The 65,192-nt window shown below is 30.7% G+C and overlaps 1 protein-coding gene across 7 annotated transcripts; it reads left to right on the plus strand.

Annotated features, from left to right (window-relative positions):
* The first annotated feature begins 5,821 nt into the window (after window positions 1-5,821).
* LOC134720828 (high affinity cGMP-specific 3',5'-cyclic phosphodiesterase 9A-like) lies at window positions 5,822-55,185 on the plus strand. Of its 7 annotated transcripts, XM_063583367.1 has the most exons (18): window positions 5,835-6,237; window positions 22,799-22,869; window positions 25,258-25,335; window positions 28,662-28,705; window positions 31,054-31,108; window positions 31,941-31,964; window positions 33,132-33,202; window positions 34,372-34,480; window positions 38,704-38,800; window positions 42,358-42,432; window positions 43,377-43,463; window positions 44,885-45,072; window positions 45,963-46,119; window positions 49,197-49,313; window positions 50,794-50,898; window positions 51,462-51,590; window positions 52,110-52,187; window positions 53,585-55,180. In XM_063583367.1, the coding sequence occupies exons 1-18, from the start codon at window positions 6,169-6,171 to the stop codon at window positions 53,612-53,614; spliced, it is 1,584 nt and encodes a 527-aa protein (XP_063439437.1). In that variant the 5' UTR covers window positions 5,835-6,168; the 3' UTR covers window positions 53,615-55,180. The 7 variants fall into 7 exon arrangements, with proteins under 7 accessions (XP_063439436.1, XP_063439439.1, XP_063439435.1 ...); XM_063583366.1 differs by lacking the exon at window positions 49,197-49,313 and adding an exon at window positions 49,701-49,814 and having other exon boundaries at window positions 5,822-6,237; window positions 52,110-55,185; XM_063583369.1 differs by having other exon boundaries at window positions 5,831-6,237; window positions 38,743-38,800; window positions 52,110-55,184.
* The last annotated feature ends 10,007 nt before the right edge of the window (window positions 55,186-65,192 follow it).

Consider the following 65,192-nt stretch of genomic DNA (forward strand, 5'->3'; position numbering starts at 1 on the left):
GAGACCTAATAATACCAATGCAAATATAAGGTAAAAGTCCGAGTCAGCCTTTTCCCGCCATATTTTAAATCTCAAATATCTCGAAAAGGAGGTCCATGACATATCAATATTTTAAGCTTATTTTTATCCTTAATTGATGCTCTACCAGCTAATAGTATCAATTTTAACTTCTTAATTTATTAATTTTCACCTAACCTCACCTAAGTACATCCTTAAAGAGAATAATTAATCCAGTCAAATATACACAGCTGATCTCGCCATTACTTTTTTCAAACAAACATGTGCGTACATTGACTGTGTTCAGATGCAAGGTGACATCGATGTGTAAGACCGAAAAACTACAATGTCAAAAAATGTCTTTCTTTTGGAATTTTTTTTCAAACGGGGTTTCCCAAGGGGTGTCAGATAGAACGATGTACTTGATGCTTTTTTTAAATTTTGAGATACGTATTAATAATTGTTTGTACATGTAGTCTTTGTCAATCTGTGAAAAATAGAACAAATTAATAAACCTTGTCGCTATTTAGTCCATTCCTGGAAAAACAGTCATTTATACAACTTCCTGTTTTAATAGGTCACGCGGGCCGAAAATGGAGGTCATCAGCAGTGAGCTGAGGGAGGAAAAACTTTAGAAAGTGATGATCAAGAAACTTTGATAAAGTATGATCCACTTTTTTTCGTAATTAAAATTGAAGTAAAAAAACATTATGTTTGAAGTATTTACGGTAGTTTAAACAGGTCTCATTAAAAAGTATCATGTACGGTGAATAGTTTAAACAGGGACCCAGATAGCTTCAACTGGATGAAAAAGTTGTGTAATTTTAGAACTTATCCGGTATGGAATAAATAGCGATTAGGTGTATTTTAAACGACGATCAACAGCACCACGGGATCGTTAAAAAACGGTCAATAATGAATTTGACATGTTTGAGAAATTGTTTTCCTTTTGATAACAAAATCCATGCTTAACAAATCGAAATAAATCTATTTCAGACCCTAATGGAAAGTAGAAAACTGAAAAAAAAACACTTCCAAATTGGCGCAATAAAAAAAATCCGCGAAATTAACGCAATTTCAGAATGGCGGGTTTTAATATCAGTCCCATTGTTGTCTTAAGAAAGTAGCAAATTATTGCATTTGTTAGATGTTTCGGAATTAATAACTATTATATATATATAAATGTATGTATCAAAATGAGCGTAATTAAAAGTAGAAATTGAATATGCCTTAAAGTCAATACTTTTATTTATTTTGTTACTCGAATGATCCCTATTAACACTGATTTTGAGCGTGTAGACAAGTAACACCGCGACATACGGCACGGGACGTTTGCGCTTTTTCATAGGACATTTGCGCTTTTTTTTTGTGGACACTTGCGCTTCAAAACATAGGACATTTGCGCTTTTTAAAAATGGACTTTTGCGCTTTTTACATAGGTCATTTGCGCTTTTTTATATTTATGACATCCCAATCTTTTATCCGGGTTTAGCCTGGCAGAGTTAAAGTCATTCTTTATGGTTAAAAGTTTTAAAAATCACTTCACAGCACATTCATGTCATAGCACATTGTTGATATATGTTTAAAAATTTATGTACAGATAAAAGGAGACATTCTTAAGAAATTAAATTAAGTACTGTCATCACAATAACATGTCAGTTTTAGCTTGATATTTGAAGCCCAATAAGTGAACAAATTTTGCTCTTGTTATCTGTCCTGATTGGTACTTAGCCCATGCACATCTCAAATAAATGATCGAGTTTCTAATTCCCAATTCTTGATTGGGAAGCCTGTTCATCAATGTACCAAATCTTTATATAATTTACTGACTGTTGTTCAATAATGCTCTTCAACAATATAAAAATGGCAGGATGAGTCATGTAAAACTGTGTATTGTAGTGAGCATGGGAGGATTCTGGACCATTTGCTGTACGCTTACTGTATGATGGCTGTTCAGCCTTTGATATTCTTCTCATTAAGATTACAGGTAGTCGACTATAGGTAAAAAGCGCAAATGTCTGGTCAGTTTAATACAGGTGAATCAAAATTAAAAGCGCAAATGTCCATAGTATTTGAAGCGCAAATGTCCTATCATTTTACAGGTAAAAAAGCGCAAATGTCCTGTGCCCGCGACATATGACCAGCGTTGCTTTGAAGTTATCCTTGTCATTTTTTTAACTTATTAAAAAAAAGTTGTACTCCTAGCGAGAGTAGTCTTTGTTGTTAATGATGTATGTTTTATATATGACGTCATCGTTAACTGGACGCGTCTGACCAGGACGAAAAGTTCACTTTGTTTTGTGGTCAAGCCGAAAAATGAAAATAAATATGGATAATAGGGGTGAAGTTAAAAGTGATTTTTAAAGGATATTCAAATAGATTATTCCGAAAATGATATCTATTTTTATTCCGTATATAATAAGGAAAAAAAATAAAAAGTTTTGTTACAACATCTCAAAAGATCGTGGCAGAATTAATGATTTTTTTAAATGTATTTCTGTCACAAAACTCAAATCTTTAACGCATATTTTTTTGAGCTTTTCAAAATTCGAACGAATGCTGCAGATCCAAACCACAATTTACATATCCACCCTTCCTGTGTCAAAATTATACAATAAATATACAACTTTCTATGTCTTCAATTAGTAAGTATTGTTTAAATTATGTCCTAAATTGTTCATTTGATTAAATCCGTTAAAATGTCAAACTCGCCGTTTTCTGACGTTTTGACGTAGTTTGTTAAGTGTCTTATGAAAAGAGATACGCAGTCTTTTCTACGATATTAAATAAAAAATTGTGTCGAAGTTTTAAGAGAAAGTATTGAAAAAAGAATAAACGCGATCTGTTTGTTTTTGTCTCGTCAAAATGTCACAAAAAGCCGTTTTTTACATTTTTGTTACAATATTGATTAGTCATATTATACAGTTTTGGAGGGGGGAATTTTAAATTCTAACGTCGAAAATTATAAAAGCCTTTACGTGCCATGCTAATTAAATTTTTCCAATTTGATAAAACGAATTATGAATTTGATAGAACAAATTATGAATTTGAAATAACAAATTATGAATTTGATATAACAAATTATGAATTTGATAAAACAAATTATGAATTTGATATAACAAATTATGAATTTGATATAACAAATTATCAATTTGATATAACAAATTATCAATTTGATATAACAAATTATCAATTTGATATAACAGATTATCAATTTGGTATAACAAATTACTAGTATCAATTTGATATAATCGATTATCAATATTTTATAACAAATTATCAATTAGAAATAATAAATTGTCAATTTGATACTAAGTATAACAAATGTGAATTTCTCTACCAATAGTATGATTTAAGTATAATAATGAGAAACATTGCGTAACCCAAATTGGCGCATTTTTTAGGGGTATTGATCCTTTGTTAATCTGACGTCCAGCGACAAATATGTCATCGAATGCTTATTCAAAACGTTCTTAATAGGTTTAATATTTCTGAAACTCTCTCCCTCCCTTTTTATCTATTATTTGAGGCAGTTTGGGGAACTAGTTTGAATGTTCTCTCTTCAGTACATGGGACCTGGTGTCTTAGAACGAACGATTATAATAGAAAAAGGATCAATTTATATTGCACATATTCAAATCAGAAAGAATGGATAGTGTGTTTCTAGGGACATAGGAACATGCAAGGATAAAAAATGCTGGCATGCTTCTTTATCAATTTCGATGGGCACATACAAGGATTAATGAAACTGCTTCTTTGTCAATTTCGATGGGCACATACAAGGATTAATGAAACTGCTTCTTTATCAATTTCGATGGGCACATACACTGATTAATGAAACTGCTTCTTTATCAATTTCGATGGGCACATACAAGGATTAATGAAACTGCTTCTTTGTCAATTTCGATGGGCACATACAAGGATTAATGAAACTGCTTCTTTATCAATTTCGATGGGCACATACAAGGATTAATGAAACTGCTTCTTTGTCAATTTCGATGGGCACATACAAGGATTAATGAAACTGCTTCTCCATCAATTTCGATGGGCAGATACAAGGATTAATGAAACTGCTTCTTTATCAATTTCGATGGGCACATACAAGGATGAATGAAATTATCAATTTCGATGGGCACATACAAGGATGAATGAAACTGCTTCTTTATCAATTTCGATGGGCACATACAAGGATTAATGAAACTGCTTCTTTATCAATTTCGATGGGCACATACAAGGATTAATGAAACTGCTTCTTTATCAATTTAATGGGCACATACATTGTACAAGGATTAATGAAACTGCTTCTTTATCAATTTCGATGGGCACATACAAGGATTAATGAAACTGCTTCTTTATCAATTTCGATGGGCACATACAGGGATTAATGAAACTGCTTCTTTATCAATTTCGATGGGCACAAATTTTTTTTAAAACAACAGCACGCAAATTGTAAGGTAACCCAGGTGTTTCGTATAAATAATGGAGCAGTTATTTTATGGCTTTGAAACAAGACAAAAGCAGAACTGAAGGTAACTTTAATAGTGCTATGGATCAGAAAACAGTTCATAAAATATAATACCCTTCTGTTGAAATATATGATAAAGCGTATAATACATGGCAAAATCCGTATCACATGCCGTATCACCCTCGACCAATATCATCCCTCGGGCCTAAAGGCCCTTCGGCTGATATTGATGTCTCGGGATGATACGACATATGATACGGATTTTGCCATGTATTATTCTCTATATATACAATGCATGAAAAATAACGTCAAAATAACGTTGTCAAAATAACGTTACCAAAACTAACACCAACACCGTACGCGACGTCTTTATAAGTTTATACATTTTAAATACGTCGTTATAATGATCATCCTAATCATAAATGTAACTGCTAGTAATGATCCCTTGTTTATTCATGTTAATTTATACACCATTGTCATTTTGCTTAGTTTCTTTTGTTATCTATTCTGATATCGGACTCGAAAGTCTATCAAACTGAGTTTTGCTGTGCGTATTGCTACATGTGCTCCTTTATATATATCATTAACTAGCGGTACAGTATACGGGAAGGTTGAGATCTCACAAAAAAATGTATAACCACACTACAAGTTTTCGCCAGTCCCAAGTTAAGAGCCTCCGGACGTTGTTAGTCTTTATTATATATATGTTTTTTTAAATTTTGGTTCATTTATATGCTTTGTAGTTTTGTATGACTAGATATAGGAAGATGCCAATGAGAAAACTCTCCATCCAAATAACAATTTATATTTTGTGTCAATTAATAGTATGACGTCTATTTTCACACATTTTTATTTAGGAGTCAGCTGAGGCCCACCACCGATGCAAGATTATCTCACTGCGCTGAAGACCCATTTGTGGCCTTTAGCTATTATATCGTTTTTGGTCGGGTTGTTGTCTCTTTCATATATTCGCCATTTCCATTCTCAATTTTAAGAAATATGTGTAACTGGATGTTAAGAAAATAACAATCAAGCAATCATTATTATATTTTCCGGTCTATATTTTTAGAAATTGAACCTTCAATTTATAGTTGAAAGATTGCTCTTGCTATTTTATATTTTAAGAATGACAAGAAAAACTAGATTTAGTAAATATGTTTACCTATTATCTAGGAGCCTGGAGATCTATGCGAGTTTGACTTCCTATTTACATTTTTTGTACTCCCCAATCAGCAAATTTAGATTTCTCTAACACGACAGAATGTCACATCTTAAGTGATAAAACGGAAATTTGTAACTAGTCATTATTATTGAATTGGCTTGATTTTATATACCAATACGTGACAAGTGAAATGCCTGTTGAATGATAATACCAAATATAAATTTCTGATCACTCTAATTATCGAGGATAATATTGATCTTATATATCCAGCGACAGCCGTACAAATTGTGACAGTATTCATACAAGTGATCGGTCACTTCACAGCTTTTTCAGATCTACCTATATATAATTATACGTTTCTATGACAATCATACGCACCTTGTGTTTCCAAGGCGATAACATCAACAACATTAGCCAATTGATTCCTGTGTTAAACGCGAGTAAAACGTAAATTCAAATATTGACATGGAAATCAGTATATTGAAAATATCGACATGCTAGACTTTTGAAAACATTGTATTTAGTTATTTTTGAAATAATAGACATGGGAAACGGATCGTCAATAGAGAGTACCAAAACAGTTTTTCTGGACATAAATGGAAAGTCAGAAAAGGTAAGAAATAAGTATTGTGTGAATCAACAAGTAAAATGGATACATATTTCAATGTTTATTATTATCTGTATTGTGTATTTTTTATTTGTCATTTTAAATGTGAACAATATCAATGTGTTTCTGTCCATGGAAATGGAGAATGTTATGCAAGATAGGAGTCTGTGTATTTTATATTTTCGTGGGGGCTGATTATTTTGAAAAGCTGAAAACTATATAAAAAAAAGAATGGTCAAATACTAAGATAAAATAGTTTGTTATAAGTGGCAGAATGAATTCAACGATTGACCATTCAGATTGACCGGCTTTACGATGAATATCTTATGTAAGAAAATATATTTATATTTTTTTTATATACATTGTTTATAAATGTATGAAAAATGAGATGTACAGTTGAATCTGTGAGTTTCGAAATAAAATGTCCCCCTTCCTGTTATAATTGGTGAAGTATTGTTCCTCATTTCATTCAGAAAAAAACATAGCATTTTCCACTACATTTTTAAGTTGTGTATTTTCACCATTGGGTCGCTGTCACATTGGCGCATATCCTACTTCTGTTGTTCGTATTGTTTGATCTACCAGTTTTATTATAATGACCAAACTTTGTGGAAAAAGGCGTCTTAAATCGAATAGTTTTTAACACTTCGGTGTGATGCGATATAAACAACTCAGAGAAAAATATATTTTCCAACAGTTACAGTTAAGACGTTAATTAATATCTAATACATATTATTAATACTAATTAGTGCTTCTGTCATTATAAGAGTTATGGCCGTTTTGTATTAATCAAGTATAGTACGAATTATTTACTGAATTTTAATTGGGCCTGTGTATTGACTGAGAGCTCAAGGAGATAACTCTGTAAAATCAGCTAAACTTTTTAATTACGTTGTGTAACGAGGGAATATTAAGCTTCTCAATGATCAAAATAAGTGTATTTCAAACTGCTATATAACCAGTGTAATTTTTCTGACAAAATTAAACGAGCCAATTTAATTTCAGTGAAGGTGTTGGGTACCACCTTAATTTAATGTTGTCTAGGTACAATATTAAGTTCATATTCGAAAAAATAGCCTCGTTAAATGTCAGATACATGAAACTTGACAAAATTAATTTACATAATATAAAAATCACAAAGTTCATGGCGAATTGGTGAATTATTCCAATATTTTTTTCTTGACGCGCGAAAACAAAATCATCATTCAACAACCTTAATGAAAGTTTGTATAATTTTAAGAAAAAAACATATTATTTATATATTGAAAGTACAGGGATAAAGATAGAAACATTTATCAGTTAATTATAAAAAAATCAAGTATGAAAGTTTATTTAATAATCTTGTAACTTTGATGAAGCCAAATTGTTTATCTTTATTGTTATTAAAAGACGAACAAGGAAATATACTCTGACATTTAGATTGTTGACGGACATAGCTGTCATTCGAGTGTGACCTTTACGTTATTAGAATGTCGACTGGTATCACGGAGAGACAAGAATAGTTACGAAACAACGCAAAAAACGGAGTCCTTATTATATAAACAATTGAAATAGGGAGATGTGGAAGAAATGCTAAAAAAAACAAATTTCACTTCTAGTTCAAAGGTCCAGTAAAATGTCATATTTCCCTTAAATCTGTTAAATGTAACTTATATAAAAAGAAGATGTGGTATGATTGCCAATGAAACAACTATCCACAAAAGACCAAAATGACACAGACATTAACAACCATGTATAGGTCACCGTACGGCCTTCAACAAGGAGCAAAGCCCATTCTGTAGCGTGGCAAGGTTTTCTTGTATTGTTAATCATTTAGTACATGTTCATTAAACGGATTCAGTGTAGACACACCAGTTTGATGATTTACATGTATATGGGGGAAAATGTGAAAATGTTGTAAATGGAAATGCGTACTTATTGATGATTTAGTCTTAGATGAATAGTATTTTTTATTAGTTGTTATTGGTTTTGAACTAGCTGTCAGTAACTGTTAAATGTCTTTTTGTTTTAAGGATGCATAAGTACCCGGTCACTTCCACTGTATGTTGTGTTATATAAATTTCTATATGTATCTCATCTGATGGGTTAAGCCTTTTTAAACTGATGTTTTTAGTTCGTTTTTATGTTGTAATGTTACGCAACTGTCCAAGATTATGGGAGGGTTTGGTTCAAATTTTAATCAGAAGAGAAAACTAGCGGCTGATTTTATGCAATACAAGATAAGAAAAACAAATATGACAGACATAAACCACTGAAATAAAGGTTCCTGACATGTCCATATGACGAACCAGATTCTAAGATAACCTCAACATTCCTGTAGATAGATATAGGGAGATGTGGTATGAGTTCCAATTTAACAACTCTCCATGCATTAAAGTCACAATTTATAAAAGTAAACCATTATAAGTTTAGGTACGGTCTTCAACGCGGAGTCTTGGCTCACACCGAACAGTAAGCTATAAAGGGACCCAAAAAGTACTAGTTCAAAACAATTCAAACGGGAAACCCAACGGTCTAATCAGATTATCTATATAAAAAAAGAAAAACGAAAAACACTAATGAACAACATCAACAAACAATAACTATTGAATTTCAGAGCCTACCTATATTTACCCGAATAATTCTGTCCCTCCCCGTAATCTAGCTTTCATACTTGTGAGGTAAATGAAGTAATCGTAGATCAGCGATATACTATTTTATAACCAAAAAATTTGCTGATTATCAAATGAAGGTTCAAGTTCGGATAACGTTTAGCAATATTTAATAAATGGTACAACAACCACATATATATGCAAAGTTACAATATTGGCTTCCATGATTTCGGTTTATGTCCTTTTCTGAATTTAAATCATTGTAAGAAGTGTTTAAAACATAATTATAAAGAAATAGATATAGGAAGATGTAGTGTGAGTGCCAATGAGACAACCCTCTATCCAAATAATCAATTTAAAAAAAGTAAACCATTATAGGTCAATGTACGGCCTTGGCTCACACCGAACAACAAGCTATAAAGGGCCCCACAATTACTAGTGTAAAACCATTCAAACGGGAAAACTAACGGTCTAATCTATATAAAAAAACGAGAAACGAGAAACACGTATAAATTACATAAACAAACGACAACTACTGTACATCAGATACATGTATTTTAGGATTGAGTAATTATAATTTATTGTTACATTTAGTACTTACAAATGTATCTGTATTTGACACCTAGATAAAAAATTCATTCGGGATTTGTTAAATCATATATATATTTATATAAAAAAAGAAATAATCACATGTGAAAATTTGAGTTAGATATGACAATTGAATATTCAAATAATAAAAGTCCGAAGGATAATAGTTAAACTGACTAAACCGATTTTCGTTCAGTCACATTTTAAATACAAATACTCCTTATGAAAATCTTAAAACGAGGCTTAATTACATATTGCGTGCTTATTGAAAGATTTATTTTTTCTATGGCCTTTGACTTTTATGGATTTGGCTTTTTTTCTCAATCTGTAATTTTTATAATCCTTTGTCAATCTATGATCACAGATATTGACTTAGAAAAGTCGTGTTCTAGCTTTTTTAATCTAGTTTATAAACGCAAGAACATTCAGGACAGAAATATACACAAATAAACGTTACAATAGGACATTTCGAAATGCTTATAGTTATCAAAGGTACAAGGCTAATATTTTTGTAAACATTGACAATATGTACATTTTGTTTTGTATATCTAATACAAATGTACGTCATTTTAGAAATGTTCTGAAATAGTAATCTCAATGTTTCATTTACATCAATTTGTGTTCTCTTATATAAATATCTAAGTGAACAAGAAATAAACATTTGCCTTAAACTATATTAATAACATACTTTCTAATTGAATGTGGGTCCTCGGAGGTCGATTTGTCAATGTAGTTTATCTTAAATACCACTTGCTAGTCAACAATGAGCCTGTTACATGTAGTTCGAATTGTCAGTTTCCTGTCTAAGATCAGTGGCAATTTGGTAACCAAAACATAGACGAGAGAGCTGAAAATAGTGCTTAACACCATCAATCTAGCTCATTGAATTTTAATGATTTCTGGACATTTTTGCTGTTTCCATGGTAACGGTGTCCATTTCGAAAATTCCAACAGCATTTTCAACTTTGACTAATATGCTATGTTATATATTCATGAAATTTATTTCAGTTTGATCTTATATTCCTTAAGAAAATGCTGCTTTGATGTTTTTTTCCCAATATTACCACAAAGGAAATCGTTTATATTTAGATAAATAGTTCCTAGAAAAAAATTATAAAAGAAAACAATTAAATGAAGACGCACACATTTTTATGACAATGGTTATTATTCAGTTATATGTATTATTAATACAAATGACGTGACAGATAGCAGTAATTTAAAACATTAAATTTTCCTCAATTCATGGGGTTATGGACGATTATTATTTGCTAGTACGACATAATGTTGATTTAAAACAAATATGTCATTGTTTCTTATTTTCCGATGCTTTTCCATGATCAATTAGTAAATTGTGATGACAGATATGTTGCGAAAAGGAGGCAGAAAAAGGAGGTAACGAAATGAAAGCTCAAAATCTTCATGAAAAACTTATGCAATACCATAGTTGAATTAGAAAAAAGGCCGAAAATACGCGTAATAGTGTACAAAATACTGCACGGAAAACTATACATCAACAACACAAACTTCACAAAATTCGGTCGAATCTGTGGTCCTGCGGTAGGGTAAACAGATCCTGCTCCACTAGTGATATTCGTCGTTGTCTACTGCGAACTGTATGATGGGTAAAAATTGCATTTGATGATGTCATCATCAACGACTAGAGGAATGTATGGAGACTGAAAAGATTTCAGATCGTGTAAAATGAATTCCTTATATGCTTGTTTTTCCCGTTTGAGTTATAGACCTAGTTAAATCGGGTGTTTCTTTAATTTATGTAGTTTGTCTCCTATGATACTCAAGGCTGTTTAATTTAATGATATTTTATAGTCAACACCTGAATATGTTTATATTATTGTTTATGTAGTGAAGTTTGACTGTGCTTTGAGCTATGCATTGTTTTATGCGTTGCCAGTTGTTTTAATCTTTGGATATCAATATTCAAATTATTGGTCGTCTCGTGTGATAGTGTACCTATTTGTATTCACACTGCATGAATAGGTATGGACTTAATGTTCATGCTTAATACTTGTTGTACTGGTGTGTCATTGTCGTTAGGATAATCGTGTAATATAAGTGTCTATTAGGGACTTTCTCGAGTGCTATACGAATGTCATTGACGTATACAAACATCTGCGCTTACCCTATATGAATAGTTCGTTCGTACTCGCAATTCAAATTACATTGCAGTGATAAGAAAAATATAGTATAACAAAGCCAAGCGTTCATACAACTTGTTTCATAACCTCACTTCCGTTACGGATCCAATAGAATGTTTTATATATCTATAAGGGCCTCTGGCATTTCACCCTTGCTTTTTGATTGAGGTCGTATTTTGTAATCTTAATGTATCTATTTTTAGTACAAGGACCACCTGCATATCACCCTTGGTTTATGACTGAGGTCGTGTTTTAAAATCTTAATGTTTTATATATCATATCTATATGGAACGGGGACCCAATTATTTGCCCCATTGGAACGCATTAAAAATCATAGTAAATACATAGGGTCCTGTTCAATAAATAATTTTGATAACCACCTTGGGACTTCTGGTTCATATTAGACATTCATTTGGAAGTGTCTAAGTACAATCTCAGTGCCTCATGACTGGCATTCTGTTGCAAAATTTTGTTTTTATTGACAACAGGGTCAGTCTGTCTACTTCCGGGGAGGAATAAAGGCTAGAATTTAGGCAATTTACTCTATGTACTGACACCAGATTACATTTAAATCAATCAATTTTTTTTACAGAAATTCAAACAAGAAAGTCTACCCTTTCAAATAAATCTACATACAGTTACATAATAAGTGAAATAATAACACTACACAATTTATAACAAAAGTTATATATTTTTTTAAGAACTACATTCGTGGGTACCGGACTGGTTGCCCTAACTGGGATCCTATTCCATATATCTATCATAATGGCCACCCGCATTTCAACCTTGGTTTAATATGATTGAGATCGTGTTTTTTTCCGAATATCATCGGATTTTAACTCTTCCAGGCTACCTGTTCGCCGGTTTATTTGGTTGGTTTAGTATTACTAAACATTTAGTTTTCCATGCAGTGTCTGTTGATGCTGTTTACCTTTTTTGTCGTTTTGATATTTAACATATTTTAACATGAAGTTTTCTGTTTTTTTATTGGTCTTATCAATTTCCTTTGTCACCCCTTTTTATACATCTTTAGTGTTGCTCTCTTATCGATCCTAGCGAAGGTAGACTTGAATACAGGTGTTTCGAATGCAGCTAATTCTGTATATTTTACTTGGCTTGATTAATTTTTACACTTATGTTACATACATTGACGACAGGTGATACAGCAGGGAATAAATATACTGGGAAGATTTATTACATTCCTAACGACAAATCGACAGGTGGCCATGGCGCTATCATTTTAGACGCTGTTAATGTTTTGGACGTCATTCCTCAAGGTATCAGGTTATGTAACTTAGTTTGTTCAATGGAAGTTCAACTATGTGTCAACTGTTTTACTTTTTCATAATATAAATAAATAAGAAGAGTCAGTGACAGGCAGACTACTCTATGTGAATGCATTTCTTTAGAATACAATGAAAAATGTAGCCGTACATGGGCAGTTGTGATTTATGTTCAGATAGATCTATATTTATGTTTTTTAAATTATCATTAAAACGTTGATACACAAATTCTGACTGTTTTAATGTATATTTTTCACATCAGGAAGTAACATTTTTTGTTCTGAATACTACTACTGATAAGCCTTCATTATAAGCATGATTTCTGTTCATGAAATTAACATCACCATTGAGTCAATTTCATTAATGGTGTACTTTTCTGGTCCAGTAGTGAGCACATGCGATAACATAATCATTGATGCGGTTACTTTCCAGAAAGTTATAATTTTTGAAATATTCAATCATTTGAGACACTTAAGGTTTTCTCGAAACTCTGTTTTTGTGATTCAACTTCATTATCAATTTGAACTTCCGACTTTTTCTTTGAGCGACACTGGCGAGTCTAGTGTACTTAATCATAAACCGGTATCTTTGATGATATTTTTTTTGTACATTTACAACTATGGCTTTTATACCTTTTTAGAGGTGGTATCAAAAGCAAGATTTAATCTAACAAATACAAAATATGCATACTTACCAACTGTTTTAGTAAAACGATAAAGAGGACGTCATTTGATTCGAAACATCCTTGGTACTTCATCCATATTGATTTATTTTTCTCGGTTAATACATTTTACACAAAAATAACCCTTGACAATAAATGATTAGCTTTCTTTGTGATGATGTCGTTAACCAGAGCAATGTTTTCTATGATAAACGATATCTACACATTATACGGATTATAAGCTCGATCAAAGCGGTACCCTTCTTTTATCAGAAAAAAATGCATTTGAACTTTGGTTCAAATCTTAAAAGGGCATTACAAAAGAAATTGGAATTATATTTTGTTCATGCATTACAGTGATAACATAATGTCATTTTATACGTTATCATTATTCTATTTCAATACATTTTATATCTTTTATTGCTATTCTTGTTTCACAGATAAACACAATATATGGTTTAGTTATTTTATAATTGTCTGCTTAATGCTGTGTACAACGTAGTAGTATGTTCACTTATATTTATATTGAACATAAAAAGGTAATCTTACACGAATTTGACGCTACTTTAACATTGATCTGGTCGTTTCAGAACAAATTAACGGGCCAAATATAGATAACAACTGTTTATTCCAACATTAAAATGTTAAAACAGACAAATTGGCATTTTGCTAATCTTTCTGCTGAATACAATGACTTTTTTTTAGCTATTAAATCAGGTTCAATACACTATTTTCTACAGTACATACGAGATGCATGTACCAAGTGGGAAATATCACATTTGTTATCCATTCTTTTGATGTGATTGAGCTTTTGATTCTGCTATTTGAATTTTCATCAGATTTCAGTATTTTTGTGATTTTACTTTATATTTTGTATAAATGTTTTAGAATAATAAAATTTTCCTAAAGCAGTTAAGCGATTTTTGTAAAAAAAAAAAATAAAAAAAAAAAAAAAAAATCTGTTGTTGTTCATACATCTCTGTTTGTTTTTTGTCTGTGGATTTTTTTAACGAAGAAAACTGATGTGATAAAGGACTTTCCTTTTTTTTAATTTTCCTCGAAGTTCATAGTTTTTGTGATTTAACGTTTTTCTAGCAATAGTTTCTTCAGTATGAATATCACTGTTAAATCTGTTAATGGACGTTTAACTTGATTGATTGATTATTGCTTATCATAGCGTCAGTGCAAAAAAAAACATTAAGCAAAAACCTGCCATCACAACAGTATGGTTAATTGTTTCATTCAAGATGAATGTTGAGTTAGTCAAAATAGAACTTTCATGGTTAAATCAATGGTTTTATTTTACGATAAGGGTAAATCCGGTATCTTATCTTAAACTTATTCGTTTGAAAAAAAGCAGAATAAATCGGTCAGATTCTTTAATTTTTACCCAAACCCCCCAAAATGCAGTCAATTTGTACCAGTTTTTATCCAAATGAGGAAATTTACATTATTTAGACTGTTTTTACAAAAAACAGAATGTTTTTATTTAGATTCAACTTGTTTACAACTCACCGATTTAAGATGGGATGACTTATATAATCTAATCTTATTAAGGAGGGTTTTTTTTGTCTTCTAAAAGCACATATTTGTAATTGTTCAGTTTAATTTTTTTGACAAATAATCTATATGAAATCTAATTATAATGTGATATGGGCCATATTTTGTAAAATTATTGAAACAAAATTGAGAAAAGAAATGAGGAACGTGTAATACAGACATCAACCCGAGAAAAGGGAAGCAATTAGTCCATGCCCCTCAATGGGTCTTTAACATGTTGTTGTGCACACCGAGTCAAATAATGTGTTCTATTTCGACCAAGATGGACGTCAAACTTAACTCCGAAATATCAATGAACTAAAAACAACTAAAAAAAACATGCAAGACTAACAAAAGCTACGGGCCAATGACTTAGAACAGGTGCAAACATGACGCGGGGTTGTTAAACATGTTTTGTGAGATATCAACCTCCACGCAAAGTGTGTATGATTCAGACTAAAAGCAAATACAAGTCCTATGATATCTTACAATAATGGTTTTGACTGACCATTCTTATAGAGACCGGTGTCGTCTAAAACTAAGCAACCGAGAAATAGTATATTCTTGAGTTGTTGAAAGGGTACCTGTCTTTTTCTGTAAATAAAGATGTTGTCTTCTAGAATGTATTCTTTTTGCTGTCTATATAAAAACAGAAAAAAACATTGCATTTTACATATATGTATTAAGAAGACGACTTGACTATCAGTTGAAATAAATATACATTACAAAACAGCTCAATCATAGCTCAAGGTTTCGTGGTAACCTTTTGCTTAACTTTCCCCCTTCATGGAAAAAATACGGAAATCCTATATGTAATCAACTTAAGTTGACATTTTTATATGATCAAATGTCAGAAGGCTACCGGCGTTAATAACTCAATTAGAAAATAGTTTTAAGCTTCAAAAATCAATTAGTTTGATACTCCATTGATGTCATTCTCAGATGAAAATATCTTCAGGTAATCTTACAACGTAATAGATCTTCTTCAAGTTCTCTTTTTAATAGGACCAGGTGCAAAGAAGTATTAAGATAGCGTTGATGATACTTAAAAGAAGTATTCAAATAGCGTTGATGATACTTAAAAGACACCGTCAAACAATATCAAGACGTAACCTTTGTGTCATCGATACGTTGAACAGAGATTAATAAAAAGCAATCTGAGATAAAATATCAGATAAAGTTGTTCTTTCTTGTCAATATGCGTAATGTTTTATAGGTTTTATTAGTAATTGATATTAGATATTTTGTTCAAAATAAAAGCGACAAATCTCTTATCGTTAATATTAAATATTAGAAGCCTTTAATGTTCCCACAGAGAATGGTTCACCGTATCTTGTTCATGTTCCACTATAGAAAATGGGGTTCTCGTAACTTGTTCATTTGCCATCATAGAGAACGGGATCTCGGATCTTGTTAATTTTCCATCACAGATAACAAAATTATCGTATCTTGTTCATTTTTCATCAGAGAAAATAAAATATCGTTTTTTGTTCATTTTCCATCAAAGAGAATGGGTTCTCGTACCTTGATAATTTTCTATCACGGGGAACAGGATCTTATATATTGTTCATTATCCCTCACATTGAAAATTATTTCGTATCTTGACTTTTTTCCTGTAAAAAGGAATATGTTCGAATCTAGTTTATTTTCCGGAACAATTGCCAATGTAAATTTCATATTCTCTATCTCTATTTTATGTGCACTGTTATGGTTTCTATGTTTTCTGTTGAAATTTGAATTTATTGTAAGGTAATATGGTGTAGGGTGTGTGCACATTTTTTGTATGAAACGCTTGACTTTTAATTTTTATTTACTGTCATATATATGTTTATATTTAAGACAAATGAGCTAAACACACATTGTGTCACTGTCTGGATAAGGGTTATGAGAGCTCCACACTGCTCATTTACTTCACGATAGCAAAGTATATAGCCGATACTTTCAGATGTTAGATAAGGATGTTACACTGTACATAAACCATCTGTTGGTTTTTGGTTGCAAAGTGGTGGACAAGATTTATAAAAGAAATGTAGTTGTTACTTGAATGTGGTAGTTAAACATGCATGATTTAAGTTTGTCTGCTCACCAATTTGTTAGCGTAGACGATCAAGGAAAAATCTAGGACGGAGTCAAGCAAGAGAAACAATTATTTTCTTATGTTTGATTTACAATGCATTGCACACTGTCGAACAGTTGAGTCTAGCCGTGTCATTTTTGTGAATGCATATTTCATAAATGAAAGTACATTTCTTTTTTCCCCCTTCTGATATAAACTTGTTAGTTAAAAATCTGTTATAACTAGAAATGCTACAAGTAAGTCCCATTGCTGCCTAGATGATTTAGTACTTAAACTGTTGACATTTAAATAGACATTGCGTGCGAGACGCTAAGCGTTTTATAGAATTCTGGGTTGGATAGTTTTAATTTCACTTAATACTAGAAACGCTAAGGTTGTAAGCATACACAATCTGTTGAATGTAAGTTAGATTTGTCTTTGTTTCGACTAATTTAATTTCCTGCCGAAATCGATTGGACAATTTATCACTAACTGAATTCAATTAGATAAAGTTAAGTAATCAGCTTTTACTGTCAACTGATTGATGAATTACTTTAAATCACTTTATGTAGTCCATACTGTTTTTACATTGTTTTTACACAACTTCGAAGGTATTATTAATGATAGAAACGAAACTTCCACAGTGTTGTCGTAAATACAAAGTTTTTATAATGTAAAACATATAATACAATGTATATCTCATACTCATTAACATAAGTCTGAAGCGATCAATGGTTTGAAAATTGAAATACTCAACAATATATTCTTAAGTCATTTTCAGTCTTTATTCAAATTTTCAGAAGTCCCCATTGCGGTAAATCTACCTTGTAGTTAATTTCTGCTTTGTACTGATCTGATGAGTTTAGCATTTACATAGTTTTTTTAGTTTTTTATATGTTGTATTGTTACATCACTTTCCGAGGTTTAGGGGCGGGTGTGTGTGGCGCTTACTTTTTCTTTAACTCTGCCACATAATATATGTTTCGATCCTTAGTCAGGAGACTATAATTCAGTGGTAGTCGTTTGTTTCTGTATGTCATACGACATATTTGTATATTATTCATTGTTTATAACATAATCAGGCAAATTTTCTCGTTTGAATTGTTTTACCTTTGTCATTTTGAAGTTTTTTATAGCTGACTATGAGGTTATGGTTTGACTTATTGCTGAATCTGGACTCATGAATTACTGTCATTTGGTCAATGGTGGATAGTTGGTTTTTTTGGCAATATGACTACATTTTCTTTTTCTATCAATTTAGAACTGTTGAGACAATATTCAGACGTTTGAGCCTTTTTTTATTACTATGACCGCATTGGATTGTCTGAGAAAATACTGAAAAGTAGTGAATTGAACTGCAAGCAAATTTTTTAACAGTGCTGAATTAACCATAGTGGATAAGTATGAAATAAACTGAAAAACATAAAAAAACAAAAACAAAAAAAAACTTAATTATTTTTCGTTCAGACTTTTCAGGTGATCTTTTAAAAGATCAAAATGACCTAATATTCATTTACTTGTGTATAAATAAGCCAACAATGACTATATTGCATGCACCTGGACAATGTCAAGTTTGGTCTACATTTGCACCAGGGCTACTTTGTATCAAATTGAATATTCTTCATACGTATTAATTTATGATAGTTAATTCATTGGTGACATTGTCATTCTTTTGAATTTAAACATGACTGTAAACTCGGAATATCAACATTTCCGATCTCTTATTTAAAGGCCGGGAAAAAATCAAAGATAACAGACTGATAATGGCTACGTCAGACGTGCGTTTAGTCTACAAAAAAAACCTCAGTGAAAAAAAGTATGTTTATGTTTAAATAAAACTAAAATTATTTGACTTGATGTCTACAACTATTTTAAAAATTAGAACCTAGAGTGTCAAATGCAAATTGTAAAACAAAAAGTATGTTTTTATACGATAAAACCGCTTTTTTAGTATAGCAGTGTGGATTCCAGGAATTATCCAAAACGACAATAAGATCCGTGCTGAGAGTGCATATTTTCAGTAGTGCAATGAATACGAAGCGACGGCTTTTTTTGAATGGAAACGTTAAATCTAATGACCTGTTACAGAGAACGCCACGTTTTATGCACTAAACATACGTGTAAATGCTGTTTGAGAGATTTTTAAATGGACTTTTGCATGAAAACAATCTACTGTTAACCATGCCCCCTTTCAAGTGACGATATACATCCTCCCTTCTCGCTTTTAATAAAATGTTTATTTTTTGGTTATTTTACATAACCAAAAGCTATACAATTTACCTGATCCTGTCCTATTTTCTAGCATAAACACAGTCATTAAATGGCAATTGTTAGGACGGTTGTTGTTGTTATTTCAATAGAGAATTCAAGCGATAATTGATTATGACAAATTAACATGATGTGACATTTCCGTTCATTGTTTCGTACCTAGCCAAACAGGTTTTTGGTAAATAAACTTATTGAATATCAAAACCTTATATATCAGAAATTTAACATCTAGTGTAATGTAGAGAGGCAGGAACTGTTTACCCTCCCATACATCTGCCTTTTTTAAATTGAATATTTTAAATTTTCGTCGACTAATGTTGTTTTGTGTTGCCATCTTGCTATAGTCTCTCCTTTACAAATAAAATACAGTCTAAATAACTGGCGTTTTGTAAATTATGGTTTGATAATTTTACATGGGCAAACAGAGACCGCGAATGATTTTGAGGTTACTTGGTTGACAATGTACAACAATTATTAACAAAATGTTGTGACCCAATTTTTTTTATCCATTACATATCTTTTGAATTATGTTTCCTATTTCACCAAACGTGTCCATCACCAAAAATAACACTAGTCTATAACAAGTCCATAAAATTCGTAGCTGAATTTGATTAATTTCCTGACATTTAAAAAAAACCTTGATTAGAAGAGAGTACATCTGCTACTACTTTTAGATGAACCAAATCCATTATACGTATTTGCTAAAGCTAATTAAAAAAATGCCCAAAGCAACAAGTACTTATATTGACATTTTCTCTTTTGTCGCTTTTAGTTAATTGAATATGAACCATCATTAACGCCAAGACGAAACAGGATATTACTTTTGAAAAAGGTTGAGGTCAAATGGTAGCAAAAGAAGCAAAAGAATTATACTTTATAAATAGGTTTATTTTATTTCTCAATTATTTTTTTTTATATTGAAATAACTTTTACAAAGTCTGGTTGAGACCAGTCTTGTTGTACCATGCTAATTGTGTTTAATAGTTAATGGTGTGACTATTTGTGAATGTTTCAAGGTTTTGTTATCATGACGATAGTCTTATCGGTCTTGTATGGACTCCAGTTTGCTTTATTGATCGTCACTCCCTTTTCGGATAAATTATAGTCTATATGACTGGTGTTTTTGAAATTTCAACAATATCGGAAGAAATAATTGTAAACGGTATTGCAACAGTACACCACCAATATGTAGAAACTAAACTGATGTCACAATTATTAAGTCAGGTGAATAAATGTTCCAGGGGAAGGACTTAAAACTATGATAACTTGTGTATGCATTACGAAAAAATAGCAATTACTTTTACTAATTAATCCTAATTTATTATCCTCATTGACTGCTACAGATCGGTTCATAAACATTGCCAATGAACGATGATGTTAACCTTTATAGGGCTTTAATAATGAGCAAAAGCCATATCGTAATGTAATTTTCAAAAGGCCCTGACTTTACACAATTTCAAACAATTCAAGAGAACAAAATAATTGACATGATTCATACTTTGACAACATTGAACGAAAACGAGACAGACATTAACACACAACAGCCATTTAATTACAAACCCCTGCCTTGTGTTAGACACATACTTAATGTTGCAGGGTTAAACATGTAAATCGTAAGTGACACCCAATGTGACAATATTACATATGTTCAATAGTTAGTCTAGAAGCTTAATTCCTTTATTTGGCATTTTAAACATTTTTGATTCGAGCGTCTTTAGTATATGAAACGCGGTCTGGCGTAATTGTGAAATATTAGTCCTGGTATCTATGATGAGTTTATTTATAATACTCATGTTAAACTTTGACACAGAAAGATGAATTGTCCATTAATAAACTATACCTGATAGATTGTTCAATCTCATTTTGTACAAAACGAATGGGTTAACCAATCTTATTTTACAGAAAACGTCCGTCAACGCTGGAGAATTAATGTTTCTTTGAAACGAATTGAATTTCATTATCTTTTGATCTCTCAAAAGAAATTACAAACGCAATTGATTGTCTGTGTTTGACATCAAATGCTACTTAAACGTAATGCCATACTATCATTAATTGTAAGCGACTAAATAAGAACTGTAATGAGCGAAAGAAAGAATTAATTTGAAAGATTAGGTAACGAACCAGTAATGAAAAGAATTCTATATTCTTTGCCAGTATCAATGTGAAATTAATTGGTATATATTTTACAAAGTGTCTGAGACGGATGTAGAAGTAGATTTTAAATATAATAACACGATATGAAATGTCAGAAGCCAGTAGTTTTATGTAGCAAATGAATTCGTAATGGAATCTACCTAAATGGTGTTCAATCATGGTGTTAAGAAATGACTGTATATTGTTCAACGATTGAATATGTTTTGCCGTGTGATATTCTGAATAATATCTTCATCTCATAGGAATAAGCGCTTGCTTAATGGAACTTTATCAAAATCAAGCTACTAGTTTCTAATGTGTTCGCTATTCCAATATCATTTATAGTATTAAGAAACGATTTATTTAACTACCTCTGGCACATATGACCTGAGATCATGTTGACTACTCATGAGTGATTATATACTGATATAGCTATTAAAAGTATAAACCACATTAGCTTTTCCTTGTACACCTTGTTTCCTTTTCAGTAAGCTTATAAATGAATTTTGTCTTCACTTTTGAACATGCTTTTAAAAAGGATCAATGTCACCGAGATGAATTCGAATGGTACACCATATCAAATTACCTTTAGAGGTCAACATGATATCTAACAATAAACATGTTAGTGTACACTATGTTATCCTCTGAATCACCAAGAATAAAGAAAATGGTGGGTTTTTCTTTCCATTAACATTGCACTTTGGTCACTTTGAACAAACACTGTGACTTTGTCTTCAGTACGGGTCTATCAAGTTCAACTCCAGCAGATCCTGGGTCTGTATCGATGTTGTTCTCTGCTTTTGACTGATTTGTTAACTATGCAACAGATCAAGTCAAACAAAAGTTAATATTAAACATTTTATTCGGATGCATTCCGTTGATTCATGAACAAACTCATCACAAATACCAGGATAGAAATTTTGTATTAGCGTCAAATGCGCGTTTCGTCTATAAATTAATTCATCAGTGACGCTCATAGAATATAAATGCAAAATTATCGATAAAGAGGTAGGTACGCCACATTTTAAAATGTCAGTCCCGATATAAGCACTGATCTTACATCATGTCTCGAGTTTGGACTCAGATATAGATCTTGAGGTAGACTGATAGAAAGAATGACCCGCTATTATAATCTAAACTAAATACTCTTCCAAAGTTTTGTTATTTTATTAATTTTCAGTGCAATAAAATTGGTAATGTTGATGTTATCCTTTATCTTCACAAGTATGATTCGTAACCAATGCACAACAAATGAATACATTTCATCATTACATACTTTTTTTCTCTTTCAGATCATTTTCAGTAGACATTGTAGTTCTAGAGATATACATGACCTTATTGCACAGGTTGCGGGGGTCGGCAAGTAAGTAGATATACATGACCACAAGTAACTGTAATAATATTTTTATCATTATATATGGTCTGCTATATTAATTTGTTATGTTGTCAAAATATTGAGTTGAAGGTCAAGTGATGGCATACAAAATTAGTTTATTTCACAATAAAAAAAAAATCAGGAAATCACAATAATCTGATCTTCTTCAGAATTCTCGAAATAAATTTTCAAAGAAAATACTTCTCAAAAAATCAATAAGAAAAATTATATAAAATATTTCATGATTGACGTCTTAACGAACAGAAAATTTGTGTAAACAAATGCTTCAATACAGAATAACACGTGATTAGCTACGCATTTGTTTGTATAATTCGAACTATCTAAAAAACATAACAATTTATGAATTGTCTTGTTATCAAATAAACAGATGTACTTGGATTTGAGCGTCACTGATGAATAAAGGCAACAGTAGTATACCGCTGTTCAAAACTCATAAATCAATGGACAAAAATCAAAATCGGGGTAACAAACTAAATTTAACCTATAATGGTTTAATTTTTAAATTGTTATTTGGATGGATAGTTGTCTCATTGGCATTCACACCACATCTTCCTATATCTATAAAACCGAGGGAAACGCATTAAATATAAGAGGAGAACAACGACACAACACTGAAATGTAACACACACAGAAACGAACGAAGCATCAGACAAAATCCCACGAGAATAACAAACTTAACATCAAAACCAAATACATGAATTTGGGATAGACAAGTACCGTGACACGTCTTATCGCAATGTGAATTTACACTAAAAAATAAGAGAAAACAAACGACGCAACGTTACAATGTAACACACACAGAAACGAACAATAATATAACAATGGCCATCTTCCTGACTTGGTACAGGACATTTTTAAAGGAAAAAATGGTGGTTTGAACCTGGTTTTGTGTCATGCCAAACCTCGCATTTTAATGGCAATTCTAAATATAACATTAAAATGACAACATAATATTACAGGACTGCAATACAAATAAGTAGGAGAACATATTAGACAAAGAAACACATGATTAATAGATAACAAAAAGCATCAGGTTTTAAATTCAATACGCCAAAAACGCGCCTCGTCCACAGAAGACTCACCAGTATCGCCCAGATATAAAGGATCGAAGTGAAAAAAGTACAAAGTTGTACAGCACTGAAGATCAAAAGTTGAAAAAGGTTGTGTCAAATACGGCTAGGTTTTTATGCTTGGGATAAGAACATCCTTATTATTTAGAACAATTAATGCTATTGCAAACAGTAAATTTTATCAAATGAATATAAAAGAGATATATATAATGAAACTAAAGTATTAACTAATTACAGAAAACTAAACCCGAATACATAAGGCTAAGACCAACACAGAATAGACACAATCGACTCAGTCCAGGCCTCAACGCAATAAATCATAAAAATTACGTCACATTTGAATTTATGAAATTTTTGAAAGAGCACAAAAATGACTTCACATTGTTAGTTTTGAAACTGTTATTCAAAAGTAAGATAGAATTAGGATAGAAGTCTGTTGTAGACGAAACGCGCGTCTGGCGTATATACAAAATTTAGTCCTGATATCTTTGATGAGTTTATTGAACTATAAATCAGATCATACATTTACCCATAAACACTTTTCTAAACCTAACAATGCTGAGCTGATGATAATATTTGAAATTTTCTCAATGATAATGTAGTAATACAAGGTTTTCCTCCAATCTAATTGAAACCTGAGCAAGAACTCCATAGCAGGGAAATTAAAGAATGTCTACATGTCTTGCTTTTTTAAATTTAACCTCGAAATTACAGTTTTCATTGCAGTAGTTAACTATTAAATAAAGGCAACAGTAGTATACCACTGTTCGAAATTCAGCAATTAATTGTTAAAAAAAATGCGGTTTACAAACTAAAACTGAGAAACTTGATGTCAACTATGCAATTAGTCCATATTTTTGTATAAGAACTTTTATTGAAAAATACAAACTTATTCATATTGTGGAATCTTTTAGAGATATTAAACCCAGATTTAACAGATTTATCATAGATAACTTAATGCATAAATAATTTCAAGGAATATTATGAAATAAAAAACAGTAACGGAAAGTCTTTTGTAGCAAAACAAAACTTAAATTAGGAAATGCGTCAGAATAATGTTAAACGTGTGTGTGCTGTCAAGTACTCTTATCCAGCCAAGAATCAATGACGCGTTCAATAAGAAAATATATTTTATTTCAAAATGTCGAATTCTCACAAAATACAATATTTGTCTAAGTAGCTCTAGTATTTTCATAATAAAATCTGCTTGATGTGTTTCCTATTTATAAATATTATTATGAAATAATCGTTTATGATATCATTTATTTGATTGTTTTATTTTTAGATTCTGTGAAATATCACTGAAAGATTGCCAAGGAGCACATGTTCCATTGGCTCCTACAATGCCAATGAACTCAAATGGGTGAGTTACACTGCGTGTAATAATCTTATGATAAAAGACTTTATAAATCAATTATTCGAATTTTTTAATTCTTTTGGGTAGTAGGTGTTGTTCTTAGTTTTTATCAGTTTTGTTTATTATAAGTATTATTTTCATTGTACGAAAAATACCAAATAAGACTATATGCATATTCAGGGCGATTATTTTATACAATTCAAAACTGTCTTTGTGTAATTACAATCGGGAAAACAAACAAAAAAATAAATTGTACACGATAGACAACAATATTGGGTTTTTATAGCTATATATCTGGAAAAAAATACTTTTTATGTATGTCTGCCTTTAACAAGATTTGAGTTATTTTAATTTTCAAAACAAAAATCATTCAGCTACAATGGAACCAATTGTACTTCACCAGATGAGCAGTTAGACATAAACGTCCTTTTTATTGATTTTCCAGGACAACACATTTTCAAATCCGAAACTTATTAAAAGATATTGAAGAGCTTAAATATCAAAACGTAAAGCCAAAAAACTTTTGACTTGATATTAAGTGTGTACGGGCTTAGAAAACTTGTCATTCTGTTGTTTTTTTTCTGTTTCACTTTTACAAACGTCGATTTACATTTCAAGGTCATCTGTTATATGAATTTATTGCATATGAACATATCAATAAAATGCAACTGTTGGCAAATATCCTAAAGTCCATGCATTGTTTTCTAATAACTGAAACAACTTGATCATCAATTTAAATGTCCAATATTGATGGATATAATGAAATTCCGTAGAAGCATATGTATGCTATCTGTCTTTTAGACTATGATTTAGTGAAACAAATATGTCATCGAGACATAGTAGGATGATATTAAAGTACATAGAAACGATTAAACATTTCTTTGATTATACATAATTCGATGTTTTATTCTGCACAGTTGCCACACAGTTACTTTGTTTCTTTGGATTTCCTCTTAACTTTGTCATTTTTTCAAAATGACACAAATCAATGTTCTGGTTTGTTTTGAAAGATAATAAAGATAAATAACTCAAAACACAAAAATTTAAAAGCATGTCTCGCCAGGATTGACTTAACGTTGACGTTTTCAGTACAACAGTGGCAATTATCTTTAAGTAGACGTTTTCAGTACAACAGAAGCGATTATCTTAAATTGAATTTTTCGGTACAACAGTAGACAATTGTCTTTAAGTAGACGTTTTCAGTACAACAGTAGGCGATTATCTTTAAGTAGACGTTTTCAGTACAACAGTAGGCGATTACCTTTAATTGACGTTTTCAGTAGAACAGTAGGCGATTATCTTTAAGTAGACCTTTTCAGTACAACAGTAGGCGATTATCTTTAAGTAGACGTTTTCAGTACAACAGTAGGCGATTATCTTTAGTTGACGTTTTCAGTACAACAGTAGGCGATTATCTTTAATTAGACGTTTTCAATACAACAGTAGCCGATTATCTTTAATTGACGTTTTCGGTACAACAGTAGGCGAATATTTTTAAGTAGACGTTTTCAGTACAACAGTACACGATTGAATACAATATATATAATATGAAATGAAATGAAGGTGCAGTTCATGGGAAGATCAGAACTAAAAACAGTAATAAAAAAATAGTAAGCTGATTACTCCTGATTACTTTTATACTATTCAATGTATAATTTCAATATATATTTACACATGTATAGAAAATAACGTCAAACCATAAAAATTATTTGCAAATGTGCTTTGTCTATATGCGTTTATTGTGCTTCTTCATTACCTATTTGTTTGTTTTTATAGTGATATAGACTAGAACAATTTTGACTGATGTACCGCTTTTCCCCCTATAATGTCTCTTACTTTTTTCACACATCGTTATCAATATTCTGTAATTTCATGCGACTGTCGTACAAGTGAGAAGTTAAGCTTACGATAAAACCAGGTTTAATCCACCATTTCCTATAAAGAAAATGCCTGTACAAAGTCAGGAATATGACAGTTGTTATCCATTCGATGATAAGTTTGAGCTTTTGATTCTGCTACATGTATTTGAATTTTCATCAGTTCAGTATTTTGTGATTTTACTTTTTATTTTGGATAAGTGTTTTATAATTATGACATTTGCTAAAGTATATCAAAGATTTTTCTACAAAAAAATTGACCTTTTGTTGGTTAATACTTTTCTGTTTGATTTTTCTGTGTTTTTTTACGAAGAACACTGATTAAAAGTTAGCCGAAAAGCCATATCGGTTTATAAAGAAAATCGTCGAATTGGGTGTTCATTGATTGATTGATTGATTGTAACTGTTTTAACGCCACTGTTAGGTGCCTCTTTGTGGTAATGTCGTGACAGCCAGCCTTTTTATTAAGGAGGAAGCCGGAGTTCCTTAAAAAAAACACCAACTTTCGATAAGAAAACTGATAATCCTAGTCAATTAAGATTGGAGTCGAATGCACCCACGCGGGCGCGGTTCCAACTCACAACATCTGCGTTGACTGTCTAGTGTTTGCAGTAGTAGAATATTTAGACCACTAAACTACCGATGCCCTTTGGACTAGTGTTTCAAAACCTGTTAAAGATTTATTCAAAATTTTGCCAAAGTTCTGCGACATAGTCTACATACTGTTTACTCACCAAAGCCATTGTTATAAGTAAACTAATGTGTAAGCTAATATTATCAGTTGACTAAGGATTGGCTATGAGGAAACGATATCAACAAAAGGAGATGAGATTGACTATGAGGTATTGTTATCAATATCCTATGATGTGATTGGCTTCAAGCTGACCTTATCAGTAAAATACGATTTCATCGGCTACTACGACGTGATCAGTACATAACGATTAGATTGGCTTTAAACTGAAATTTTGAGTTCATTTAAGTGAAATTTAACGTTATCTGTACCATAACCAGTGATTTTGCTTCAGAATTATGCAATCAAATATTTGAGATGATACCGAACATCATATTTATAAAAAAAAGTTATGAATCATTTATTTACCTAAATTGGATTTGTGACTGCTCTGCTGATTGGTTTAAAGATCTAATACTTATGTGATTTGGTCATCCAGAGTTATAATACGCTTATACTTTTTATTTATTCTTTTATATTTATAATTGGTTATCCTTTATATATGTATCAAATAAACTAAGCTTCGTGATTGATAACACAGCAGTTGTAAAGTAATTATATGTTCTTTACGATCACATGTGTTGCGTTGTAGATTAAAAAATCCTGAATATCAATCTCAATTTTTGTCTTTTTTATGACATTTGAATAAAACTGAAACTGTTTAGTTCAACTTAAGATTTGACATTTTGTTTGTATCATTTTCATGACAATTATTTAAACTTCAGATTGCCTTACAAAGTGGCCATCAAAGACACAGCTCCTACGTCAGGTAAGTTAATTGCAATACAATTAAATGCAATGTGTAATTACTAAACAAAACATACAATATTTCAGTCAATGTATTTAAACATCAAGCAAATAATAACTTTGTGCAATTTGATCTTCCACACAAATCAATGTCAGAGCCCTTACCTATAAATCCATGTAAATAGTAAGGTATGGTGAATTGAATTTGGAGATGTCCACAAGAAATAAATCGGTCGGTCTGAAATTCCTCAACAAAGGCACTAATGTTGTCTTTCTTGTTTGTTTTAAAACTACATACTTTAGGCATTTGAGATATCCCAAACACATTAAATTCAAAGATGAATAAGACCAAAACAAATAAAGAACTTTATGACAAAAAATAAGATATTAAAATAGTCAAATTATTCTAAGTTTGGAATATGTTAAAAAGAGAAGGTAACAAATAATAGTGATGTAGAATTTTACAGTTATATTGAAATTACTAAAACGAACGTTCAAAAAGTAAAATCACAAAAAAATACTGAAAATTCAAAAAGGAAAGTCCCTAATCAGATGGCAAAATAAAACGTTCAAACACATCAAACGAACGTCTTATTACTGACTTGGTCCAGGCATACGACCTCGGGCAAAGTTGACCACAGCTGAATTTGGCTCATTATTATATGTCATGTTTGGTCAAATTACGAAACACAGTTCAACGTATCCATACTTCCCATGTTTTCTAATGCTTAGGCTTGAGCGTGATTGATAGTGAGAAAGCGCGATTCGGATGCACGAAATTTGGAAAGTATTATTTTCAATTATTGAACGTTAACAAATGTTAGGAAAAAAAAGTCATCAATTTGGTACATTTTAATAAATATTTGTTAATTTTCCCCAAACAAGGCAGCTGCAATAATTTTTATATCTTTCGACGTCACTTCTGTTCCGGTTTCATTCAATGTCCATATGAACACAGCTCACTCATTCAACAAGTCGATTAAAACACCTTCACCGAGTTTCCACTGACACAAAATTAGCACAATATGGGTTAAGTTATTATTACAAACCGGATTAATATATGGAGCACATTAAGAATTCATTTAACCACCGAATCAACATAATAGCTATCATCTGATTAAAATCATTATTTGCCAGATTTATACAATTGTGTTAATTACCAGCAAATGCCGACAACAAAGCAATGTTCATGTTGGAAATTTAGACTATCGTTAATGTATTGAACAATGTGACTGACATGATGATCTTAATCAAACTTTCAAAATGTGTAATATCGTCCTCTGGAAAATAGAGAAGTGCTAGCATTATTTAACATTATCCATTATGTGGTCGTTGGTAACGTTTGATTTTGTCAGATTTTATGGACTTCCCTATTTAGAGTTCAGTTTTTTTTTTTTTTAACTTTTTTGTATTCAAATCGCATTATTTAATGGTTTCATTCTTTTCTTAATGTGATTTTGCTTATAATCGTTAACATTTTACAAATAGTGGCTTTGATTGAGACGCATACTACATCTTCTTATATCCACTTAGTGATTTGCAATCCCCAAAAGGCAAACTCGTATCATTTGAATATGTCTGCTGACGGCAGCATTTTAAACGTATTGATTATAATTTCTTTTAATGTTTTAGCAAGTAGTTTATTCGTTTGAGTTAATGACACCTTTACTCCTGATAAAACTGCTTCCAACCGTTTCGCCTTATGAAACTGTTGCAATAGATATTGAATTAACATCCTATGACGGAGTATGCCTTGTTGTTATAAAGATTAATAAGACTTTTTAATAGCAACTATGATTTGCCTGAATACATGCCATTGTTTTGAATTAAATAAATCATGTCGTTTGCATGAAAAATCTATTCGGTTCGTATAAAAAAAAACAAGTAAATTATTGCAGACATGTTTATGTTTATTACGAAACATTTCCAATTTAAATATTGCAGATCATTGCAACCAAACATATTTTGTAGTAACACATCAGAAGGTCAAATTATGTTTTAATAATAAACATATTATAAAAAAAACAAATCCGAAAACACTGAAATGTAATACTGTGGGCCTTTATATACATCGGTGTATTACAGTTCCTCACATGTTCTTAACTGTCTAACGTCTGTTCGTGGATAAATTAAGACATTAGGTACAGCATATTTTATTTAAACGACAGAGGCTATGGTATTGCTTAATTTTCTGGTAAAATTCATACAAGTAGAATTATGTGCTGGAATGTAAAACAATGTTATTCCATTCGTGACTAACACATGCGAAGAGCAATACAACACTGATATATAATAACTCCGTGTGTATGTGTGCTTTTTTTAACCCCATTACATAGAACAGCAATGTGTAACATTATATTTCTGTTTCAGGTGATAATGAAGTCATTGCTCAGGTACTGACAACCGTCACAGAACAATTCAACAGGTAACCAATTATTATCACTTTTATTATTATTTTAACAAATAATAATCAAAATAACGGGGTACGTATGAAATCATGTATTTTATCAGTATATTGTAAGCATTTTTGTAGGGTAGGGAATTTTCTTTTTTCTTTTATTTATATCACATTTATTAGATCAAACTTAAATTTTATAGAGTCATATTAAAATATACCCTTTAAAATTGACCGTTTAATTTATGATTTAAAGAAACTAAGGTTTTAACTCCTTCAGGCAAAATTGATCCAGATGAATTTGGCTTTAGCTCTCCAACTATTTCGGTTCTTATACATCCTCGGCTTTGAAATATTCTGCTTTGCACGATCCTGATTGATGTCAATCCAGAAAAGCGCTTCAAAGGCATGACACTTAATAAATGTTGTTCAATTTTTTTATTTGTCATGGTTATTTGTTTTAACAAGTTTATTGAGTGCTTTTAATGCAAATGTTGATTTTCTGTTGGAACCTCTTGGGGAGAAATTTATAGTTTACTTGAACATTGGATTACTATTAATGAAATGCTTTTAGATTCCAAAAGAAAATAATGACACTCTAGTCTTATTCTTTTCCTGCGTAATATTTAATAGACAATCTTACAATTGAAATTGAAAAACAAAAACCCAAGTAACGAAAAGGTCACAATCGTTGTCTGAAGTGGAAACTCGTAAATTTGCTAAATTGGTATTTTTTTTGTTATAAACTACAGTAATTTTTAATAACAATACATGTTTTGTATGTGTCGCTATTGTTACGAGTTTTATTTAAAAAGATGATGAACCTTACAGCATGATTCATTGTGTATCTCCTCTTTATTAGACTAACTCTTACAGATAGTGCATCGTGAGTTAATTGTACACTGATCATTGTCATTCTTTAGTTTCAACTGTGATTAAACATGCAATATCATATTACTGAAGCGATATTCCATGTTAAGTGTTGTTTTATTTATATGTATTGAAAACGAACATGTTTCTATTTAATAGAATATCCTCAAATAGGAAATCCCGACTTTTTATATTTGTAACGGACTCTTTTTTCATATCCTCTACTTTTTATGTAAACGAAGACGGAAAACCACAATTAAAACTAAGCACGGATGACCTCATGTATCTTGGAACATAATTTAATGATTATTTTTAGAATAATATACTTAATTAAAGATTTTGAAAGAAGCCGAACGTCAAATCTGTAAAATAATTAGATTAATTATTTCAAAAATGCTATGAATACGTGTGACAAGAACACGTTTATGAAGATTATATACAGTGAAGGTTGTACTATCTTTAATTTGTTTTCCCGTGTTTAGAACTTATACATGCCTTTTTGTCAAATGTTGTAGCTCAATTTCAAATTGAAAAACTCTCTAGCGTTATAAGATTTAATACAGTTTGACATATTAACGATTGCGACCTTTTCTCTATTATTCAACATTATTTTTAGTTGATAAAGCTTACTCCTATTTTTGTTTTATCCCGCATGCTTTTATTGACATTTTACTTGCTTCATTTCTATACAAATAGGGGTTTAATGATAAGAACCGTTCACCACTTCTATGCTATTCAACTGTACATGTGAAAGCCGTCATGAATTGATTAGTGTGAAATGTGAGAAAAAACCATCCTGATATGAATCTTTTTTAGTCTCCAAATCTTCAACCGCCTTGAGCTTGGTCTGATTAAATTAGAAATAATGGAGATACTGATTATATTTTCATTTTTTTTTTTCAATAAGCTTTTCCCGTCATAGTTTAAAGTCTTTCCTTAAAGTAAAATATAAAAGAAAAAAATAACATTCAAATAATGAAAAACTTCTTTCCAAATACAAATTTTAATTTATTGATCATGTAGTTTTAACTGGGTAATTATAAAAGAGGAAGAATATTGTTTTATTTTTATCGCAGAGTTTCGTTTGTTTTATTTATTTTTTATTTCTTGGATTAACTTTCTAGTACTGGTTTGCTGCATTATAAATTGAATGCACAATAATGCCTTTAAATTTGTTTTCTAGAGTATTTAAAATGGAAGAGCTAAAATCGGATATATCTTCGAGACTTACTGCATTGGAACGCAAAATGGAAAGTAAGTAATTGTATATACTAATGGATTTAAGGAAAATACAGAGGAACAGAACAACTAAGGGTTTCCACTCTTAAAAATAAGCTGACCGTTTTAATCTCATACTAATATTCAGTAGAAATCAAGTTTTTCAGCAATCAAAATTAGTGTTTCTCAAACTTCTATATAGCCAACTAAATCATTCCTGTAAATAGTGCGGTTCAATTTTCTCGAAATTTGCATGTGTTTACAAACAGGTAAAGTCAATATTTTGTCAAAATTTATGAAATTTAAAAGAGCCAATCTATTTTAGTCAAAGTGTTGGGTTCCCCCTTAATGATACACGTTATTTAAATATCCTCCCTCAACATTGGTAACGAAAAGAATCTTGATGTTGAACTGAGTTTTGAACAAAAAATGTTTATACATTTTTAGGTTTTCAACAGTCCCTAGTCTAAAAAATTAACATTATCATTAGCATTAACGTCTTTAATTATCTACAGTAAAACGAGCATACGTTATTTTATAATAGAGAATATTCTTGATTTTAAAGTTATATCCCTTTATAATTTTTCTTTTTGTACTGAAGCCCATATATTGACCCTCAGATTTCTGTTTGACCTATGTGTTGTTCTTTGTAACGATACAAGATCAACATAGGACCGGAACCCTTTTTTATGACAACAATCTTCAGGGTAATATTCGCAATAATTGAAACTCAGATTTTGAAATTTTGTATATGAATTAGCAGGATTTTCGCAGTATTGAGAAAACAAAATCACCATAATAAATGCACGCAATAATTTCTAAATTTGAAGTTCCAAAAGGGATAAGAATGAAAAATTAAAAAAAGTTTTAAGCTTAGAACTGTTACTATTACTCAGTGTTCGGATTGTTTCAAATACAAATTATCTGTTAAGTGTTTTGATTTTCTGGATTTTCTTTTATAAAATACCAAAGGTAGACAAGCATTTGCAACTACAATTACTGTTTACTTATCCTAAATTGTGAAACATTTTTAAACGAACTTTTATAACGACTTATATAAATGTTTTGTAGAAAATGATTTTAAATTAATCTTTACTGTGTGCTACGAACAAATTGGTAATCTAAAAGCTTGAGATTAATTTTTTTAGCGTAATAACAGATCATAAAAATGTGTACCATTACAACTTAGTCTATTTTTTTGTCAGTCGAAGGACTTAAATCTGTAGAAATTGAGAAATGTAAGCGAGATATATCTGAAATTAAAGACCAAATATGGACAGCCCAAAAGAAATTTGTTGACTTTAACAGAATAAGGTAAGTGAACTGACTAAATTTTTAAACTGCATAACAACATCGATTTAAGAGTAAACGACGATGTCCTTCACACTAATGTTAACAAAAATACTCATAGATAAAGCAATTTGATTAGGAGAATAGAAATATTTAAATTTCATATGCAGAAAAGTACACCGAAAAAAATGTAATTTGACACAAATATGAAACCCTATGGAAAAAATACCGATTGTTAAAATAATTCCTATACTATCAGATGATATTGCTTTTGTTATTTAAACGTTCTGTTCTGTGCTTTATCCTTTATCAAGCCTCCATACTGAAAATGTACGCTTATTCTTTGTTTTAAATTACAACAATGCTTTAGTCACGAATATGCAATATACTTCGCATTCACAATCTTTCTTATTTCATCGTGTTTAACGTTATTTATCCAGAGTTCACATGCTTAAACATTCAACTCACACCTACGATTCAGGCTTAAGAAAATTCGGCGTCCCTTTAAAAATTGTCTGATGCATTTGCACTTTCCATCCAATCATGGTGTTTTCCAATATATGTGTCATTGTCCTTGCATTTATCACCAAACTAACTTTACGATTTCTTTTTCGAGACGAATTTGTCATAGTTGCAGCATTTCCCCGTTTCCATTTAGTGTTAAAGGAGACTTTTTCTAATTAAAAAAAACGTTATGCAGATGCGCCATTATCAAGTTTATCCAAGGTTTTATGGACCATTCCGGGTTTTCAATTTATTTTATCAAACGTTAAAATGAGTACAAAATATCCTCATTTGTTTTAATATACAAAATGTGCCAATTACAAGATGATCGTTTTAGAAAAGACTACGAATTTAAGTTCATTGTATTCAGATTCAGATTCAGAACACTGCAGTTTTATGAAAACTCTTAGGAAATGTCAATAATTGATACGTCAGCAAACTGATTAGAGGGAATTAGATTCAGAAACCTATTAATTACTGCGCTATTCATTCCAAATTAATTTTTAATATTTGCCATAGTAGCTAAAGATCTTAAAGGATTTATGTTGTGCCTTGATTAAAAGGCACTTACAGATATCTATGTATTTGTCATTTTGTCTTGTGATCTGTATATGTTATTTCTAATGTTTTATACTAATAATCATAATGTTTAATTGCAATTGGCTATATAGGCCATGCTACAACTATTGGTCTAAAAAGTAGTTGTTGTGCTCTTAAGAAGCCGAAAGTATATGTTTCATCACTCATCATCAAGCCATCTTTTTTTATGTTTTTATTTTCTGTTTATTTTTGCATGCTTTTGTTGTTGTGTCCTGAAGTCATTATAAGTGAAGATAGAGACCTGAAAACCATTGCGTTTGGATATCAGTATATTACGATACCTTCTGTCCTTATAATCATTTGAGAGTTTCAAACATTTTTATGAATGCGATATCTGTGAAAAAAGAAGTACGAACTTCAATTATACATTTAGTCTCAAACACTGCTATGGTTGGATATCTATAAAAAAAAAAAAAAAAAAGTAAAAGTATGAACTTCAATTATACATTTAGTCTCAAACATTGCTATGACTGTGATATCTATATAAAAAAAACAAAGTATAAACTTCAATTATACATTTAGTCTCAAACATTGCTATGACTGTGAAATCTATATAAAAAACAAAGTCTAAACTTCAATTATACATTTAGTCTCAAACATTGCTATGACTGTGAAATCTATATAAAAACAAAGTATAAACTTCAATTATACATTTAGTCTTAAACATTGCTATGACTGTGAAATCTATATAAAAAACAAAGTATATACTTCAATTATACATTTAGTCTCAAACATTGCTATGACTGTGACATCTATATAAAAAACAAAGTATAAACTTCAATTATACATTTAGTCTCAAACATTGCTATGACTGTGAAATCTATATAAAAAACAAAGTATAAACTTCAATTATACATTTAGTCTCAAACATTGCTATGACTGTGAAATCTATATAAAAAACAAAGTATAAACTTCAATTATACATTTAGTCTCAAACATTGCTATGACTGTGAAATCTATATAAAAAACAAAGTATAAACTTCAATTATACATTTAGTCTCAAACATTGCTATGACTGTGAAATCTATATCAAAAACAAAGTATATACTTCAATTATACATTTAGTCTCAAACATTGCTATGACTGTGAAATCTATATAAAAAAACAAAGTATAAACTTCAATTATACATTTAGTCTCAAACATTGCTATGACTGTGAAATCTATATAAAAAACAAAGTATAAACTTCAATTATACATTAAGTCTACGACAATCAACTATTACAATGTAATGATAAAGGGGAAATATTGTTCCCAATCATATACAGACGGGTGTACGCACGATAAGCTTTTAAACGCAAACACAAGATCTGAATATAATATCACGGTCACAATCATCAAGCATGATGAAATCTATCCTAAGGTGGTACCCAACACTTTCACTAAAATTAATTTGGCCCGTTTATTTTTCATAAAATTTTGACAAAGTATTTACTTTGACCCTTTGACAAAAATATTAAAAAATCAAAAATTCTGATCCAACCATTTTGTCAGAAATATTACACTGATAATAAAGCAATTTGACAAACACTGATTTTGATCATTAAGAAGCTTAATATTCCCTTAACAATATAACGTAATTAAAACGTTTAGATGATTTTACAGAGTTATCTCCCTGTAGTGTTATCTCCCTGTAGTGCTACAAGGCAGCACTCGCACCCGCAAAGTGGAAAGGGATTAATATAAGTTGCAAAACTTATTTCCCAATCCACTATAAATAAATATGTTTAAACTAAACTAAACTAAACTAGTGTTAGGTACCACCTTAAGAAAACAATTAATGTTTTGCTATCATCATATGAGAAACAAAACCGGGTAGCTAAACGTTAAAAATGGGATTTGAAAGTTGCTGAGCATGAAATAAAAGTAACAATTATGAAGTCAGTCAAAGGGTACTTAAAAATTCGAAATTAACCCAAATGCATAGCACTTGGGTTTTTTTTAAACTTGTTCAGACCTTACTAGTTACCAACATTACCTCATTTGATAGGTTCGAAACTTCAAAACGTACATTTTAACTTAAAACGGTTAAAATTTAACATATTTGCAAACAAACCCTGTATCACGTTGATGTACCATCTATATCTGAAACAACCAGTTCAATAATAGCTAAATCATTTAGGTATTTTTCTAGGGATTTGGGCAATTATGTAAAATGTTATCTAGAATTGTGACAGTGTAGGTTTTGAAATTTGTATAGACCCTTGTATTATTGGTAAGACCTAATATTTGCAGGATTATTTTGTCTGTGAATTTCTCAGCGATTAGTCTTTACTATACTCCTCATTCTATTCATATTAAGAAACAGTAATTTAAAACTATAGTACTACACCTCACAATATTTTAACTTAAAAACTTCATAATAAGCATGTGTATTCAAACTGGTACATGCATCTCATTTCTGTATTACAATTGTTATCGAATGAAAGGCAAGTAACGTCCGTTTCGGGAATTACCTTCTTCTAAAAAAGCACCCTTTTCTGCAGAAAACGTTAAATAAGAGTTCCATCAAGTACATCTACCCTAAAGTAATGTAACAGCTAGTTTTGGCTAAAACTCATCTTAAATATTTTTTTTGATCTGCCAAAGTTAAATTATTGCAAATTTATTTGCAAGTTTTAGAAGCAACAACTAAACCAAGTACACTTGCCTACCTTTGCATATGATATTTTGTCGATTCTCAATGGTGGAATTGGTGATATGGCACCAACATATGTTTTTTTTATAAATATTTTCAGTTAGGTCTGCATGTCTTTGTTATAAATGTTCTGTTTTTTCTCTGTCTTTCCTCATTTTTATTGGTCTTTCAATTTTTTTAATGTTCTGATCTGACTCAGGTGTAAAGGACTGTACTGTGAAAAAAAAAATAATGCTTAATTCGGCAGCGCTTAGCTTTATGCTTGTGATGGTGAATACTGTTTCATTATGATACCCTATTTTTATATTTGTATAAAAAAGACGATGGAAATTGATTACAATTTTGTATAATATGTTTGTTTAATTATTGTTTTTATTATTGTGTATGAATCTTTGGTTTTATTTATTTGAATGTGTTTAGATTTGTCTTGCCTTTTATGTATTGTGGTTATCCTGTGTTTTTTATGGTTTAGTTTATTTCATTTCACTCATCATTTTCGGCTTCCAGACCACTAGTATATGGATATGGTGTTGATCCTTTTTACAGTTCGATGAGCGATGAGACGAAGATTAGTTTAAAAAGGGATGTTCCAGCTTATCCAAAGGTATTAACACGAACTATAATTAACAAAAAACATAACCTACAATCGACATTGAATTCTGTATTTTAGTTTATACTGGTTGCGTTTGCTGTTAAGTTCAACGCGTTCTGACGTTTAACACTTTTGTTCACTAACTTCTTTGATGGCGAGAATCAGCTAAAGATTATTCAGGAAACACGTATCGTGTTCGCAAAAAGCAGAAGCATACCTTTTCTACAGACATATCACATATTTATATCTAACTCATAAAAAGTAAAATCACAAAAATACTGAACTCAGAGGAAAATCAATTTGGAAAGTCCATAATCACATGGCAAAATCTGAAAAGAACTGTCATATTATAAAGAACTGTATGATTATATATATATATTTCAATTTTTTTATAAAAACAATTCTCTAATACTACAATACTGATACACAATGTAATTTTGAAATATTCACCAAACAGGAATTATGACAAAGGTAAAACATGTTCTTAAATTATAAAAAGCGTGTATTAATGGTGTCATTTAATGCCCCAAAAAAACATATTCATATTTCATAAAAATCGTGAGCTTCTTTTGCTTATTTTGTTTAAAGCTTAGTGAGACTCATAACACCTTACCACTTTTGTGCGATATAGTCTCCAGTATCAGCATTAGCCTAATTTGCATATGTATCACTTACATCAACTGAACATTGTTCCAGATTTTTGCTAGACATCTTTAATGAATAGGAAGTGGTAAATTTCACTTACACTAAAAGCGTGAATAAAAAATGTGGTTTTGTTAAAAACGTTTTTTCCATGTGAAAGTTAAATTTCGTTTGAAATATTTTATTTTTAATTACATTTTAATGAAGAAAACAAGTTTAAGGTTTCAAAATTAGAATTTAATGTAAAAATTAATTATAAGTTTTAAAATCTTTAAAAGATGTTCATTAACAAAACTAACAGTGACACGTTTTATTATTAGAGTTGATAATTCGCTAAGTTATAATAGGAAAGTCTTTCATTATTGTATAAGCACTTATTTCAAACGTTTGTTGTTCTCCAGATAACGATTAACATACTAATCAATGTTGGCAGTCTTTTAATTTACAGCACAATTACTCATATTTTTGTCTGCTTAAAACTGATAATTTTCACTCAACATTTGGAGGTCCAAAAGAGAATTATACTTTAATGAACTTGAATCAATATTGAATTCATATACTTAATCAATAGGATCTAACAATAAATATGATTGTTTACGTTACAAATAAAAAATATCTTTTTAAGATATTGTATAATATATTTTCGTTTGCTGCAAAAACTGTGATGGGGGTATTTTATCTTTGAAATGGCATGATACAAGATAAATGCAAATCAAAAAATAAAAAACGTATTTATTTGAAATTAAAACAAATATTAAATATACTCATCATTGAAACAAGGCTTGTAATTTTGTATTTACGCCAGACGCGTGTTTCGTCTACAAAAGACTCATCAGTGACGCTCAAATCAACAAGAGTAAAAAGAAAAGATAACAGATATCCATTTTAACCTCATAATTTCGTGAAAGGTATCACAACAAAACTGTAGTCCCCAATTGTAGGGTATAAAAAACACATTTATAAGAATGACGTAACACAAGTTTGTTTGATACTTTTTAAAAACGTTAGAATTCGAAGCTGAAAAATAACAATATTATCCCGATAAGAAAGTAACAAATGTACAAAAAATTCAAGTGAATACAAATATTTGAGCAAAATAAGATTTTATCAGCAGAATAAAATCTGAAGATACCTTTATTCGAGAAACTTACGTCGTTATAAATTGCAATCATAAATTCTTAACATTTCCATCAGATTTCTTCTAGAAACATGGAAAACTAGAGTTAAAGCAATATTGTAACGGAAATTGTATTATGTTTATCAGATGTCACAAGCTTTCATGCTAATGATATATACATGTTGGAAAGAGTGAACAGAAAGAAAATAACACGCAACTCAGGGATAAAAGGAGAAATGTGAATTAAAAACTGACAGCATAAAGACATAATTGTTAAGTAGCGTCAATGCTTGTGGGACTTGATTACAAAAACATCTATTCAAATTTAGAAAACAAATAAATCATCATTTTAAGACCACTCGAAATATATATCAAGGCTCGGATCTTATTCGGTGTTTAGTAGAGGTTGTCATTTTGTTTGGCAAATGCATCAATCTTATTTCAACTTCTGTTTAGTTATTATTATTCTTTCGATTCCAATGTTTGTGTGTTTCGTGGGAACAGGTGAACCATAAATTAATTTTTTTAACGAAAAACAAATTTTATATAGGCTTTTTATATACAGAGATAGCTAAACCACGAATTCATATATTCACGAAAACGTTAGTTTTCCTCAGACCACGAAAATCAAAATCAATGAAAATAAATGAAACCACAGTATCCAGAGTTCTAAGTTAGTAATAAAGTAATATCAAGGCTTTGCTTTTAATAAAAATGAAAATACTCATCAAATACAACAGAATGAAATTTCGTGAAAGGATGTAGAAACATGTTTTCGTTTTTGTCATATTTTAATCATATTAAGATGGTTAAATAAAATACTTGCATATATGTAACTTCTTACCAACAAAGAACCTATTTTGTATATCATCTTATAGGGGCTCTAGCTTTCAAATTCATAATCACGATTTTAGTCAAATTCTCAAATTTGCTATTGATTTAAAACAATGTTAAACATTTATCCAAACTATTAAAAGTTTTAAATAAACAATTTACAGGGCACAGGCATGAAAATACGTAGCTTTGTTTCGTGTGTATTTTAGTCTAGACACCATCTAATTAATTATCGAGTTGATCTCTAAAGTCATTCGATGACCATATAAGCGATGTAAATATAAATATAAATATAAATAAACTACACAAACTTGTGCTATTGGATTATTCTAGGTCTATTTGATTTCATATTATAAATGAAAAATAAATGTTCATCATCGTTTTACCTGTATAAGAATGATAATTTGTGGATCGAATCAGTCAATCAAATGGTTTACCTTTGTTTTATTTTCAATGTTGACATTCTTTTACTGTAAATAACTTTACACATACAATTCACGTGTTATCCATCTCAAGCTTAGGGGTTGAATTGAAGTTCACATGAGAACGGTTTCAATGAGATCGAATTATTCACTTGCAGGTGAAAAATTCATAATCAATGTTTTTAGCATATTCTGAAAAAATTGAACCATACTGGCCGCTAAAAACAAATTATTATTTCAATATTTGAATTTCATAAATGATTAAGCCAAAACAATAAAATATTTGATTTTTTATATATCTCGTAGCTAGTGCCCCTTTTAAATAAAGTAAATTAAATGTTTGATGCAAATACATTTTTTTTATCCTGGTATCTATGATGAGTTTACTTGTTTTCAATTTCAAATAATTTCTTTATCTAGACAAAACATTTTTAAACCTTAAGAGATCACTCACTTTTGTACCTGTCACATCAAGCATTTATGTATTTGCTTTACATCCTTGTGTTGAAGATAAAGCAAAATATCTCATGCATCAATTTGTTTTCATTTTCTAGTACACATTATCACATGAGACAACAGACTACCTGAAGCAACCAACATTTGATATCTGGCATTGGGAACCTAATGAGGTAACGTGATTGTTTTTATTTTTCAAGATTTAATTATCCAATTCTACAAAAGAGGGATGAAAGATACCAGAGGACAGTCAAATTCATAAATCGAATATAAACTGACAACGCCATGGCTAAAACAGACAAAGACAAACAGACAAATAATAGTACACAAGACACAACATAGAAAACTAAAGACAAAGCAACACAAACCCCACCCAAAAAAACCTGAAGGGGATCTTATGTGTCCCGGAAGGGTACAATTTTCAAGAACAATTTGGAACCATGATTGTACGTTATAAACTAGACAAACAGCAGATACGACTTTAAACTAAAATACTTTAAAATTTAAAATGACAGTTTGAACAAGAGCGATATTATCAGTTACTGTTATCACACCATCTTCTCATTTATATATGAGATTTATACTCAAATTATCGTTTCTTATATTTTGAAGACATGAAGTAATTACAAATATTTATTCATCGATTTATTACATAAAATTATCTTTAACAAATGGATTCCAATTAATTACAATCATTACATCCAATGTGCTACATCACAATATCGTCAGCTAATGCAATTTGACATGCCATAATATTCCGATGCGCTATAGTTTGAAGTTGTGAAAAATAGTCCGAAGCTCAACATTGAATATAGTTGATTATATTCAGATAACCCATAATATCTTCACAGAAAATGTTATTTTATACATGTCAAAATAGCTAAACTTGAAGACTTGGTGCTAGTTCAAATTTAACAGCCATTTGTATTTAAACCATTTACCACATTTTAGAGAGGAAAGTAAAGAACACTTAGTTGTCGTTTTATAAAAAAAATTCTATGATATCCTTGTCGAATTTTTTTTTTTTTTCTTTTTTTCTTAAAATATGCACAAGAATTGTTTTGTTTGAAGGTTTCAGAGATATGATCTTAAATCATTGTTTTATTTGTTGTTTCAGATGCTTAGTTTGATGGAGCATATGTATCACGAACTTGGATTAGTGGCAGAGTTTAGCATAAATCCAATTACTCTAAAGCGATGGATTGTAAGATTTTCTTTATGTACAATTGAAAGATGATTTTTGTTCTTTACTTATTGATATCGGGGAGGGGGAATCAAAATACAAAAAGGAATATCGTTCAATCCTATTTTTGTATAAAGCACTATAATTGATTAAAACCCCTTCAATTTTCTATTTAAAATAATAGGAGAAATAATAATAACCAAAATATCAAATACCAAGGATCATTTAAAGTTCGCTATCGAATGGCAAAATCAAAAGATCAAATACATCAACTTGATTGCCAATGATTGCTAACTTACAATCACAGAGCAAAGGACAACGATGTGTACAACTGCAGCTGTACAGTATCCGTTTCCGATCAAATCCCATGCGAATCAGATCAAGATTAGATCTATGTCACAAATGGTTAATAAATAAAAACAAAAATGACAGACAGCACCAACTGAATGTCATGCTCCTGATTATGAACATTCCCATAAAGGATGTGACGAACCATGTTGGAACAAGCACAAAGTACCAATCGATGAGTACTCGCAGTTCCTGAAAGCTTATTCAGATTAAATTTCAGCAATTGTCAGCAGTTTTGCTAGACCATAATATCACTCAGTGCATGACCTAGTGCTAAAACAAGGTAAAGTCGTTGCTGTAACTTTTCGATTTATTCAAATGATCAATTAGTTTATATCAAATATATCTGGCGAGAATGGCTCTATAAACAAAATCACTAAAAATGAGGATGTGATATTGTATTGAAATATTATGTCATGTACAAGGAAACTTTCAAACCAACCTGTTACCTGATTTTGTGATATATATTTATGAAAAGTCATTATTATGAAAAGGGAGATACTGAGTGTGTAATGGCAAATGAGTGAGATAAATTCTACGGATGTTTCGCCGTGATATAGCATCATTTTGCTGCGACGGCGTAAAATAACCACCTATCAATCGATCAATTTAAGGATGTTCGTGACTATTAATTGTTGTACTGATGCAGTACTGTCAGTTATAATGATTATTGATGACTGTTCTTATATACAGGCCGTATATTGACTTATAATGGTTTACTTTTTTTAAATTGTTATTTGGATGGAGCGTTGTCTCATTGGCACTGACACCACATCTTCCTATATCTATTTTCGTAACAATTAGTTTCATAAAAAATTCATAGTAAGTTTGTTATTAATGTTTAATCAATGCATAAAGTCTTGAATCATAAGAAAATTTAAAATGCAAATTACTAGTTAAATATATAAAAGACGATGTGATATAAGAGACCAAATGACATAGAAATTAACAACTATAGGTCACTGTAAGGCCTTCAACTTTGACCTCGAAATTACAATGTAAAAACATTCAATCAGAAAACTAACGCTCTAATTGATGTATAAAAAACTGAACGAAAAACAAATATGTAACACAGTATATTTATCTTTTCATAGCTCTGTGTTCAAGAAAATTACAGAAACAATCCTTTCCATAACTTCCGACATTCTTTTTGTGTGACACAAATGATGTATGGAATGATAAACCAATGTCGGTTATGGGACCACATGTCCAGGGAAAGCCTTGGAATTCTTATGACAGCATGCGTGTGCCACGATTTGGATCATCCGGGATATAACAACACGTCAGTAACAATTAAACTATTGTAGTTGTCTCTGATTCTTGTAAATTTCTGAGCAGCTTATCAAAAGACCGATCAAATATGTTGGCAGCTAACAGCTTTTTTGACAATTTCCCATGGTTTATATCTTAATTGTTAATAACACAATTTTCCACATGTAGATTTTGATTTATTCTGTTATTTTTTATTTTCCCCTAAGGTCAATGTCACACTTTTAAGTTTTGAACTTACATCTTTTCAAAAGTAAGGAAATCAACCTGTTTAATCTTTTGATTGTTTTATTTCTCTTCTCTCTTACTTGAAACTTTTAGAAAACTAGTTTGCCGATACGGGTACTGTTGGTCTACATTAAGAAGCATTTTCAATCAAACGACTGTCATGGAATCAATATAATTTATTTAAAATGACAAACTATGCATAGTAAAATGTCGTTTTAAGTTTTCCAATTAATTTTTATTGATGTTAGCTTTTTTCAATAAAGAAATGAGTAAACGCCTATAAATAAAAATTTTATGAAAAAAAATGCTGCAGATTCCTTCGTTTTGTCAATTTTTCAAAGACGTTTTTATCGTTAGTGATTATCGTGTACGTTTTCATTGCAAAAGCTTCTGATATCTGTTATGGACTCTTACAGCAGATTTCGGTCAGTATGTAGCTAATGGTAATACCCTCCTTTTAAAGTAGCTTAGTCCTACAGAGAGATAGATTGGTTATCTGTTGGGCTAGTCTACTATTGAAGGAGGGTAGTTTACCTGAGCTAACAATGACTTCACGGTTCAGCTAACAAGCAAGCTAACCAAAGATATTACCATTAGCTTCATACTTAGTCATTTTATTATATTATGTGTACCTCTTTATTCTTCATTTAGAACAGAGATTTCTTATGATTTCAGGTATCAGATAAATGCACGAACAGAGCTTGCCATTCGATATAACGATATTTCACCACTAGAAAATCATCATTGTGCTATAGCGTTCAAGATTCTTTCTAATCCTGAATGCAATATTTTTTCGAACGTTGACAAGGACACATTTAAACGAATCCGCTCTGTAAGTATTGTTCATTTATCTTCAACGTACTACAAATGATAAGGTATGTGATAAAGAAAAACATATAAATATTGGGGGGGGGGGTTGGAGCCGAATTATTGACCCAAAAATATAACATCAGTTATTTCAAAAAAGATACAGTTTGCGTGTTTAGCATGATAATGTGTTTGTTACTGTGCTATCTCGACTTCGAAAGTAAAATGTGAGGTGAAGATTTGCCTTATATGGCTAACTTGTATATAAAGGAGTAGGGGCATTAAGGCCTAGTTTTGGCCCAAGAAAATAAAATGTTTGATAGCCATTTCAAATTGGCACATAATGTTAAGAAATGCATAGCGTCAAGAAATATAAATGAAAAACATAAAGATTTTTATCTGATGACGTCGCAATTACGTCATAATATGTGCTGTTTTCACAAAAACATTAAAAAATACAGAATTTATGCAGTTTTCTATCTTTAATTCCGTTCTGAAAACATCTTGCGCAGCCGAGAAACAACAAAATGATTTAACAGAAGCTTTATTATAACTATTGGCATATTCTGACCAAATATTAAGTTGTTTCTTGGGTGTGCACATACTTTTTCAATCTAAAATATACTTAAAATTTAATGAAAAAACAAGGAAAATCACGAAATTTAACAAAATATGCAAATTAGGTTATGATTTGTTGCCATGGTAACTTGTTTGATGTCAAATTTGTTTTGTTTTTCTTAGTACCTTATACTAAAGTCAAGTTTTTAGTAATTTAAGAATATGTATGATAACTTTTAAATTTGCAGTAAATTTTGGGCCAAATAAGGGCCTTATTGGCCCTACTCCTTTAATGATGTATGAAAAATGAAATTTTCTCGTATCTTTAATATTTTACATTTCACTGTAACAGGTACATTTTTATGTAATTTCTAATTGATTTGTAGAATTATTTACTAATCAGATTGTATAAGAACTCATTCTAGTCTTTTGATAAACTATTAATGTTTTAGTTTTAAGAAAAATATCATTTCGTTATTAAAAGAATGCAAGTATAAAAACAAAGAAACGTAGTACGGTGCTAATAAGACAATTATTAACAAGAGTGATCAGATGTCGATGACAGTAATGAAAAATATTATACTGTATATATAAAAAAGATTAGAAGATATTGTGGGATTGCCAATGAGACAACTCTTCTAGGGAGAATGAATTACATAAACAAACAACAAACAAAGCCCATACATCATAGTCAGCTATAAAAGGCGGGCTTTAGATGTCCCAAACATAGAGAAATTTAAAACAAACGACGTCGGGTATACAATAAAAAAATAAAATAGGCAACGACAAACCACGTAATAACAGGCTCCTGACTTGGGACGAGCACATAACAGATACACAATTTGGCGTTACTCATCGATTTTAGTATGAAGTCTGTATCGAAAAGATAAATAATTAAAACAGACCTTCAACCTCGGTTCAATCCTTGTTTGCAAGTTCACCAAATGTCTGCTCAAATATCATAACAACGAACTCAACAACAATACTGCCCATCAACTCAACAGATGATTTATTTGGCAAGACGAACAAGTAAAAAATACCAACACGAAGAGGGCCATGTGCTACAGAAAGGGACAATAACTTTTATTGTCTTTGACAGCATGGTTTATTTTTATAAATGCTGAAATCGGATTTTTATTTTGCCACACTGCTTCGTAATATTCAATACATTTGATTTAAAAAGATGGAACATACCTAACTGTATATGATATCTGTATTTACCAACTGTTAAAAAAAGACCAATTAATTAGTATGTGCATTTTGTGATATCTTTGGCATAATGATCGGATTTCAGACATTCTGTCATTAGTCATTGTATATTTTTGGATGTCCTTAAATTAAGAAACAGGTGTAATCTATAACTAAACATGCTAATTACATATTTGGATAATAGGAATTCATACAGTTGTGGGAAGGTAATTAGAACCTATTTCATGAATGTAATCTAAATATAGTTTAGATTGATGTTGAATAACAGCAGACATCAATACTTCATATAGACATATTATTGTCCAAAGTTTTCGTAATTATCCGTTTCTATTATAGAATTAACTATTTTATCCACAGTGATAATTGATTCCATGTACGAAGTGTAAAACAATAAAACAACAATTACTTATGAAATCCAAAAACCTATATTAAGCTCATCTGGACTAGAATGCCATTTTGAGCTATTTTCACCACTGAGAGTCAGTCTGTTGTATGTCGTCCGTCCGTCCTCTATCAATCTTTGTTATTAGACAATCTGCTTAGACAATTGCAGGCAACAATCGCCATAAGATTTTCTAGATAATAAAAGTGTCGGTGAATACGCCGGATTACTATCATGGCCACCAAGGCTCGTAGTATTAGCATTTTCCCCGAAAAAAATAAGATAAAAAGAGTTAAAATTGACAAAGAAAATGGGGAATGTGTCAAAGCGACAACAACTCGACCATAAAACAGACAACAGCCGTTATATTTATTGTTAACAAAATGGAAAACCGCAAAACAATATCTACAAATCAGATTTTGTCATAAGTCTGCAAATAATCTCATAAAAAATCTTTACTGCATTTGAATATTTCTTTCGTGGTTTACCAGCGACAAAAACACTTAACAAATAGAAGTTAATTTGATGAACATCACAGCATCTGTTTGGCGTTCATCTTTAATACTATTTTGAAAAGACAAAAACTATTTCAAGCAAATACTATCAGTAAGACAATATATTAACGGCGTAAGTTTCTATTTTATACAATACTTTTGTATTTTATCTGTTAAATGCAAAAATATTGTTAATAATATATGCTTTGTTGAGTCTGGGTTATCACTCTGCATCGTTTTCAGGTTGTTCAGCATGTAATAATGGACCATGACTGAAATAGTTCTTTTCAATGTTTAATATATTAACAAACTTGAAAGTTAATTGAATTAGTATTAACAACATGTATTTTATATATTACTTGTAGACAATGGCCAATTAGTTTCGTAAAAACAATTCTGGCCTGAAAGCAGTTTAACTTTCTATTTATTTCATGAATTAAAATAACTGTCATTATATAGGGAATGACTATGTTGGTATTAGCTACTGACATGGCGCGGCACGGTGAAATTATGGATGGGTTTAAGGAAAAATTAGAGCTTGGATTCGACTACAGCAAGAAAGATCATATGGACTCGGTAAATCTTTTGCATATTGGTACAAATGGTACCTTGTGGATAGTTTCCATGTGTTAGAGTTATCATAAACATTAGTTTCATCTATTGTCAATGAGGATTTCTGAAACATAAACAGATGTTTTAAAAAACGGGTATGCCAACAAAATTAAATTCTAAGCAGAAAATGCTTTATAAGGTGAAAAGTTTGAATAATAATCTTTAAATTTTGGTTTCAATTGTTCATTATATTTATACCGTAGAAAATATTTTTATCAAATTATTTGGGAATATAATAAGATGAAACTATTGTTAAACCTGTGATAAGCTCTCATCCCCTGTTCATTGTTCATCATAAGTCATTATCCATTCTAATCCTCTTTGTATGTTACATGTATATCTTGTCTTCAGGCAATAACTAATCTGATTCTGGCCACAGACATGGCACGACATAAGGACATATTAGAGACCTTTAAAAGTAAACTCGAAAAATTCGATTTTACCAATGAAGAACATAGTCTGGCGGTAACTCTTTCTAAAAATTGAATAGTCACTATGTAGTGCTTTAATGAACACTCAATTTCATTTACTATTTAATTTTGCTTATTTGCTTGTATACACATTTTAAAAAATCAATGTTTTTATTTTATTTCTTCGTTATGATTTTATGTCAAATGTGCGTTTACTTGTACGATTATGATTTATTTTTCAAATGTACGATCACTTGTAACATTGTGATTTTTATTATGTATATTTTGATTTAGTTTGCTTGAAATTTTCGCAGTTGTCTTTAACATTTTAGTGTTAACTCGTAGTGTACTTCAGAATTAAATTGTAGAGAATAACATATGTGCTAAGGTATACGGAGCGTACTGAAATGTCTGTCAAATATTTTTTTTCAATTTGAAATCATGGATCAAACTTCGAAGCCATAAGCAATAAAAGCAATGATTCTGAAAGGTGAAAAACATCATTAAAAACCTTTATATTCTTTATAAAATTAACTTCTTTGGGAATTTTTGGAATGTTTGACCAAATTATGGCGTTTGCTTTGCATAGCATATTTAGGCCTTTATCAATTAATTATGAACCGTTTACCTTATTACATGAATTCATTTTATGGAGAATTTGCATATAGAATAGTTTCTTACTATATTTTTTTATATTAAAGATAAGAAAAATAAACTTTACCATATGGAAATATAATAAAGAATGATTGCAATCTTTTTTCTTTCTTAAAAACGTAATCGTTTTGTTATTTCCTCTTTTATGTGCATGATCTTATGTGAGCATGACTTTTCTACTCTTATTACTATTTGATCTTTGATAATACAGCTAAATCTGACTAGTTCAATTGTTAATTTAATTTGTGAATAATGCATAAACCAGCTATGCTTCTTTCAAGTTTGAATAATATGTTCAGATAAAAAAAATAAGCATATTTGTTTTAACAAAATTCCCTTCATAGAAAATAAATGTTGCTAAAACTAATTTGTAATTGTAGCTGAAGATGGTTTTAATAAAAGCTTGTGATATTTCAAATGAAGTCAGACCAATGGAAGTATCTGAACCTTGGGTGGATTGTTTGTTAGAAGAATATTTCAATCAGGTAAACTATTTGTTTTTCGTTCATTTTTTTATATATAAATAAGGCCGTTAGTATTCTTGTTTGAATTGTTTCATATTGTCTTATCTGCACATTTTATAGCTGACTATGTAGCATGGGCTTTGCTCATTGTTGAAGGCCGTACGGTGATATATAGTTGTTAATATCTGTGTCATTTTTGGTCTCTTGTGGACAGTTGTCTCATTGGCAATCATACCACATCTTCTTTTTTATATATTGTCATAATCGGATAACTTTTATATATACTCTTCTCGGCGTAAATAATATGCATATGATAAAATATCCAAAGCTGCACATCAGGATTGAATGCGTCAAAGCAAAACAGATCCATTCAAACTCAAAGATCGAAAACAAACTGACAACGCGATGATCAAATATTTCATAAGTTTATTCGCCGCTAAAGAAAAAGAATAATACTTCAAAATCCTATAACTGATATCAATTTATTTTCAAATTAAATACATATTTATATTTGAGTGTGTATTTGTGTCTATGTGTATATATGCATGCAAAAATGTTTCTGTATTGCCTTATTTTATTTTCAGTCTGACAGAGAGAAAAGTGAAGGACTACCAGTAGCACCATTTATGGATAGAGACAAAGTAACAAAGCCAACTGCTCAGATTGGATTTATCAAATTTGTATTAATCCCTATGTTCGAAACGTTATCAAAGGTACTTGTAATCATAGATTCATAACGAGTGAGAAGGGGAAATCGGCTGCAATGCAAGATGGTATTGTTTTCTCGATACAATACAATCGTAAATAATGAAGTAGGCTTGTAAATAAAAAAAAAAATACATATACGAACACATGAAATAAGGCGACAGATGTTTACCGTATTTTAAATGTCAAGGTAACAATCAATGTAACAAACAAAAACTGAGGGAATCGCATGATATACAAAAGATTGTGTGCCTTGACAGAATAAGCATCTTCTTGCATTATCTACCATGCGTATTTACACCAAACTTACAAATCAGACTAATAAAAATATAAAACCGCGAATACATATTGAGATGAGACACCAACACATTTTCTCTCAACCAATACGTGAGGGCAACAAAATTTGTGTCAATTTCAGTAGTTCTTCCTAAAATCTTAATTATAATAATTATAGCAGTATTCGAGCACACATTCGAACTGAACTATAAAAAACAGTCCTAACGAGTTCACATTCTTTTGTTTTCCAGTTATTCCCAATTTTAGATGAAACTATGGTAGAACCCTTGCGAACAGCTCGTGATCGATATGAAAGCATGAAAGAACAGGTAAAACAGCTGACAAAATCAAAATCAAGTGTATCTTCTAAAACTGGATGATTTAACATTATCATTTTGCTTTTTTGGTTTTTTTTTCTTTTTGTAAATATATTCTACAACAGTAGGTTGTTAGCGTGTTTGTGCTTTTGTTATTTTATTATTTACAATTTATATCTATCATTTAATGCGAATTACTTTTATTAAGGTGGAAAACTTTTTTAAAAAGCTTTTGTAATTTTCCTTTTTTATGTATTGTTTAGTTTTATGTTATTGTAGTGATCTGAAATGGTAAATGTTCGATTAGAACAAACGACACCTCATTATAAGATAATTGACACTACAATGCGAAATGTTACTCGTTTGATGATCCGTACGAAATTTAAAGGACGGAAGCTAAATAAAAAAAATTTTGTTTTATTGTGTTATTCAAAAGCATTTCTTTGGTTGATCGTCCGTTCGAATAAAATGTTTATATACTGAAATAAAACAGTAAATATTGATATAAAAAGTTATGATACTTTGACGTTGAAATTTTGCCTCTTTAACGTTTTTGAATCTTTGTGATAGTGGTTTAAGATAAAAATAAATTAATGAATATATTATATTTATCTATCAAAGCTATCAAATGAAAGGCTAATGAATGTTGCAATTTATGATGATATGAATTTTTTTTTTTTAAACTAGAATTTTTAAATGAACAAATGGGAAAAATTATTTTATTTTGTTTAATTTACTTTTCATTTTTGCTTTATTGTTTAGAACAATACAAGATTAAACGTTATTTTGAATTCAGATTTCCAATCATGACAGATTATAAATTCTTAAGAAATTATACAAAACCATTTGTTTTCTGCTCATTCCCAATTTCCATTCTCAATATATTGTTAAAATTACCTGAAAAAATGACAGAAGCTATCAGAGGGACAGTAAAAACCCTAAGTCGAATAAAATTCGACAGCACCGTGGCAATAACAAAATCAAATTATCGAAAGACAAACAGTAGTCTAAAAAGATTACTTTGAAAACTAAAGACTAGGAAACAGTAATCCTTCCAATAGCTGAGGGTGACTGCAGGTACTCCGAAAAATTCTGCTCATATGTGCTTTCGTCGTGTTGCTAATTATTAGTATAAAGCAAGTTATATTTCTTATTTGGTCATATCATAATCAGAAAACAGATTGTTTCAGACAAATACAGTTAGGACGTGACAAATAGGGGTAGTAATTTGTGTCGTTGTTTGGCTTTCTTTGTGACATTTTTCTAAATCTGACTTTTATTTATAACAATTAAATTGTCCTGATAGTAATTGCTGCAATCAAAATAAATAAAAAAGATCTAGACTTAATACAGTGTTATTTTGGTTTAATCTAGTATAATTTACAAAACAATAAACAATAAAATTTCAGAATGCTCAAGATGAAAAGGAAAAGAAATGAACATTGAGAACACAATAGACAGTTGTTGAAGTTACAATTCAATTGACATTATGGTTGAAGCTCATCAAAGACTCGTGATATATGTGTCATAGATTAAGCACGATTTCTGATTTTATGAAAACTTCTTTGAATGAAGTTGCATTTTAATCGAATGATTATGGTGAATGAAGCCAATATTGTATTATAACTATAATTTCACGTTAAAACATTACAGAGTAGTCTGGAGAAGCAACATATATTTTAGTATTCTCTATTTTATACTAAACTTTTTTATCAGAGTTATCCGATGAAATTAATTCCGTATTTGAAATTTTCTGGCATTTGCGATAGGTAATTTTTTCAAAATTATCTATAACGGTTTTACCAGAAAAAAAAATCTAACCTGAAATTCAATCAATTGTTGTGTGTGTATCACTAGTTACAAATGACATAGTTTTATGTCTGATCAGTATGATCCTTAACTAAAGCCTTACTGATGTCGCTTCTCCAAACCGCTGTTTTGAGTATTTTATGAAATAAAAATGCATAGAATATGATGTTCACAGATTCCTAACGTTATAAAGGTGCACAGTTGTAAAGTATTCGATATTTTGTTAGCTACTTCGATGGATATTGTATGCAAAATGTTAATATAAAACTTTGATATCGCAATCTTTTTATTATTTTTAGATAAGCAATTTGTCATTTTCATAGTACATTTCAATAAGTATGGTTAAATAGTTACAATACACGATATTTTACATAAACAATAATTGGAAGATAATGTACAAATCCTGAAAAAAATACTATTAATTTTACATAATTAATAAATGCACATTTTGACAAATTGAAAGGGAAAAAAAGACTTTTCAATTTTTATTTAAAACAGGACATAACATGTATATCAATTTTGTAATTAACTACTTCTCTCAGGGTTCTGAAATTGAGGTTTTGTACATGACTATGTATTGAGGTACTTATGTAACAAGCAACCTGCCAAAATATATGATCTATTTGGTAGATTGTATTAAGACTGTTAATGATGTTAAGGAGGTACATGAAAAATTTTCTTCGATAATTAATTTGTTTATAATTTTTATGTTTATATTTACATTATATAACTGTACGTACCTGTTCTGTTAATGATTTACTAAAAATATGCCCATTAGACAAAATATTATTCATCATTAGTAAGGCCACACCAATTTGATTCCTTGTTCGACGGACCCGCCCGCACCTATTTTTTTCAAAACAGATTTTTTTTAATTTTTATTATATTCCCGCTTCCCGCATCCGGAAATGAAATCATGTCCATTTCCCGCACCGTTTTTTGTAAATATTTTATAAAGATCTCAACATTTGTTTTTTAAAATCACAGTCTAGCCTTTATATAACGATTTTAAACCTATCAGCACCCCACAACACTGTAAGTATCTGCGAGAATATTTGTTTCAGCATGAAACCAATTTATTCCTAGCGGGAGTGCTCCAATATAAATAGAAATACCAGTACAGAACAAAACGTTGGTTTTTCTCCCCTAACTTATATTCCCTATAAAAAAAATGTTCGTTGTTAAAATAAAGTACAAAGAACTTCAGAAGGATTTGCCTTCAACTGCAATTATAATGTATGGTGACGGTCATACCCGCTGCAGGTTTGTGCACCTGTCCTGGTTGATTCAGAGACCTATCGTTCAGCAGTTATCGTTTGTTGATGTGGTTCATTGGTATTTTCCCGTTTGAAAATATAATTTAGATCGTTGGTTCTCCTGTTCGGATTGTGTACAATAATAAGTTGTGGTCCCTTATAGCTTGCTGGTTGGTCTTGATCAAAGCAATGTGTAAAAGGCCGTACTTTGACCTATGTTTGTTATTATCAGGTTGGGACCAACCCTCCTCCCTCAGACAAGGGCCTTGAAGGGGTCATTTTACCATGTTTGTTGTTCAGTCTGTTGTAGAAAAGAAAATAGAAATACTAAGGATTTGTACAGTGCTACTATACAAAACCTTTGACAACTTAGAATTTTTTACTCACAAAGAGGAGAAATACATTATATTTTAAACGACTTTTCTAAAAGAGGGATGGGTCCACTTATATTTTGAATAATATTAAACTGTTAAAGTAAATGTGTTAATATTACCAAATTCTTGGACATGTTTTGACCATTTAATACCAAATATTATAGTTCTTTGGGAAAATATAAGCCCTTTTATACTTAAGTGTTTTTACAAAAAAAAATATATTATAACTTTAATATTTTGACCCCTCATAAAAGGGATATTCATAACATTAAGGGGTTGTTCTGAACCTGATTATGACTTGGATGGTCACACATACATAGACCAGATTTAGTTATTCAATTATTTCTTGTTGAACAGGGAAAAAATACTTCATAAATTAAAGAAATGTCAAGGTGCAAGTGATAAATCAAGTTTTAATATAGTCAAAACCTACTATTTTATGTTTACAAAAAAAAAATTATAATCGCTCGCCTTTACTTTTTAAGCTTCGCCTCAAAAATTTGCAAATTAAATATTTTTTGTTAAAATTTTCAAATCGCTCGCTCGCCCCAATTTTTGGAGTCCAAAAATCCATAGAACAAGAAATTAAATTGGTGTGGCCTAAGGAGTTGATTTTTCACTATAAGATTATATGTATATATAAATGTATGAAACAAACAAATTCTAAGTCTGAATGCTTTACAAAGTTCTTATTTCAATACTAGTAAAACAAACATACTTAAAGTAAAACAAAACACAAACGAGATGTTGTCTCCTATTAGGTTATAAATTTTATTTCTTTTTATAAAATATGTTTTATTAAAGTTGTAATGTATCAATGTACATTTCAATTCAATCTATTTCTGCGTTGATAAACAGTTAAGAATTAATGTGGCTGCGGGACAAAATAACTACAGTTCGTTTGCATATATCAAGTTAAAATGATAAATGCATTTACTTAAAGTCGCAGGAATAGACAGTTCAAAATGCTGACAAATATTACTGTCGAATTATTTCAAATAGAATACAAACTATATTGCTAGTTTTTAGGGTTTTTTCTATTCTCTTAAAGAAAATATTTAGTGATACATTACAAACATAAAGGTTATTGTCCATGGTCCTTCATGTTACTTGGCAATTTATGTAACAGTTTTTCTAATTGTATGGATTTTGAGTTAGTTCATAATTTACATTGTTGTTATCCAGTGGGTAACGAGGAGGTTCTGCATTATTTTTGTAATTGTCCGAATAGTGTTTTGTACATCATCAAATGGTATAGTTTGCTAGGATGGTCGTCGTTTTCCAATGTTACTGTTTATAGCCAAGTATATTATGACATTTTGTACATAATTTATTTCATCAACTCCATTGTCAAACTTCTGTATGTCTGTCATGTTTCTTGTAAGGATTATATACAATTCTCAAAGAAATGGCAATTTATGTCGATCAATTTTTATAATCCGTCCTAATCTTTATGATTCCCACCAAACATTTTATCGTTCAAAATGTTCAATCATATTAGTTGTTATATGTTTGTAAATTTTATATGAAATAAAGGTTTTCAATAGATTTAAATTGTGTTATTGTTTTCGAATTCTAAATGTGGGTTTAATGTACAGGAAAATGAATAGTTAGACAGCTAACAAAAATAAAACTAACACATAGCACAGATAAGAATCGTATAGCCACTAGTCTTATCCTTTGCTTTCGTGTGCAACTATTTTTATAAAAGTATCATCCGCTTATTTTTGAAATTAAACCAGAAACTGACAAGAAAGTTGAGTGAGCCATTCTGCAATATAATGGTAAGTGAAAAGAAAAATAGACACAAGCTACAAAAGAACTTCTGAAAGTGGTACTGCATCTGAAAAATTTGAAATATTGACTCTGTTTCTGTTTATCAAAACTAATTGTTCTGTTTAGAACAAGAAAAAAATATGTATTGATTTCTTAATAATCTGGTGTTATCGGCTCATATCTTCATAGCTAACACACCTCAGATAAAATAAACCTACATATAATAGGTTAAAAGTAAGATAACAAAAATACTGAACTCTGAGGAAAATTCAAAGGAAAAGTCCCCAATCAAATGACGAAATTAAAACCTCAAACACATCAAACAAATGAATCTCATATAAACAGAATTTCACTGTGTTGTTCTAATCGATTCGACTGCATTTAAAATTAATGACCACAGACACAGTTGGTCTGATTCATGTACAAAGTCTTCCTTGCAGTAAATTTGTTTTGATCTATGAGGACGAAGGACTATAATTAACAGTACATACTTACAAATTTGTTGACCGATGCAATGTGTTAGTACCTCAATGCACTACCGACATTTTTTACAGTCTCAGTTCTCAAGATAGCAGTTAAGTTGTCTAAACTAGAATTTTGCCGATGGAGTATGGATTCGTATTGCGGAAGATGCATGCATAGCAGAAAACCTTAAATATTTTGACGGGTCAGGTCTAGCTGAATTGTCGATTTCTGTTGTTTGTTTGTGAATTTGTTTGGTCTCTCCTTAATCGATTTACAAATATGAAATACGGCATTAATATTGCTTTAAGTAATATATTTACTTTCTAACAGAAATTTACGGTTAAACTTGCTTGACAACTAAACAAAAACGTTGACCTCAATTTTCTCATTGTGAGCAATCAATAATTTTTATATTACCTTTAAATCTAGTAAATATCACTGAATTCGAACGATATATCAAGTTATCATATACTTAGACTAAATAACATATAAATTTTACCGTATGATAATAGCATTGAATTGGACGTATATTTCATATTTTTCGATTTGGTGCTTAGCGGGCTGATATGAAACGTTTATCACATGCTTCGATTGTTATCACATGCCTTTCCGTAACGTTATCACATGGCATTCCGGTAATACTCGGCTAATTCCGGAAAATACACTTCAATGCTACGTTTTCAGTGAAAAACATTACAAAGTAGTGAACAAAACAATTATAATGGAAAGTATATCTTGTAAAATAATATAGATAATAAAAAACAAACAAATTATTAAATAAATGCATTTTTTTATTTTTTCTTTAACATAATTTAGAAAGTTTCTTTAAAAAAATTGACTTTTCCAAACAATGTTCGTAATTATGTTTATTGTTGAATTTATTTTTTTTCGTCGATTCGTTTATATTAAACTGTTAGTATTTTTTCTCCCAGTTGAGGCATATGATAGAAAAATTTCATTTTTGAATGTATCAAATTTTGGGTCCGACGTCCGTGAACGTTTTTACTCTTTAAACTTCGGGATCAATACATTAATCTGTTAATTTTCTTTACTGTTGAAGCATATGATAAAAAGATCATAACATGTCATTTTTCATATCGCATGTATTATCAGCCCTCGGTCAATATCAGCCCTCGAGCGATGCGGCTCTTGGGCTGATATTAAACCTAGGGCTGATAATACATGCGATATGAAAAATGCCATATAATAATCTGATATTATCAGTTTTACAACAGTATGTTCAATACAGATATTAGCTGCCAGGCTAGAAGTGAAATTACCGATGCTTAAATCTTGTAAAAACAAGCAAAAACTGAGGGAACCGCATGAACTCAAAAGAAAGTGAGACAAGTTGCGTCGACGGTTGAATCATTTCCTTCGATATATATGCCTGACTCGCCATGTACGATACCCGTTATATGTTTATACATTCCAACATGTCATGTTTATCTCATTTCCAGAAAACCTTACTTGCTAAAAAGACAAAAATTGTGAAAATTTTACCTGTAGATAACTTTAAAAAGACTTATGATTAAATATCATGAATAAAACATATTTATATACTGTCATTGTTATTGATGAAGACAAGAAGTATATAGAATAATTACGGCTAGTTCCATGAAAGAAAAAATGAAAACATACTTAACTCCGAGGAAGATCAAAAAGGAAACTCTCTAATTAAATGGCAAAATCAAAACACATCACACAAAAGGATAACAACTGTCATATTTCTGACTTGGTTCAGACATTTTCGTATGGTTTTAAACCTAGCTAAACCTCTCACTTGTTGGACAGTCTATTACACTGTGATGAATAAAACGTACGTATATACTTTCATCGTGTTTGATGAAGAAAATAGGCAGATGGAATTATTACAGCTGGTTCTAATACACTTAATTTTCTTTAACACATATAGATCATAGATATCAGCATAATAGTTTTGTACGCTAGACGCGCGTTTATTTTATAAAATACGCTTGAATCAGTAATGTTTAAAAGCCAAACTAATTAGCGGTCCAAAATCTTCGAAAGGTTTTTCCAATGCAGTTAAGGTTATCTGGAGTGAAAATCGTTGGTTTTAGGAAAAGGCAAAACTGTTCACTCAACACTGTATCGTAAATGATCACAACATGACTCGTAAAACAGAACTTAATTGTCCTTCCTTTTTTCAATTGGAACACACAGTCATACAAGTGAGAGGTTTAACTAGCTACAAAACCAAGTTTAATCGATCATTTTCTACATAAGAAAATGATGGTACCAAGTCAGTATATTTTGATTTTACTTTTCAGCTTACAAACAAGAAAGCCGTAACTTGTTGGTTTTTTTTGTGTGTTTTGTGTTTTCCATTACTTAAAAGAGGGACGAAAGATACCAAAGGGACAGTCAAACTCGTAAATCTAAAACAAACTGACAACGCCATGGCTAAAAATGAAAAAGACAAACAGAAAACAATAGTACACATGACACAACATAGAAAACTAAAGAATAAACAACACGAACCCCACCAAAAACTAGGGGTGATCTCAGGTGCTCCGAAAGGGTAAGCAGATCCTGCTCCACATGCGGCACCCGTCGTGTTGCTTATGTGATTACAAATCCGGTAAATAGTCTAATTCGGTAGGTCAAATTCATGAAAGGGAAGGGGATTGTAGGGGAACATATCCGATATCATTTGCGAAACGGTTATTCCATAACGGTCAACCAACTCGTGATGGCGTCCGTAAAATTTACGAATGTATGATTTCAACTTCACCATTTCGAACTCTTGGTTTAATAGCTTCCTTGTGAGCAGTAACCCTCTATCAAGAAAATCATGATAGGAAAGGCAAGCACGGGAATATCGTATAAATTGGGAGATATATACCCCGTATGCAGGTGCTGCGGGAATGTTGCTACTTAGAAATGGAAAGTTCATAATTGGAAAGCTGAAATCATCTCTTTTGTCGTAAAGTTTTGTCTTCAACCGACAAAGTAAAGTGACCAAAGTCATGTTGACATCGGGTTGAAATCAATTGATCCGGTTAGTTGTTTCTATGACGTGCAAAACGGCTACTGAATATGCATCTTGCACTGTTTGATGATTCAGACCATTCTAACTACGTGTTGATGTCTTATAAAGGTTTTAACGACATTTGTCTTCCCCAAAGACATTATAAACAAATCGACCACATGAATAAAGAAGACAGGAAAGAAGATTCAGGGGAATTGTAGTCGTAGTTCTAGTTGTCTTCTTGATAATAAAAATTCCCTTCTTTCTTAAATCTTATTATTTGAGTTATACTGTGTAAACTCAAGCATTGTTTGGGTATCAAAGGTCTCCAAACACATGGTGAATAGAAAAAGCAAAATAACATAAATAACGAGCTTCGGACTCCGTACAAAATTCAAAATGGAATTTCCACACTCAAATGATAAAACCAAAATCCCAAAGACATCAAACAAAGGATAACAACTGTCATATTCCTGTCTTGGTACAGCCATGCTATTATGTAGAAAGTATGTTAGATAGCTAAAAAAAACTCTCACTTGTATGAACATTGCAGCATCATGATGAAAATTAAATTGAAAAATAATCCTACTTTTCTCCCGATGATAATGACAATATAATTGTTATAACAGTGTAGTTAAAGATGTCGTTCTTTTTCGTCTATAATAGTTGATTTGATGTTATTTTTTAATTTCAGTTTCCATGAGGAATTTTCATTATACTATAAGTTTATCTGCTCGTCTCTTATTTTTCCAGTGAAAACTTTTTGACTTTTTACGAATTTCGTCTACCCAATCATTGACAACCACGTACAATAGCTGAGGTGAAATATAACTCATTTATAAAGCAAATGCGTTAGTTTAAACATATCTATTTAGAGTGGATTGGGAAACAAGTTTTGCAACTTATATTAATCCCTTTCCACTTTGCGGGTGCGGGTGCTGCCTTGTAGCGGCATTAGCCTACTCTTTTTCGAAATCTACAAGGGTGTCTTTAACGTGCAAGAGATATGGCTCTCTCTTAACACGGGTCAACCATTTATCGTCCCCTTCCGACGGTCTATCATCGTTTCCTTAAGACCATACTCGCAAATGGTGTCAAGGGAGAGCCGAAAATTGAGTTCCTGAAATTTTCATCCCAAACGGGAATCGAACCAGGAACCTTTTGTGTTAGTAGTCCGATGCACTAACCACTACACCACGGCTCTCTTTAAATGCGTTATAACAAACATATATATATAGTTAGTGGAAATAATTTGTTTTTCATACAGTTTATCGAAACCAAGCTGTAACCTCTAACGCAGAATTACTTTCGTTTTGTTTCGTTTACTCATGTGTGTGTTCTTTTTATTGTATGCTTCCTTTCTTTGAATTTTATCACAATCTTCATTCATTGTTAATAAATAACTATAAATTATACTAAATGTAGTCCTGGTATCTATGATGAGTTCATTTACAACTACTGGGTCGATGCTACTGCTGGTGGAGATTTATTTCTCCGAGGGTATCACAAGCCCAGAAGTCAGCACTTTTTGTTCTGACATGAATTGTCATTGATATGGTTATATTGATAAATTTACTGTTTACAAATGTTTTCTACTTCAGGCATAGATTACCTTAGCTGTATTTGGCAAAACTTTTAGGGATTTTGGTCCTCAACGAAACGCGCGTCTGGCGTATATACTAAATTTATTCCATGTATCTATGATGAGTTAATTTTCATATCATCTACCTTTTTCAAAAGTTTTTAAGAGAAACTTATAAAAATGTAATATTTACCAATAGAGTTTGGACATTAACAAAAAACTTTACAGAAGTATAGCAATTAACACCAAAGACCCTTGAATCTCAGGTGCTGTAGATTTATAGAATATTTAATACAAAAAAACGAATATATAAAAATATTCCGCTAGTGATTGATCAAACCATTAATTCACGACGTGCTGCTTATCCAAATTTTATACAGGGATTTTCAACATTTAAGCCGTGAAAGAAATCCGTTGTTAAATAAAGATTTGGTATGGCACCACAAACCAAAATAACATATAAATTAACAAGGATACAGGAGGTCACCATAGGTCCTTCAGCAATAAATAAGACAATTTTTTTAATGCAGTCATTTTAGTTTGGATTAAAGATGCATCTTGAAAATCGTGAATCATAGGAGTTACCTTTCTTTCTATATATTTTGCACAGCATGCAAGACTCAGTTAAGTTATGTGGACTCTTTTTATGCACTCAGGACAGCACGAAATTCTTCCATCGATGCAACCATGTATTAAATGTATCGTTCGTTTGCATTAGACTTCTTTATAGTTCAACAACCACCAACAAGAGATTTGTGAGTACGTTTTCATCATTGTTCAAGGATTTTTTTATCCTGATTATTGTCTAGTAGCATATATATCACTAATGTATACTTTTTGTAAATTCACTGTTCATCAACTTTATAATCGTTCGAAATATCAAGTTTTTCTACCCTTAAGCATAGATTGCGCATGACAGATAAGATACAATTTTGAGAAATGGATTGTTGGTTTTCAACTGTATTCTCCTTCCTTACTGCTTTGACACTCTAACTGTTTCGATACACACCCACTAATGAGAAATATCCACTGGTTTCTTTGATGAGCATTTGGCATAGTCCCGCATTTGTATTTATTGTACAATGTCGCTAGAGGTGAAAAGTAATTAGAAATTAAAAAAATACTCAGAGGTACGGAAAGTTTATACTTTTTTGGATTCGAGCGTCACTGATGAGTCTTTTGTAGACGAAACGCGCGTCTGGCGTATATACTAAATTTAGTCCTGGTATCTATGGTGAGTTTATTTATAATGAAAATGGAAAAATCAAAAACTCAAACACATCAAACGAATATATAACAACTGTTATAATTCTGACTTTATACAGGCATAATAGTATGCAGAAAATTGTAGATGAAGTCTGGTTGGTGCAGCATGACTCTACGACGTGTCTCAGTATTTTGTACATCCAACATTCATATATTCATTTTTTTCAGTTTCTATCATGGTTTCATTTGGTTGATCTGTTATGTCGATTATACTCTAAATAACTTTAAAATTGGCTTTTCATAACATCATTAGCATAAACATTCTTTGGTCGCGTAGTGTGTCCTCGCAATCGGTTTTATTTTGATTCGAGTGTCACTGATGAGTCTTTTTGAGACGAAACGCGCGTCTGTCGTAATTATAAAATGTTAATCCAGGCCTGGAAAGCATAAAATTTTCTCAGTGCTTGGAGCACAAAAATCATGTTCGAAACATGAAATCCATGCATTTTGATTGGTTGATTCTTTCGTCTGAGTATAAAATTCGTGCTCGAAAATTTTATGACTGCAAGGCCTGGTATCTATGATGAGTTAAATTTATCAAATCCTATTCCTATAATGATAATAGTCTGTATTTGTATTCTTGAATTAGGTGTGCTGTTAATTTACAAAACCTAAGGGTCCTTGCTTTTGTAATTGTTGTTCTTGTGTAAGGGTTATTGGTAATGTCCATCTCTAAAGTAAAGTATATGTATTCTCGGAAATGAATGACATAACTGTACCACCAAATGTCAAATCTTAAATGTAAAAATATGTTGATTAGTTTTTCTTAAAAAAAAAACAAGAGAAAAGGATTATGAATGTAGAAATATAGATAGATAATAATGATTAATGACGATTGTGATAAAATTCAACGAAAATGAATATCCAATAAAAAGCATATAAACGTCAGCAGCCGAATCAAAACGAGACCAATTCTGCCTAGGAGTTTACAGCTTAAACTGTAATCCACCAACAATGTTTATGTTTTTGTTACATATGACGTGTTTTTGTGTTATTGTTAGACGGTAAATTTTTGTATTCTTTTCTATCATTTTTGCTCTTGTTCTCTATCTATATTCCTTTTTGTGGGTCTTTTTTCATTACATATTTGTTTGCTTTTATGGTAATTTAGATTATAACACAATGATGACTGCTGTACCCATTTTTTTGATATTTTTACATATTTTGTCTTTTTTTTTTTGTTCTCACATCGTTGTCAATATAATGGAATTTTATGCGACTGTCATACAAAGATGTTACGCTAGATATAAATAAAGGCACCAGTAGTATACCGGTGTTTATACGTCATAAATTGATTGATATAGAAATGATCCGGGGAACAAACTAAATCCTAGTTAGGAAACACATCAACTATAAGAGGAAAACAAGGAAACAACAGGAACACTGAAATTCAACAGAAAACACACGCCAACACACTTAGAAACGAACTATTTAATAACAACTACCATATGGGAACAAACTGTGTGCCTCTCCCTGTCGACCTCTTCTTATTTTCAT

The sequence above is a fragment of the Mytilus trossulus genome, chromosome 6, assembly GCF_036588685.1.
Source record: "Mytilus trossulus isolate FHL-02 chromosome 6, PNRI_Mtr1.1.1.hap1, whole genome shotgun sequence".
Taxonomy (NCBI): Eukaryota; Metazoa; Mollusca; class Bivalvia; order Mytilida; family Mytilidae; genus Mytilus; species Mytilus trossulus.

What these genes read in the sequence shown, in the direction of transcription:
- LOC134720828 (XM_063583365.1), top strand. Translation starts at nt 6,169, where the DNA reads ATGGGAAACGGATCGTCAATAGAGAGTACCAAAACAGTTTTTCTGGAC. An exon ending in CAGGTTGCGGGGGTCGGCAA is followed by an intron (nt 22,870 to 25,257) that starts GTAAGTAGATAT and finishes TTTTATTTTTAG; the next exon opens with ATTCTGTGAAATATCACTGA. An exon ending in AGACACAGCTCCTACGTCAG is followed by an intron (nt 28,706 to 31,053) that starts GTAAGTTAATTG and finishes TTTCTGTTTCAG; the next exon opens with GTGATAATGAAGTCATTGCT.